This window comes from Phoenix dactylifera, chromosome 13, assembly GCF_009389715.1.
Source record: "Phoenix dactylifera cultivar Barhee BC4 chromosome 13, palm_55x_up_171113_PBpolish2nd_filt_p, whole genome shotgun sequence".
Lineage (NCBI taxonomy): Eukaryota > Viridiplantae > Streptophyta > Magnoliopsida > Arecales > Arecaceae > Phoenix > Phoenix dactylifera.
This window is the reverse complement of record NC_052404.1, coordinates 4,881,597-4,933,998: the sequence shown is the minus strand read 5'-3', so window position 1 is coordinate 4,933,998 and position 52,402 is coordinate 4,881,597. Positions and strand designations below refer to the sequence as shown.

At 37.4% G+C, this 52,402-nt stretch overlaps 3 protein-coding genes across 3 annotated transcripts; all 3 read left to right on the top strand.

The window, feature by feature from the left end:
• Positions 1-3,784: 3,784 nt before the first annotated feature.
• LOC120112863 (probable serine/threonine-protein kinase PBL7) lies at positions 3,785-7,448 on the top strand. Its single transcript, XM_039132835.1, has 6 exons — positions 3,785-4,317; positions 4,446-4,687; positions 5,703-6,094; positions 6,180-6,312; positions 6,808-6,897; positions 7,028-7,448. Exons 1-6 carry the CDS (start codon positions 4,014-4,016, stop codon positions 7,187-7,189), a joined length of 1,323 nt encoding a protein of 440 aa, XP_038988763.1. The 5' UTR covers positions 3,785-4,013; the 3' UTR covers positions 7,190-7,448.
• A 4,533-nt stretch (positions 7,449-11,981) lies between these two features.
• On the top strand, positions 11,982-48,550 carry LOC103699094 (endo-1,3;1,4-beta-D-glucanase-like). The gene is made up of 7 exons (XM_039132834.1): positions 11,982-12,153; positions 32,185-32,206; positions 35,391-35,511; positions 44,731-44,821; positions 44,942-45,031; positions 45,177-45,277; positions 48,275-48,550. Exons 1-7 carry the CDS (start codon positions 12,003-12,005, stop codon positions 48,413-48,415), a joined length of 717 nt encoding a protein of 238 aa, XP_038988762.1. The 5' UTR covers positions 11,982-12,002; the 3' UTR covers positions 48,416-48,550.
• Positions 35,917-43,068, top strand: LOC120112928 (putative proline-rich receptor-like protein kinase PERK6). Its single transcript, XM_039133140.1, has 7 exons — positions 35,917-36,253; positions 39,593-39,721; positions 41,109-41,233; positions 41,413-41,623; positions 41,720-41,957; positions 42,220-42,403; positions 42,518-43,068. The coding sequence occupies exons 1-6, from the start codon at positions 35,917-35,919 to the stop codon at positions 42,290-42,292; spliced, it is 1,113 nt and encodes a 370-aa protein (XP_038989068.1). The 3' UTR covers positions 42,293-42,403; positions 42,518-43,068.
• Positions 48,551-52,402: the final 3,852 nt, after the last annotated feature.

Here is a 52,402-nt window from a genome sequence, read left to right as displayed (position 1 = left end):
ATCCTCTCTGCAGACTCTTTTAGCTGTACTCACGCTAAAGCTGTGTGAGTAGCTGTTGTACCAAAAAAAAAAAAAAATTCTCACTTTTGTCTAGAAATGTTCCACTCTGGACTTTAGCGATCATTTTACTCCTCTGTTCGTAATTAAAATAAGAATAATTTACGTTTGCATTGACCATTGGATCATAAGCTAATGTGCATTCATTTGCATATAGAGCATAGTGGTTTGTGAAGCTAAAATGGACAATTTTGCCAAACAAGAAAAGAGATAAAAGAAGGGAAAAGTGACTTGTTTTGTAAAAATGAAATTATACTGGATTTTCTTGAAAAACTGAAAATGCCATTGTATCTTTTCACTCTTGCCAAATTTTTCTCTTGAAGTTGGATGGGGACCGGGCCAAATTGATCAGTTGGATGCGATGATTTGGATGGTTCCTAAAGCTCGCTTGCATTTGGTTGGACGAAGCCAATTACAATGAAACATATGCTTGCAATGTACACTTTGCATCATCTAAAATGTTTATCAGGGAACAAGTCTTTTGAATGGAGACAAGAAAATGACAACATGCAAATGGGCAAACTTGTCTCATGACACCACATTACTTGATAATCCATGTCTGGAGCAAAGAGTCATCTCTACCTGAGTGGTGGCCCATGCACACAGGTGGATTTCCATTTAGTTGGTGAAGAATTTCCAATTCAAGGGTGACTATTGGTGAGGAAAATTGAAGCAAATGGAACCAAGATATAGTTTAAAATGGCATTGGGGTTACTAAATCCACTTAACCAATAGAATATTTACACTAACAACAATATAGAGTCTTTTTAACTCTTGGTCTGGCATGGCCAAATTTCTTGTCATTTAAATATTTAATTTATTTAAATAAGCATATACCCTAAGGAGAGGAAAAATTGAACCAAGTGGCCTTAGGAAGATATCAAGACTAAATTGATTTTTTTACTTATCATTTGTAAAACTGAAAATTTGATGTTTTTTACTTAAAATATCAAATGAAAGTTTTTGTAATAAGCCTCAAGTTATATCTACTATGTTTTTCTTTTACCCTTCTTTTAATTGAGTAAGAAATAAAGTACCTTGAATAATCTCTTTCATACAGTTATAAAGAATGATACTCAGTTTCTTAGGCAACAAATTCTCATGTTTCTGATAGGTGGTGCTGCTTTTGGCTTTAGTGGCTTTATTAAAATAGATTTGTTTTTTTTTTCTTTTTTTCTTTCAAATGAAAAGTTAGGCACAGCATTTCAAAAAAACACCTAGGCATACAATGCCTAACCAAATCCAACCATGACCATAAATACTTTGTAAATACATAATAAGAATCTAGCATGAGAATGATTGGTAGTAGGTGTGTGCCATCTCACATTGGGACCATCCCAAATACAGCTTAAAAAAGTCAGTCATATAAAACCAGTCACAGACTGGGATTCTGAACTTTTGTGTCAAGCTTTTTGTGTGTTATCAAACCAGCTCTGGCATCCATTACTGACCTTCTTATGTACTTCGATTTACTAGAAACCCTTGGAAGATGGTAAATTTTATAGAGACTCCTTTGGGTAAAATGAGGCAGTATAAGACTTCCAAAGATTATACATAATAAACAGATGACTGGTTTTCTACATAATTTAACCAAATTATATATGAAGCTGTCCCTGTTGGTAAAAATGACTCTTTCTCCATTTCAGGACTCTCAGTAAGTTCCTAGGACCACATCTCTAACATCATAAAATTGCATTGGTAACTGTAGGTCCAACATCTTGTTCAATTGAAGTAAATTGGCTTCCTAGGAACAAAAGTTTGCAAAGGTAGCAGGCTCCGTTGGAGAAGTGAACCGATAGCATAGTTCGTTGGGAGGTGCTAGTTTAGGCCATTGAAAGATGTCTCTCCTCCAACTAGGAACTAAATGAAAGCAATGATTCGGAAAATTTGTTTAAAAGATGTTTTTGTGTCTTTATATTTAATGAATGACATGAAGTAGATCTTGGTCTCCTATGCAGCCTGGCATACAAGATAAATGCGAAAAGAGAGTACTGGGTGGGTCTCTTCCTTCTATCATAGATGTTGCCAAATTGATTTAATTGGTTTGTCTGCAAGCATACATCAGAGAGAGGGATGGAAGGAGGGAGGGAGGAAACTCTCCAAATCTTCTAATGATGCAATAGATTTCTTCCCAAGCTTTTTCTTTGCTTAATTTTTTTATGTTGGCATGGTAGGGTGTGATTGGAAGTAGATCAAGTTTTAAAAAATATTTCAGATAGAAACTGCTACATCAGTACATTTTTTAGAAGAGAGACAACTTCCCCTCTAAAGGTAAGACTTGAACCAAGGTCTCTTACATGAACACTAAGAGACTTTACCTATTTGATCATCGCTCGAATATTATTTTACCAATGTGATTCTTTCCCGAGTGGCATGCTATTCTCTTGGTCGAAGATGCTACAAATTACTTGTGACATCAGAAAGTGATTTCTTTTCTTAAAACTGTTCTTCAAGCATATTTTGCTCATTGTGATTTTTAATTAGCATAGTTGCAGCCTTTGGCTAAGCATCTTGCTATTGAGCAAGTTAGTTCTTTTGGATCTGCCTTCTGCTTGTGCTCTCTCATCAAATGACCAATTGAATGCTTTTTTCTCACTCTATTCATGGTTCAACAAACTTATCCGTTAGATCTAGGGATTTGACATTTCTAAGAACTCCAACATTTAAATGCCCTTTCCAACATGTTTGGCAAAGAGTGGCAATTGGGGAATCCCTCCAAGAGCTGCACATACCATAGGGACTATATTCATTTCAATTACACAAAAGATTCAATCTTTTTGGCCTAAAGACAAATGAAAATATAACAAAACAACCAATGTAATATAGCCATTGAACTACTTCATAGAATGGCAACTGATACAGATCGGATTTACCATCCCTAAAATCTGACTTGACAACTCAACCTGCCGAATCAAACAATAATAAATGTCCAGGCAAACCAATGGCCCATTAAATCTCCGAATAATCAGCGATCAGTTACAACTCAGCGCGATCTCAATTCACCTAAAAATGAATATCATAATCGACCGACTGATAAGGAAAACACTCAATTATAACACACACGAAAAGGAATATTCTTACCATCCCAATCAATGAATATAGAAAGAGCTCAATTGCTTGTCTACCAATCTCATGACTCTAATCGTGCAAATTCGTATCCTCTCCTCTATAAATACCAAGTATGGAGATCTCTCATGTATGACAAAGAAAACTTCCATCACTATATTCTAAAACTTTTTTCTCTCTTTTATCTTTCCTATTTCTTCTCGAAACTCTGCCTGACTAAGGCATCGGAAAGTTCCTAGTCAGGTACGCTCCGGTGATCTTTGATCATTTTTTGTGGTTGCAGACCTTCACTTGGCGAAACAACTCACCAGTCAACCTGTTTATCTGTTAAGTCAAATTTTGAGCAGCAGCAGCAGCAAAGGGATAAGTCATCCATTTTGTAATCACTAAGACATCAACAGTAAAGTTCCATTAATTTGGTTGATGTGGTTGCCTATCCAGAAATCAGCTGGAACTGGGAAGTTATTATGGTCCCAAGTCCTAACCATCAAAAAATCAGCAGCAGCACTAGCATGGCAGGGGTAGCGCATTTACTGCCCCAGCTGAACAAAGGCATTTCACATTAATGGAAACCGTTGAATAGGTGGAGGGAGGAGCCACCAGCACCCACATTTCAAAGGAAGGGACAAATTAATGGATCGAGTAAACTCCAAAAATTAAAGATCACGAGAATGAGCGAGGGGCAAGAACATTTCAGGGAAGGTGGGCGCAATGCATGTGAAAGAAGCTTGGATTCATGTGTGACTTTGTACAGGTTGACCCCCCAGTTGAGGAAGCCAAGCTCCTCCCAAATCCAACGCACTACATGCTTCCAACCTTAAATTATCAGTACACGTTTCCCCTTCCCTAATCTCTCTTCTCCAACTCTAGTCTTTCCTTCGTGGGAGTTGATGGCAATCCAACCTATTGCTCCTCCTCCACAGCCTCCTTCTTTCCATGCTAGTAGCCACCATGGCTCCCAACACAGCCACCACCATGGGATCTTTGCCTTGAATTCCACCATACTTATTGCTGCACCCATTGTTGTAGTTCTTGTACTACTTGTAGCCTTCTCACTTCTGCTAGTATTTCATAGAGCAAAGGCTAAGAACAGCAGCAGCTACAATAGCAGCTTCAGGAAGAACAGCTTTGACAGGAAGCAGCTTTCCAAGTGTGGTTTTCATATCAATGCCAACGCCATCGGTTATAGCCCTGGTAACTGAAATACTTGGTTTAAATTTTGGATGGTGTGAATTATGGTTGTAAGGCGAGTATATTTTCTGATCTCATGGGGTTGTCTTGTTGGTTTTGTTGTTGTGATTTGTGTTTGATTTGTAAATCAGATGTTAGGAGTTGCATTTATGGCGGGAGGTTGGGATTTCCATTGCAAGATAGGGAAAGAGAAGCCCAGGTTTTCACCTATAAGGAGCTTGAGTTGGCCACAGATGGATTCAGTGAGAGCAATGTCATTGGGAATGGAGGGTTTGGTGTGGTGTACAGAGGAACTTTGAGTGATGGGACTGTTGCAGCAATCAAGCTGTTGCATAGGGAGGGAAAGCAGGGGGAGAGGGAATTCAGGATGGAGGTAAGTATCACCACTCACTCCTTTACGCTTTAAACTGTTTTTTTCTTTACTTTTTTTTCTTTTGGTTGCCAACCTTTTGAGCCTTCTGATATATTCATTTCCTTCTTTTATGTGAAATTTGGGTACTTTGGCTGGACTTCTCCTAGAGAATAGATTTGATACCATTTCTGCTAATCTTTGGGTATAAAAAAAATCAGTCCTCATTACAAATGATTGAAGAAGAAATACAGATAAAATGCTGCATCTACAGTGCTCCACTTCCACTTCTTTTTTCTTCTTCTTCTTGTTCTTCTTCTCTTTCTGCATCTCCTTTTGGATCCTCAATATAGTTTCTTTTACTCCTGACTTTATCACCTAGAACTCGTTATCGCAAAACGATGAATGCATAAGCATAGCACAAATTCTATCATATTAGTTAGAATTTTTTGGATAAATCCCAGTGGATTATTCTATTTTATTTTTTTTTGGGTCAAAATTCTTGATTCTAATTGTTATGAGCTGAGCTACATCCCACCAACTCCCCTGCTTTCAGAACCTTACTACACTTTCTTCCACTCCAACCACCACCAATTGTTACCATGATTTCACCATATAGCACGGTATGCACTTCCCTTTGTCAATAATCTTTCCCTTTTGAGCCAAAACAATGAAATCTCTGTAAAAACATTGTATATAACAACTTCAAGGTTCAAAGGACCAAGAAAATTATGATATCCATTAAAAATTAATCCTAAGTTGGAAAATCATATTCTCCTCTTATTTTCTCTAATTGGACAAGACTAATTGGCGATAAACTTTGGTGCGTCCTCGAGAAAAAAAGATTGTGTCATACCATCAATGTCCATTGGTAGCATGCCCTTTTGCCAACCATGGTTTCTTCTAGTGGATGACTACATTTGCAACTTTCACTGCTGCTTGCAGCTAATTGTGCTAATGATCAGCTCTACAAGCTATTCTCTTGAGAGTATCATCATGATGAATGACCAAAATAACACTATGATTTTGATCAATGCAGGTCGACCTTTTAAGCGGATTAACCTCTAGATACTTGGTCAGGCTACTTGGTTACTGTGCTGATCAACACCATCGGCTCCTTGTGTTTGAATTCATGAGTAACAGCAGCCTGCAACACCACCTCCACTCAGCTTCAAAAAACAAGAATCACCAGCCTCTTGATTGGAGCACCAGGCTGAGGATTGCCTTGGACTGCGCTCGAGGCCTTGAGTTCCTCCATGAGCACACTGTCCCAGCAGTTATTCACAGAGGTTTTAAATGCAGCAACATCTTGTTGGACCAGAATTATAGAGCCAAGGTCTCTGATTTTGGCATGGCTAGAGTAGGCTCTGATAAGATTAATGGTCAGGTCCTGACCCGTGTTCTGGGGACTTCTGGATATGTCGCACCCGAGTGAGTGATCAGCAAATCATCCTTATTGTCTTTGTCAGTCCATACGGTTTAATTTGCACTCATGGAGATTATTTCGTCGGTGTAGGTATGCATCAACTGGCAGGTTGACTACAAAATCAGATGTTTACAGTTATGGCGTGGTGCTTCTTGAGCTTCTGACCGGCCGTGGACCAGTTGATACAACAAGGCCTCCTGGAGAACATGTTCTTGTCTCATGGGTATGTGAAATTCTGTGCTCTCTTTCTGCTCCTCTAAAGTTTCCAGCAGCTATTCGCTACTACAAGTAAGGTTACAGGTATAGTTATTCAAGTAGAGCTTTGATGCTTAAATTGTGCTCCATTTTGCTAAGATGCCACATGGTTAATTCTACTAAACTTCAAAGGTTCAAAGTTGTCATATAACTAGTTTACGACTCTAAGGACCAGATTTACCAAAAGTATCTTTTTCAACTCATCCATGCCATCATAGAAGTGAACAACTCAACTGTCAAAGGAGAGGACATTTTGTATGACAGAAAGTTATTAACTTGTTGCCTGCTTGCATATCAGAGCTTCATGAGATTGCCTTGTAACAAAGTTCCAAAGAAAATGCCATTTCGAGAAAGTATTTGGCATAGCACCGTTGGTGACCGAAGAATTCATACTTCTCCTTTTTTTTTCATAGTTTATGGACCAAGTAATATTTCTATTAGTTAACTATGTTTAATATCTTAGGCTCTTCCTCGACTTACCAACCGAGAGAAAGTTGTGGAAATGGTGGATCCAGCTCTGCAAGGCCAATTTTCAAAGAAAGAGTTAATTCAGGTTAGTTCAGTAGATTTGTGAACATAAGCGCCATCAGCTCATAGGCGATAACAACCACAGTTATTTTTATAGGTTCTGCAACTTTCACAAGACCTTCAGTTTATAATCATGTCATATTTTTATGTGATAGATTGCTGCAATTGCTGCTGTATGCGTGCAATCAGAAGCTGATTACCGGCCTCTCATGGTGGATGTGGTTCAATCTTTAATCCCTCTAGTTAAAAACCCGGTCACATCTTGCCCTACTACTCCTTCAAGATGTCACCACCAAATTGCCATTCCTATATCATAATCCAGATTGAGTTACCACTGGCTATTGTACAATCAATCATGTGAATCTTTGTGAGATAACTGCACACTGTAAGAGCTTTTTTTTAAAAAAAATGAAAAAAAAAATCCAACCTTGATATCATTTGACAGACGAAAGCTTTATCATCAAAATGTGCTATGTAGCATTTGCAAGTATTACTTTTTTCTTTTTTGATCTTATCAAGGATTCCATGTATTATATGCAAAATGGATAACAATTTGAAAAGTTAAGTTTAGAAGAATCAGAGAACCAATGTTGTTCTTGCAGCACTGCAACATTCCATTATATGTTCGGCTATTTGAATGCTCAAAAATATGTTCAACTAGTTGTATCATATATATCTGCTTTCTTAGTCAAACAACTACAAGCATTAAATGAAAAAGGAGGGGAGGGAAAAAAAAAGGTAAGAATTGTATGTTCATATCTGATGCCAAGAGCTTCTCCAAATGACCCAGATCAGGTGAGATGTTGGTGATTTAAGGCTCTTGAGAGTTGATCTTGCAATCAATCAGTCTCATAAATATCATGACTTCATAATGCAATATCAAGCAGAGATAAGCTTTAAGAATTATCCGACAAACATATAGCCAGAGGAGAACTTGTGAATTAACCTCAGAATTTACACATCCCTACCATCTTTTGCATAAGATTGCCAACATTAAAAAGATGTCTGGTATTATTCATTCTCTAGTTCTATCCTTTTTCTGCCATGTAGTTCCTACTGGCTGTGCAGAATTACTACAATTATGTAAGGTTAATCAATTATCTCTTAAGACATTCAACCTAGCTAGTTGCACCAAATGAGCTTGTCCAGGCACTGAGCATAGCTTCATGAAAAGAAATAGGCTTCACGATGCTTAGATATATGAATCCTCATGGAAAGAAATAGGCTGTGCAGAATTACTACATACTAAGAAATATGTATCCTCAACATGATGATCAAAGAACAGAATACTTGATCAAAACAACTAATAGATTTATGGTCTCGACATGATGCTTAGATAAAAGTCTCCTTTGATTCCTCTTTGGTGATTCAAGTGATGATTCAATAGTCTTCGCATTAGAGAAGCAAGGTTAACTAAGAAGAATGACAACATCTGGCATCTGCACTGTAGCAGTAATATTATAAACCAAATGATATCTATGTCGTTTTGGATGAAGCTTGTAGCTTCGAAGGCCTTCATGGATTGCCGTTTGGAAGGAAAATAATCAGTATTCAGTGGAGCAAGTATTCTCTTTGATCCCTGTGTAAGAAAATTCCTAAGATATCCGAACATGATGCTTGGCTCGCTTATTGAATTCCCTTTTTCTGAATTTTTGGAAATTCAGCCTCAAGTACACGATGCAGCTGAATCTTTTATAGAACACTAGCTCACCAGTAACCATACCTTTATATAAGAACATGACCTATAGAATTCTTAATAAGATGTCATCTATGTGAGACTAGCTATTCTAGTACTCTTTGAATATGCTTGGAATTTTTTAGGATTTGTTCAAAGACAAACGCTTGTTAAGGCTTGCTTTGGACTGCAAGTTGCACATTTTAGCCTATGCACCATACCATGGCATCAAAGGTCATGTTTATTGATGATAGTTGACTTCCTCTATGGTTTCAAAATTGACCATCCTAACTCATTTCGACTTGTCTAGTGAATTTTCTGAGAGCAGTATAGAAAACCAACACTTCCCTTAGTGTATAATGGAAAGCTTCCCGAATTATCATCCACGATGGTTTAACAAAGATGAATCAATAAGCTTACATTTGTCTTATATCCAAACACCAACATGGATATCCTACGGTTGACATCTCGGGAAGGGCATCTGATAACATTTGCAAATGCTTCTTTAAACTTTCAAGATCAAATTGTGGGTGTAATTTTGCCCCAAAACCCTTCAATATGGTGCATGTCAAATCGCGTTCTCTTGTAAAGCCTTAATACAGCAATGCAATCCTCTTAGAGCTCATGTATGCCAGATTATATCTCGTATCTGCAACAATCAAGGATTTTATCAGTACACAGGTGGCTATTTAATCCAAGGTTTCCTTGTGCTTTAAGTGAATTGAGAAGACCTGCACTCTCTAGATTGACTAGCTTGTCGCATAATTTGCAGAACATAACAACTACAAGTCTACAACATCCGATTACTGTTTTCCAATATTCAAGAGCTTTTGGTCCAAGAATCAGAAGAATGAATGGGATAATTGAGAATATGAAATCAAGCTTTATATGCAATGAAAATTGCCCCATGTGTTACGCGCGATGAGACAAAAAAGACCAGGGTAACGATGAACTGGTTTTCAGCACCTTGTATTAGAATACTACTAACGAAGAGTACGATAGACAATTTGATTGTTTTAATTTTCTATACTGCAGTATCTTCCCAAATAATCACATTAGAATGGTGTCATTCAGAAAACCATCAAGCAGAAAACTGAAGTCAGAAAGAGTAATGAAGAACATGAGACATTTCAAGTACTGGTTTGGTGAAAGCCTTTAAAATTTAAAAGTCATTTTATCCATTAAAATACAAGATACAGGGAATGGCATAACAAGTTCTTATGTAATACCAGAAGTTGCATATGCAATAAAAACAAAAATAACTCACCCTAAGTAGGTTCTTGTGAGGTTCTTCAATGATTGGCACTTCCTATTTGTCTTCAAAAGTGGAACGTATTTGGTTGTATCGCTGTAGATTGACCCAAGAATCAAGAGTAAGACGTAGTGAAACATATACATATACAGATATACATGATTGTGATTATGTAGATATATACATATGCAGATATAGATTTGCAAACAATACGAAATTTGGACATGAAGTTTGTCAATGAGAACTCAAACCATTTGACATAATTTATGTGGCCTAGAATGCATACAAGCAAAAAAATCATATACTTTAGAGACAACTTGTCTATCCATCAAATTGTTTTGAGCTATTACTTTTCATTCTCTGATACAACATTACGATTTTGGGACCTCTTGACTTATAGACAAGGATCTAAAACTCATAAGTATCCCAACACCAAAACATTGTACCTTGGAATCAAAGCACATGTTTGGGCATGCTTAGGATGACTTGATGGATATGCAAGGGGTCTCCAAAACATATCATTTTTTTATTTATATACATGTAAGGCTTTATAGATCATATCCAGTAATTCGAAATACATAACTATACACATGCGCGCGCGCGCATATATACACACACACACACACACACACACACACACACATATATATATATATATATATATATATATATATATATATATATATATATATATATATATATATATATATATCAAAGCAACATAAACATGACTTATGATGCATGCCATAGAAAATTAATAAAGTTATCCCTTCTAATAATTTTTTTTGTCTCCATCATTCAGTCATGAATAAAGTGGGAGGATAATTTTTTTTAATAAATTCAACAAAAATAAAATCTTTTGCATTTATCCCCCAACCTTGACACCTCAACTAAACACCAAAAACCCTTAGTTCCATGGAATAACACCCATCATTTCAATAGCGCTAAAATAAGTTTTCGTTATCCCTTCAAAATTTATTCGGCAAGCTAACGCAGACTACCCACTACTCTACTGCATATCATATTCCACCTAAATTTTATTACAACTAACTTTGAGAATCGGGTATGCTATATCTGACCTCTCCTCCTGTTAAGCCTTTTGGGGCTTATAAGCGTTGTTTGTTATAACTCACGATACAAAACAAAAGCATTGTAAAGTTGTTTTTCCAGGATAGCATTGCTAACACTTTTGCGACGCTTTAGCAAATCTATTAAAAAGTGTCAGCAATGCCAGATGTTTCTGTAGTGTCTAGGATTTCTTTTTGGCCTCATTCTTATCATTTGACCTATTTTGTTTGCAGAATTTGAAGCTATTTATAAAATAAAAATATATATTTTTTTAGACTGTACAATAAGACATAAGTAAAAAAGATAATCGTTATTATGTGTTACAACAGGCCGTGTTATAACATTAAATAATATGTTATAATGGCCATTATTTGATCAAATAATGTGTTAAAACTGTTATAATTGAATGTCATTATCCAAACTTTGTCAGGTCTAAAAATCTGGTCTTGGCCTCTATCCTGCCTAAGATTTTGAATATTTACGACTGTTATCCATTTTAAAAATAGTAGATCAATTTTTTAACGTTGAGTAAAATTGCTATAATGCTTATTATAATGTATAAAAAAAACAGAAAATAAAAAAAAGAGAAACTGTGCAATATTTCCATTCACCCACTTTTTTCTAAATTAAAAATATTATTTATTTGGACTGTAAATCATTTTTGAAAGAAAATTGAATAAAAAATTTTAAACCTTGAAAAGATAATATTTTATATTGAAGAAGGTGTAAAAGACGTCAGCAGGCATCATCTCTTTTGACGTAGACCTTGTTCTGAGCCGCCTGTGACTTCTGGCTCGACGTAGGAGACGTAAGCGAACGGCTTCTGAGATAACAATTATTATTATTATTATTTTTATAATGGACCGGTATACGGTTGTCATATTCCTGTTATTTTATAGATGATGTAATGGAGGAGACCCATTCTAATGGCTGCTATTTTAAATATTACTATTTCTACTTCTAAACTGATGAATTAATGTTTCCATGAAATTATTTTATTATTGTGATTTTAACAATAAGCGAACGGCCTCTGAGATGGTGATCTCAGCCGTGATGTCACAGCCTCTAAAGCCTCCCGGTTTGGCCCTCTATAGATGAGCTCAGCTGCGTCGTTTCCACCAAGCGATCTCAAAAGATGGCGAGCTCCCAGTGCTGCGCGAACCCGCCCACCCTGAACCCGGCCAGCGGCCAAGGGTGCGTGGTGGACGACCTGGGGGGCCTCAAGGCCTACACCGCCGGCCCATCAGACTCCAAACTCGCCATCTTCCTTCTCTCCGATGTCTTTGGTAATTCCTCCCTCACCTATTCCTTCTTTTTGCCTTCTGTTTCTGGGATGAAGGTTAGAGAATTTGGCATGGTGGTTTGTGAAGTATAGCACGTGCATCACTGTCTTCTTTTTTTACTCTATATTTGGTATGCTTTTTTTCTTTCTTTCTTCCTTCATTCCTTCCTTCCTTTCTTTCTTTTTTTTAAGTTTGTTTGACCTCACCCAAAATAACTAGCCAGATAGCTGGTCACAGTGTCTCTTAGTTTACATAAGTTATACCATCTGCGACAATTCATAACTTCATTCAAAATAGCTAGTCAGAAGGTATTATTTACGTTTTTATTTTATTTTATGTGAGTATTCAAAATTTATCCAACGAATAATCGATGTGAAACTAAACACATGCCCGCATGAGCCTTCATATACTCTCTCTCTCTCTCTCTCTCTCTCTCTCTCTCTTAAAGGAACTGGGCTAAAGACTTGATCATGAGTCCTCCTTATTCCTTTCCTGAACACAGTTTAGTCTGGTCTACTAAACAAAAGCTATCCCCTGCATCTTCTTTACCTCTATACACAAACATCTTCTTCTCATTTTATCAATTCCTTTCATCACCCAGGTTGGTATCCATAATACTGACATCCAGTAGGTAGGAATGGCTGAAAGGACTGCATTAGCTAACACCAACGTTCCCTCTAATGACAAGGAAGCATCCTTCCACCCTGCCAGTCTCTATTCCATCTTATCTTTAGGAGGGCATTGTGATGCAGAGGTTAGACCCAAATAAGTTATTGGAAAGGAACCCAAACTGCAGTTCAACAGCCCAGCTAGCCTGCTCTCTCTGCCCTGCCTGTTACCCAGCCATCACCAACAAGCTTTTTTTTTTCCCCTTTCCCTAGAGTTAATTCAAAACTAGAAATGATCTCCCACCCATACGAAATGATCTTGAGGTTATGGATCTGCAATTCTTCAGCCTTCGAAAATTAAGATATAATCCCATATACTAATAGGTAGGTGAGACCTCCCACTACATGTGCATGTCTCAGTCCTCTGATTATTCCTTCGATTTTAGCTTTCAATAGAATCTTGCTGAAGACATCCATGATCAAAACAAAAAGGTAGGGGGAAAAGCAGATCCCGTTGCCTAAAGACCTTGCGACATACAATTGTTCTCCCTCGTTGTCCATTAAGAAGAATAGAGGTCTTACTGAACCTCAAATAGAGCCCCAAATTCCCTCACCGGAAGCACCTCAAGCAAAAAGTTAAAGTCTATCATAGGACTCTGTAAAGTCTTGCTTCAAAATAGTGCCTTCTCTTCTCGGCTGCTTGGAGGAAGAAAAGACCTCATTGGAATGAACGTAGCTATTTAGGATGTTGGTTACGACTTTGGAAAAAATTCTAACATACCTTCTTCTTCTTCTTCTTCTTCTTCTTCTTCTTCTTTTTTTTTTTTTTTTTTTTTTTTTTTTTTTTTTTTTTTTTTTTTTCTGTACAACGGTAGCTCACGTCAGTCTAGCATGAATAGTACCAGCAGAGTAGGGACATAGGTTTGTAATTCATCTAAGAGGAATCACTTTTCCTTAGGGATAAGAGTGGTGAGGGAATAAGAAATCTATTTGGAGTGATTTTATTAAGCTAAATACTTGAATAAAGCCCTGTGACAGATCTAATGGTTAAAAGATTGTTCATTTCTTACTGGGTGATTCAAATTTACTAATTGATTCACTAATATAAAAAAACCTACACTAAATTTAATGGTCCATATTCTGCTTATTGCTCGATGGTCTGAATTATTGTGTAATTGATTGATTGATATAAAGTTATGGTAGATCTAATGGCTGGCAAGTCATTGGTTACTTGATGTACGATGGCTGTTCGAATGGCCCTCAATATAATCTTAATGAAAAATTCCACTCTCATGGATATTTTTCATGTAGGCTCATTGCTCGGTAATGAAGCATTGCTTATAGAAGAGCACTGCTCCATAAGCGAAGTACTAGTTTAGTTCTTCTGATACTACTCTCATTTCAATATAGGAGTATTGCTCCATATATGAAATACAACAAAATTTTATGGGATGTCAATCTCATTCAATCAAAATTCTTAGGACAAAACATTATTTAAGTTTTGCTTTTTATATCTTCATGGGATTCTTGTTCAAAATTATCACTTAAATTCTAGAGTGAAATTTCATTTTTATTCACTCTAAGAAATTTTACTAATTTGAATAAAATTTAGAAAAAATATATTAAGTATAATTTATTGAAAAATTATCTAATATGGATTCATATATTTGTTGGATTTCATATAAGGATTACTCCAAAAAATTTTATTGAAGTTGAAGATATAAAACTTCATTTAAGTGTGCAGGATATTATTCCTTGAATATAAAGTTCTATTCCTTGAAACTAAAATTATCCTTGTGAATTTCAAGGACTTCATTAATAAAACTTATGCATACCAAATCAAAAATTATGATATCAAATCAAACTTGCAAACTAGGACAGTTGTTTCTAACAATGATAATGAATTCTTAAAATATTAAGAAGAATTAATAGAGTGCAATATGTATTCAGTTCTAATCTAAGTCCATAGTGTTAAAAGTTATGTCTAACTTAGTTTAAATCACAATAACCTGATTGAAATTATACAAAGTTATATTTATTTTAATATTCTGATTATATTTAATCTTAGCTAGTACTTATATAAAACCTCTTAATCAAAAGTTCCCTTGTCTAAAAGGAGTAATTAAAAATAGATTCCGGAATCTTTTGGATGTCTCGAACCTAATTATCAGTAAAACCCTGTTATGGGCGAATTTGAAAAGATCTTACCAATTTATTTGTATTATATATCTATCCTAAGGTTAAAAACCAAGGAATAGATTTGTGATCCTACAAGATCTTATCCATCTCCACTTTTCTGTTGCACAAATCAAGCATAGGCCGGTAAATGTTATCTTGTAAGAGGTGCCAGTGCTTCTGATAAAAGAAAGGGAACCCATATGGGCCAGTCACCTTGTCTGGATTAACAGCAAACAAAGCTCCCTTAAACTCTTTCATGAAAAATATTATTAAGAGCAAAAATATTCACTACCATCTATGTGTACAAGGAAACCCAGTCTACAGTGATGCAGCTACCCTCTAATTTTTCAAGAAGGTTGCTGTAGAAAGAATGAAACTGATCAGCAATAGCTTTCTGGTTTTCCAATAGGTACCCATCTACTTCCAAAGCATTTATAGTGTTCTTCCTTGTTCCTAAGCACAATGGTGGAAGAATGATGTCTTTTGGTATCCTGAAAAGTGCCTAAAAATTGAAGACTCACATTGTTGATCATGACCTACACTATTAAAAAGGCCTAAAAATTAGAAATCTTATGTTTTGGGATGGTCACTACTTATCACATGTGTGCAAATTATTGGTATTAATTGTGCTAGTGTGCTAACATACATGTTAGGGAAATACAAAGTGATAAGACATGTACACAAAGATACATATACTCATGTATGAGTATAAAGACACATACCTAGATACACACGCAACTAATAAACCTTATGTGAAGATACAGAGATATCAGGGAATATTTGAGATTTGCAAGGCATCACACATAGCCAAGTAAGAATAGTCTTTAACAAACAAAACATAGTACCAATGCCTTCTTGAGGCTTTTTAGCTTGGATTTACTTCACTACAAAGAAATTTGTTTTTCAAATTTTGTAAGAAATCTGGAAGGGCAAAATAGTTAATGGAGTATACATATTAGTGCAACCACTTCTTACATTTAACATACATCAAAACCTAATTGATGACCCAAAGATTGATTCATAGATTGATTTTGATGATCACAAAACCTTGAAGTATAGATACTAATGTTTATGTTGCAAGGAGAAAGATATTTATTTTGCAAGGAACATAGCAAGTTGGGAGAACACAAGAAGGCCTCCAAAGCTCTCAAGTTGGAAGAAAGCTACAATTTATTGGCCCAAGCTTAAAGTTCAAAGGATTCAAATTGGAGGAGTAAAATCAAAGAAAAAAATTCAAAAGAATAGTCTTCGAGTCGACTCCTGAGGAATTCGAGTCGACTCCAATGTTTACCGAGTCGACTCCGGGGAAGTATGAGTCGACTCCTAGGAGTCACAGGCAGAAAAGTCAGAGAGCAGTTTTCGGGTCTGAAATTCGAGTCGACTCCAGTGGAACGCGAGTCGACTCCGATGGTTGGTAGGTCGACTCCAAAGAAAGCAAGAGTCGACTCTCAGCGGAACACAAAGAAAAAGTCAGAGAGCATTTTTGGGACTCTGAGATTCGAGTCGACTCCCGCATTGCACGAGTCGACTCCGAGACTGCGCGACCATCAACAGACAGAAGATCAAGTTACTGCCTCTGAGATTCGAGTCGACTCCCAGACAGCTCGAGTCGACTCCACGATAGCTTCACGTCAAAAGGGAGAAGACCAACTTTCAGAAACTGAGAGCCGAGTCGACTCCGAGGAAGTTCGAGTCGACTCCAAGACTGGATGAGCCAAAAGATAGAGGATCGGGAGTTCGGGCTCTGAGATTCGAGTCGACTCCCAGGACAGTCGAGTCGACTCGAGTGGATCAAATTCAAAATTGGATCCACGGACTTCAGTGGATAAGCCGACTCCGAAATTGCCAAGTCAGCTCCAGAAGTTGGCGAGTCGACTCCAGGTTAAGACGAGTCGACTCCCAGTCAAGGCATGCACTTTAATTCAAATTTGGAACAGTGGCCGAGTCGTCTCCAGTAAAGCACGAGCCAACTCCTGCAACAGGCGAGTCGACTCCTGATCGCGCGAGTCGACTCCAATCCCAACGGTAATATTGTCAGAAAGTGCAGACTGTGTCCAACGGCTCTATTTTTGTCTCTAACGGCTATATTCTTGTTTACACGCCATCTAAAGCTATAAAAACAAGAAGAGAGCTAGGAGAGAACTGATGGAAGTGGGAGAGATCATTTAGGAAAGAGATTCCAAAGAGATTACAAGGGAAATCTCCCATAAGCACAAAAGGGCCATTCAAAGTAAAATAGAGAGAAGAAGAGCATCCAAGTGAATCCCAAAGCTTCCTCTCCATCCGTGTGCTGCCTCGGTGATCCTCTACTTCGTGCCAAATCAGAAGAGGGTCAAGTAAAGAAGAAGCCGAGCTCCTTCATCTTCAAAACTCGTTTGAGGGCTTCTCTTTACTCTATTTGTTTATATTGTCATATTTGCTTGTTTAAGAAGCTTTGTTTTGTTTTATACTTTGTTTTAATATCTTGTAACTTGATTCAATCAAGGGATTGAATCAAGGGGTTAAGGTTTGTTGGTGAGCCAAAGGGAAAACCAACTGTGTAAGGTTTGTTGGTGAGCCAAAGGGAAAACCAACTGTGTAAGGTTTGTTGGTGAGCCAAAGGGAAAACCAACTGTGTTAGGTTTGTTGGTGAGCCGAGGGTAAAACCAACGAGTAGGGTTCGATTGTGATCCCGGGAAAACAATCGGAGTGGTTCTAGTCGGTGAGCCTGGGAAAACCGACCGAGTTCGTTGTGCGCTCGTAAAACAACAAGTTGGGTTGTGAGCTTGTAAAACAACCGGCTGTAATCGGTAGGATTATAGTGAAATTCCCAAGAGGTCTTGGGGAGTGGATGTAGGTGCTGGGGTGCACCGAACCACTATATGTCCTTTGTGTTTGTAATGCCTCTAGTTATTGTCTAACTAACACACTTACTTACTTAGATAAATTGCTTGCTTAATTCTTATCCGCACTTCCTTTAGTTGCAAGCATATTTAATCAAGTCGAAGTCTATACATCAAACCCTTGCTAAGTTTAACTTTCACTGTGCATCTATACAACTTAGCATAGCTAATCAAAAAGTTTTAGAAGTAGCATAAAAGTTTTGAAAGACCCAATTCACCCCCCCTCTTGGCTTGTATCTACTGGGAAACAAGTGGTATCAGAGCAGGTGCTCTAAGTTTAATCATTGATCTCACGATCAAGAGCCAAAGATCATGACAACTCAAATAGATAGTTTTCTAGGAGAAGGACAATCAATTAATACACCTCCACTATTTAATGGCATAAACTATACACATTGGAAAATACGCATGCGCATCTTTATTCAATCACAAAACTATTACTTATGGAAAATCATAATAAATGATCTTCACATACTCTCTCAAACTTTTAATGAAAAGGACTTAGCACAATTGAATGCTGATGCTATGAACATATTATATTGTGCTATTCAAGAAACAAAGTTTAATGAAATTTCTGCATGCTTATCTGCTAAGGAGATCTGGGATACTTTAGAAAATATTTATGATAAATCTCAGATTAGCTCTCATGTGCTTCAATTACATTCTAACAATGAGACTGCAGAAAAAGGTGTTGAATCTCCCACCTCAGTCGAGTCGACTCCAAGTATTTCAGAGTCGACCCTCAAGATAACCGAGTCGACTCCAATAAGGTCCGAGTCGACTCCGAGGCAAATCAGCTTCCTAAAGACAAAGAAAAAGAGGAAGCAAGAAGAAAGGAAGAAAGAGATAAAAAGGAAGAAAGCCTTGACCAAGAAAGAGTCAAGCCATAAAATAAAAGTTAGGAGCAACAATGATGATATTAGCTCCAAGAAACTACAAGAGGTAACGGACTTGTGCTTTATGGCACAGGAAGACAAGGTAAAATCTGAATCTACTTTTACCTCAAATGATTTTCAAGACGAATTCTCTTATGATGAATTATTAAATGCTTTTCACGATTTGTATAGTGAATGTAGAAAATTAGCTGTAAAGAATAAAAATCTTAAGAAACTAAATCTGAAAATTTCAAAAGAAAATCAAATTCTAATAGATGAAAAACTGAAACTAACTAGTAAAACTGAAATCTTAATGAAAGAAAATCAAGAACTAAATCAAAGAGATCAATCTCTCACTAAAAGTCATGATAAACTTAAGAAAAACAATGAATTACTTTCAGAAGATAACAGAAGATTAACTAAAGAAGTTGACAAATTAAGACCTGTTGTTGAAAGATTTACCCTCAGCTCTGAAAAATTGAACCTAATGATAAATAATCAAAGAGCTGAATTTGATAAAGCTACATTAGGATATCAACCTTGGTACACCCAAAAATCTTTTAAGAATATGTTTGTTAAAACAGTTTTTAATTATTCTAAAACAGATTCTTATAATACTGATAAACAAAAGCTAAGTAAAATCTCTTCTGTTGTTCCTAAATCTATACATTACAAATTTGATGAACCTAAAAGGGAAAAAACAGAAAACCGAAAGTTTTTCTACTACTCATGTTCGATCTAAGTTTGTTAAATTCAACAAGAGGATACAGAAATACATCCCTTGTAATCCTAAAATCTGTAAATTCATGGACAAAATAGCTATTAAGAAAATATGGGTTACAAAAGGAACAATTATAGCTAACCTACAAGGACCCAAAAGAGCTTGGGTTCCTAAGTTGAAAATATGATTATTCTTCAGCAAGTATGTCTAGCTATCCAAGGTTCTAATAAAAGATGTTATCTAAACAATGGGTGCTCTAGACATGTGCTAAGGAATTGAATTTAAAATGTAATTAAGAAGAATGAGTTAAATAAAAGAAATAATGATATAAGTTATTATTGCATCCTCTCATATTGAAATTACTTTAGTATTCGATTAAAATATGAATTGCATGTATTGATCAATTTTGAGATATAGAAAATACTTTTGGAAATATAATCAAATCACTTCATTTTATAGTATACTTTACTCACTATTGGATAAGTTGCAAAATGATTAATTTATTAAGAATAATTCTATGAATTCTCTATATGCTTGATTGAGAGTTTTTATCCATGGCATTATTGTTTATTGATCATAGATATGATAATGTGTACTTGGTATGTTTTTGAATATATGCACTATGAATACCAAGATTAAAGAAACCATCTTTAGCATACAAAATCAACTCATGCTAGTATGTACTTAATCTCAAAAGACCTTGCCATTGGCTTACTTAAAATTATCTTCTTAAAGGTCAAAGTTTGCTATGTATGTTAACTAAGGAAACAAACAAGAATCAATTTCTAAATCTAAAGATGTTATTTCCAACACTAAGTTTTCAAAAGCTTACATTAGCCTTGTTCTTGGCACTCAAATTGAAATATTTTCTGCATTGGCACAAACTCACAAAAAGCGATCAAATGATAAAGGTTTGCAAACTATGAAAGTAATGTATCATGGCATAGTTCTGAAAACCAATTTTATGTCAAGTTGTGCACAGAAAATAATATTAAATTCGATTATTTCAGCACCAAGGACACCTTAGGTAAAATAGGATTAATAGAATCTTTGAAGAATTGAAAAAGGCAATGTTGTATGATAGTCATCTTCTTAAATGATTTTTAAAAGCTATCATCACTGCTTGTCATACATATGACTTCTATTAGATCTATCTTTGATGAAAACTTCTTTTGATCTTCTGAAAAATAGAAAACGAACTATTGCGTATCTCTCATATTTTTCAGTCGTACATGTTATGCTTGATATGTTCTCTTGAAAAATAATGCCAAATCTAATAAAGATATTTCTATCCTTGGATATCATTCATCAAGCAAAGCATATAGAACATTCATGAAAAATTCTAGTTGTAGAAGTATCAATTCATTTTATTCTTTATGAGACTAATGATCTATTATCAAAATACTAAAATCAAATTATATGGTTAAATCTTTTACATATAACAATCTGAAAAACTTGTTAATTAGAACCAAATTGGATTTTTCAGATATACACTTAATGATGACTACTAAAAGATTAAATCAAGAAAAGATGAAATAGATCTTGATAAGATTCTTGCATGATTAGAAGTAAAAATCACCTTTATCATTTGTGTGCTTTATAAACGTTATATCCTATCAAATGAGTGTGTAGAATGGACTCCTATGTGCTTACTTTATATATGTTAGATAATCACCATATTTGAAAACACTCATTACAAATATGATAAAGCATTATATGATTTGAAACAAGCATCAAAAGCTTGATAATTATCTTAAGCAAATAGAATCTAAACTAAATTGATTTTGGAAATAAGAAATTGATTTGACCTTGATAAATCTTTCCATTGCCTCACATGCTTGTCCTTGAACTATCTTGGTTAATGAAACTATTTCTTTAGTTCAAGTGATATGTGCTTGCTTATATTTAGGCAATCTCTTGAGTAAAGTGACTCAATATTCAACTATTATCTTATCTTAAATTGAGTCATCTAGTTAGAAATATGTTGGATGAATGGGTTGTATCTTAAAGAAACTAAAGACTTTCTTTCAAGAAAGAAAAGGAGTTTGGTAATAATGCAGAATCCTTGAGCAAGAAAATGAGTGATTTTAGCTTGAAGGACACCTCCACATAAGATACAATAAACATTCATATGCAAACAAGAGAGAGGATCTTCTTCAGCCAAAAGTTCACACATAAGAAATCTAGTTTGGCTTGAAGAACATATAATGAATAAGTAATTCTAGATATCTTTCTCATAAATTAGCTGAGCAAAGTCAATAACTTTAAATCTTATTATGACATGATTAAAATCATTAATTGTTAATCGTTTGATATCATGTCCATATATGTATTCATTGACTTATGCTTTCAGAAATTGATTCATGGTTTGCTCAAATTAAAATGCACCTTTGCCTATATCATAACCATGAAATACACAAGTATATGCTTAAAATTTTGATGTAAAATAACTTGTGAGAAGTTATGAATCCTTGAACACAATGAAAATATTGTTTGCATGATATACATCTATATGATACATAAGATTATTTCTTTATTCTGCTCTTTCATGTAGATTACTTGAGAATAACAAAAAGTGAGAGAGATAAAGAAAAGAAAATGGACATTGTTCAAGAGATGAAAAATCTGAGCAAAGGCAAGTACTTCAATCTTAAGGAAAAGCAAAACAAGCATAATATATTCGGCACATTTGGAAGGGATAAAATCTATAATTAATTACACTCAAACAGGAAGAGTTTGAAGTAAACATTTTAACCTTTCTATATTGCTCATCATAGGGATGGTGCCAATGGGGAGGCTAGTGGTAGTACCCGGCACTATTTGACCCAACTATTCGGTGTAGGGCATATTAGGGACGGCACAAGAGGGAGGCTAGTGGTAGTACCTCGTGCCCCTTCCAACTCCACCGGATAGGGAGCAAATACAGTATAGAGCATAAGAAAGTAAAAATGAAAGACAAAGTAAATGAAAATATATAAGAAGAATCAATTCAATTCCTTTGTCACTTGGAAACACACCTTAAGGATGAAATCAATGCAAGATTATATTTAAATAGGGGGAGTTTATTTGAAAAGAATTGATTTTGATCCTTGACATGCTTGTTCTTAATGCATGACTTAACACATAATATATGTTGCATGTGTAATGATATTTTGAATTATGGGTTCTCAATATTTTGTAATGCTCCATGCTTAGATAATTTAATTGAATGTTTGAAATACTGCATAAATTTTTGGGTATTATTGAAAAGAAATTTCAGATTTGTCGTTCCCAATCATCTTTAAAATCTGAAAGTTAATTAAATTTGTAAAAAGAAGAAGAGAAAGATATCTCTATTTAGGCAGAATGAATTAATCTTGATCTATCTTTCTACTTGCCTAACTTTGATACATAATGTCCTAATACTTATTAAAATATCCTCCATTGTGTATCGAAACTCAATATTAAATATAAAGATTCTGAAAGTGCTCTAATGTTATTGAAATATGTGTTTTCAATCTTAGTGATTTAAGATGAGCTTCAGATATTCAGTATCTTTTTTTATGGATTGTTTTTAATGAACTTCCTTATATTGCACGACTTGCTTTAATTATATAATGAGTTTATACCTTGAGATGAGTTCTATAAAGGCTGTCTTATCTCAAACCTTGAGTCTTATGAAAATGAGCTGAAACTTCTAGAAAATATATTTTTGAGATTGACAATTTTATTGAACATTATCTTCAAATTCTAAACTCTTAAATGGAATGATCAATAGAGGGAGAGAAAGAAAATTTCAGAAGGAGAGGTCTCACAGAACTTAATCGCGTATATCTATAACTAAAGGAGAGAGGAAGAATACAAAATGAAAAATGATCCTAATACTCTCCAATATGTATCATCTGAAATTTAATCTGAAAATCTTTATGATACACCTTGAGGCGTGTTATTTGGTTAGTATATCTTATGCATAAATTATGAACCAAATTGCAAGTTGAGCTTAAAGAGCCTCTAACTTAATGAAAAAGGGGGAGAATAACGTGTAAAATTTTCTTGAGCATCTTTTAGAAAACCTATTTTGATATTCACTAATGAGTCCTAATTGACTTGATCTTTAGAACTTAAATTGTGTGCCAATTCATATTTTTATGTATCAAATTGTGCTTACTTTCTAAAGAAATAAAAGAAAGTCTTTAAAAGAGCTCTAAGATGTATCAAAAAATTGCATGATTTCATATTTTGGTATTTGTGCTCCAATGCTCTTATTATCATAGAAGAACTTTGAAGTCATAGAAGAATTAATGATCCAACATGATGATATGTCTTTCACATATATAAGTTTTGATCTTTTACTCTGAAACTTAATTAAATTGCTCTCAAAATACTTAATAGATTGGGCAAAAGGTCTTAAATGAACAAGCTTTCATACTTATTGAAGAGGTTAGATTTCCACTCATGTCTTGAATTAACCTAAGGAAGATTCCACCTACACTTGATTAGAAAACTATCTGTGGTATCAAATTAGAAAACCTCTTGAATTCACACTCGATGTGTTCTGCTCTGATCTTTGTGCTTAATGTTTCACTATCTTTTTGATGTTGTCAAAAAGGGGGAGAAATATCTAAGTATATGCTATATATACTCATAATGCTTTATTACTTTGAATTGAATACAAATCAGCTTAAAATTTAAATATGTTAATTGTGTTAAGCTGATTAAATCTAAAGCATTATCATGAAGTATGTTTTTACATATATATGTTTTCTACTTCATGCAACTTAGCTATGTATTACTTCTAGAAATCAATATCTTTTATATTGCATATACTCCAAGTTTTGTCATCATCAAAAAGGGGGAGATTGATGACCCAAAGATTGATTCATAGATTGATTTTGATGATCACAAAACCTTGAAGTATAGATACTAATGTTTATGTTGCAAGGAGAAAGATATTTATTTTGCAAGGAACATAGCAAGTTGGGAGAACACAAGAAGGCCTCCAAAGCTCTCAAGTTGGAAGAAAGCTACAATTTATTGGCCCAAGCTTAAAGTTCAAAGGATTCAAATTGGAGGAGTAAAATCAAAGAAAAAAATTCAAAAGAATAGTCTTCGAGTCGACTCCTGAGGAATTCGAGTCGACTCCAATGTTTACCGAGTCGACTCCGGGGAAGTATGAGTCGACTCCTAGGAGTCACAGGCAGAAAAGTCAGAGAGCAGTTTTCGGGTCTGAAATTCGAGTCGACTCCAGTGGAACGCGAGTCGACTCCGATGGTTGGTAGGTCGACTCCAAAGAAAGCAAGAGTCGACTCTCAGCGGAACACAAAGAAAAAGTCAGAGAGCATTTTTGGGACTCTGAGATTCGAGTCGACTCCTGCATTGCACGAGTCGACTCCGAGACTGCGCGACCATCAACAGACAGAAGATCAAGTTACTGCCTCTGAGATTCGAGTCGACTCCCAGACAGCTCGAGTCGACTCCACGATAGCTTCACGTCAAAAGGGAGAAGACCAACTTTCAGAAACTGAGAGCCGAGTCGACTCCGAGGAAGTTCGAGTCGACTCCAAGACTGGATGAGCCAAAAGACAGAGGATCGGGAGTTCGGGCTCTGAGATTCGAGTCGACTCCCAGGACAGTCGAGTCGACTCGAGTGGATCAAATTCAAAATTGGATCCACGGACTTCAGTGGATAAGCCGACTCCGAAATTGCCAAGTCAGCTCCAGAAGTTGGCGAGTCGACTCCAGGTTAAGACGAGTCGACTCCCAGTCAAGGCATGCACTTTAATTCAAATTTAGAACAGTGGCCGAGTCGTCTCCAGTAAAGCACGAGCCGACTCCTGCAACAGGCGAGTCGACTCCTGATCGCGCGAGTCGACTCCAATCCCAACGGTAATATTGTCAGGAAGTGCAGACTGTGTCCAACGGCTCTATTTTTGTCTCTAACGGCTATATTCTTGTTTACACGCCATCTAAAGCTATAAAAACAAGAAGAGAGCTAGGAGAGAACTGATGGAAGTGGGAGAGATCATTTAGGAAAGAGATTCCAAAGAGATTACAAGGGAAATCTTCCATAAGCACAAAAGGGCCATTCAAAGTAAAATAGAGAGAAGAAGAGCATCCAAGTGAATCCCAAAGCTTCCTCTCCATCCGTGTGCTGCCTCGGTGATCCTCTACTTCGTGCCAAATCAGAAGAGGGTCAAGTAAAGAAGAAGCCGAGCTCCTTCATCTTCAAAACTCGTTTGAGGGCTTCTCTTTACTCTATTTGTTTATATTGTCATATTTGCTTGTTTAAGAAGCTTTGTTTTGTTTTATACTTTGTTTTAATATCTTGTAACTTGATTCAATCAAGGGATTGAATTAAGGGGTTAAGGTTTGTTGGTGAGCCAAAGGGAAAACCAACTGTGTAAGGTTTGTTGGTGAGCCAAAGGGAAAACCAACTGTGTTAGGTTTGTTGGTGAGCCGAGGGTAAAACCAACGAGTAGGGTTCGATTGTGATCCCGGAAAAACAATCGGAGTGGTTCTAGTCGGTGAGCCTGGGAAAACCGACCGAGTTCGTTGTGCGCTCGTAAAACAACAAGTTGGGTTGTGAGCTTGTAAAACAACCGGCTGTAATCGGTAGGATTATAGTGAAATTCCCAAGAGGTCTTGGGGAGTGGATGTAGGTGCTGGGGTGCACCGAACCACTATATGTCCTTTGTGTTTGTAATGCCTCTAGTTATTGTCTAACTAACACACTTACTTACTTAGATAAATTGCTTGCTTAATTCTTATCCGCACTTCCTTTAGTTGCAAGCATATTTAATCAAGTCGAAGTCTATACATCAAACCCTTGCTAAGTTTAACTTTCACTGTGCATCTATACAACTTAGCATAGCTAATCAAAAAGTTTTAGAAGTAGCATAAAAGTTTTGAAAGACCCAATTCACCCCCCCTCTTGGCTTGTATCTACTGGGCAACACTAATTAGATCAGAGGATTGGGACAATGCTCCTTTCTCTATGCTGTCCCATCCTTCCATTTACTCGACCTAGCACTACCCATTTGGTAATCAATGGTGATTGGTAGATTCAATAGAGGAAGTGATCCGATTCAGGCTCTGTCCACTTTAATCATTCCCAATTGATTGGTTGAACCCACTTGATCTAGCAGTGGGTGATTTAACAATGGATCACAGACATGAACTATGTAAACTTCTACTTTTGCCTATATCTTGATCCCCTCTCATTTCCTTGTCTCTCATGAAAATAGTGGGATAGCCGATAGAGTGACAATAAACCCCATAGTTGGAGCATGCAGATTGAAGATAGAGATATGATGAGCTTAGTAGCAGCCTATGTGCCCATCCTACATTCCCAGAGTTGGATCTATGGGAACTGAAATATGTTGTTCATTGGAGGGTGTCTAAAATGTCTCACTAGGGAATCCTGATGAGGAGCTAAAATTGGTGGATTCTAGCAATCTCATTAAAGGTAGAGGTATATGATTGGGCCAAGGGCACATGATGCCATGTCTCAGTTCCTAAAGAAGCACTAGCTTTTCTCAGGGCCTATGGCATGGTCTTGTTCCTTCATGAGTTTGATGATCTTTAGGGTACTTCCAACTAAGGTCCGCCGAACCGGTACTAGGACCCATACCGGTCGTCACCCGATACGATTCAGTGCCAGTTCAGTACTGGCCCACCCAATTTTTTTGAGAGTTTTCAAAATAAAATTAATTAGTAATCACTCTTTTTGAACTTTTTTAATGGATTTAAGTCTAATTTGATGCTTTTTGATGTTTCTATAACTCCTAGATGATGCATCTTATTGTTTTAAAATGATACAAATTATAAAATGAACAACATAAAATATTTTCAAATCAAGTAGTGACGTAAAAAAATTAAAAATAATACAATCAATTACATATATTTAAAGTCCAACATACATACTGATATCTAAAATTAGATCGAGTGGCGATACCTCTCGTAGACATCCAGATCATCAGCATAGTTAGGAGGCACACCAATCCATCCATCTAATCAAGCGGCATTGTAGTCTTGTACGTTCATCTCATAATGAACGCATGCCAGGTTATAAGCAATCTCGGATCTCTTGCTAAAGCTCTAACTCTAAGACGTATCCTCTAGCTGATAAAAAGGTTGTGGAGGAGCCCATCCAATTATTCTGGCAGCAAAATTCGACCCGTAAGATGCTCCGGGCTGCATAGGATAGTAGCCACCAGAAGATGCCTCATACGCACCAGATTCATATTCGTATCCATATGGATCTTAGGCTGCCAATGGCTGCGGGTAATAGAATTCAATTGATGATTTAGAACCTGGTCCGTCTATAGATCCTACTTTATGTGCAAGGTCATCTGCAGCTGCATCATATTCTTCTGAATGACTTCGAGGAGCCCATCTTCTATATGTAATCATATCCTCGCGGGCTCTACCAGATCGTGCATCGTGGTTCCTATTCTGTATAGTATACATAAATTGGGACTCATTAATGAATCGAAGACTACCATGTGGCTGTCTCATAAACAGTGATCTTTTGTCCTCCACTCCCTCTCTGACGGGTAGATTCATGGCTATCAAAACTATCATTGTTGTTGCTCCTGGTCTCTGAATCCGAGTATACTGACTCTCTCTCCACACTCTCCATTGGAACTGTAGGTACCTTTTATTTTTTTTTGGTGTGCTGGGTAGCTGCTGCCTTCTTACCCTTTGTGCCCATCTGCTGGGCTATGCTGAGAGAATGTATATCGCCCTCCTAACCGAGTTAATTGGGTAGCGTAGTGGCCTCGTCTAAGCACCTCTTGATCATATCTCTGAGAGAATATTTAAATATCATAAATTTAGAAAAATATGATTTTTATCTCAGAAATTACTTTTAAATTATGTAAAACATACTATTAATTTTTTATAATTTTTGGTATTATTTAAATATTTTTAATTATTTTTTGAGTTTAAAAATAATTTTTAAATATTACTATTTTAAAAAAATTATTTCAGCTCAGATTTATGTAGAACCCAATAATGGATGCTACATACACTTTTTTAGGCATTCAGATGCATCAAAGGCTACTTATTTCTCAATTTTTTTCAAATTTAAGCGTAGGCTACTGTGTGCATGATCACATCAAAACTTGAATGAATGGACACCAAATTTTTATGAAGAGTAGCTTGCATGATTTTAAATACCTTTTTAATTTTACATTTTTTTTACTTTTTTATTTATTTTAAATAATTATTTTTTAATCTAAGAATATATTTTTTATTTTTCAAAATTATATATAATCTAAAACTTAAAATTTTTTATGTCAGCATGTAGATCGGCCATATATCTACAATATATAAAAAATCAAGTCTAAATCGAGAATTTGGCATAGTCTCTCCTTGTTTTGCAATTTTTGAGCTATTTTTTCAAGCCAAAAAATGGAGGAAATGAGGCAAGAGAGAGGAAGCTTACCTTATTTAGCTTTGGATCTTTCTTCTGATTGTTAAATGTATGCCCTAGAAGCCAATCTGGCTGACACATTATTAATTCTGGGACATAAATTTGTACTTGACTTTATTATTATTGAATAATAAATGGGCATCTTTTCATTCATATTGTTTATGTGTCTATGAATCGTCCAAGAAATTAATAAGATGATGATACATATTCTCAAGAGTTGAGAATTTGAGCCATGTATCATTGGTGATTAATTTTTAAATGCTCCTGATCAATGGACCATCACGAGGACGGTGATCGATTCGATCAGTGCACAGATCGCTTTCCTTATAGATGGACGAGACTCGAGTCCACAGTATAGGGACACTGAAGTGATAGTGCAGGTGCTTGTTAGAGAACAAGGGTACTGAGCGTGACCAAGACAAGAAGTCACTTGGATGTCTATCCACTCGTCAGTGACTTGCTTGATGTTGCAGTGTATGACTGGTCCTTTGACCTGCGGTGCTTCGGCTGCTCACAGTGAGGTTATTGTAGTTTGACTGCACATACACATGGTCTCTAGTCATATGGGTCCTTGTAGTGTAGATTGGCTGCAGTAAGTTTAATGTAGAAGTAGGGTACACACCTACATGGAATCTATCGATCTTGATATATGAGGAGTGATCCTATGTGATTTATTAGACTGAGTTCTAAGACCTTGGCCAGGGCAGTAATATACAGTGGAGAAAGAGTTTTTCACTATCGAACTCAAATCAAATAAATCTAGACATATGACAGACGACGGGGTTTGACGAGTTATCCATGACCTCCGGTCTGTAGGGATCCACGATAGAAGGACTGTATCATACGATAACTGCACCTAGAGGTTCATCATTCTATTCTGCTGGGTGGCCACTACATACTGCTAGGTGTCACTGGTGGATGGTGAGACTCACAGGGATCATCTTGATGGTCGATAAACCCTGATGAGTTGAGTTGAAATTGTTTCAACCCATTGAAAGGAGTTTTCGATGATATTGTGATAGAGATCGCAATATATCTCACTACCATTCAGAATGGAACCTATGGGGTCACACACATTAGAGTTAATGACCGATCCGATGGTTGAATGTGATTAGGAATCACAAATAATCAATTAGATTGATAAATGGATAACCCGCTAAGAGTTAGTAGTTGGAAGAAGGAACAATTGCAATCGGATTGCAATTTAATTTAATTAATTAAATTTAATTAATTGGACTTGATCATAAGTCCTACTTGGAGTAGGATCCTTGGAGTCCTAATTGGATTAGGATTTTAAATTAAATTAAAATCCTATTTGAAATAGGATTTCTAAAGTCCTAATTATCTTAGGGCTGAAATTTAATAAGTCCTAATTAAATTAGGATTATTTTAAGTCCTAATTAATTTTAAATTTAATCTAATTAATTTCATGACTCCTAATTGGATTAGGATTGAAGAGTTCAATAGAGTCATGGTTCAATTAAATCTTAATTAGATTAGGATTTGGAGGAAATTGAAATGGGTTCATAAAAATCCTATTTTGACTAGGATTAGACTCATGCAATGGACCCAAATTAAATCACCTTTTAATATGATTAAATGGGAGATATAATTGGACTTGAGGGAGAGTCCCACGCCCCTCCCCTTGGGAATTGCGATGAAGAAAAAGGAGGGGCGTAAGCCCCTCCTTGCTGCCGAATTGGGGAGATAAGGGTGAGCTCCTAAAAATTAGGAGCTCATCCTTATCTCATGGAGAAATAAAAGGAGGAGGGGTTTGGCCCCTCCTCTTATCCTTCTTTTGGTGTTCACGGCAGCAAAAACATCCCCTTCCTCCTCATTTCATCCGCAAGCAAGAGAAGAGGAACAAGAATCCTTGGTGGCTCTCCTCCTTCTTCATTCTTGGTTCCAACAAAAGAAAAGGGAAAAGGCTGAAAGTGTTTTGTTCTTGTTCCCTTTGATCCATCCTTCTTCCTCCATCTCCCTAGGCATTCAAGAGTTGATTGAAAGGGAGGACTTCAGCCATCAAAAGCCATCTCTGCAAGGGAGCTAGCACCCCGGGGAGATATGTAGGTTCGATCGAATCATTACCTCGTGTGGATACCCGTAGAGGCCGGACGCGTGTGCGGCTTCCATCGAACCTTCTACAAATCCACGTGAATCAGATTGGCGGAGACCATCTACCTGCACAAGGTGAAGATCTAATCTTCTTAATGATTTTAAATAAGGTTTAAAATAATTTTATTCTAATCTATCTACAAACGAATGGTTTTAAAATACGTTCATGCGATGAACGGATCCCGCATAGTTTTTTCGCTGCAATCTGAAAATTATTTTGAATTTTCATGGCATATGTGGGATCCTAACACTGATAGCCTAAATCGGTGTTATTTGTAGAGTTTTTGGGAAGAGAAAGCGCAAAGCCGCATTCAAAATTTTGTTGAGAAGGCCGAAGGCCTTCCTAATAGGTGACCTAATGCTTTTAAAAAGCATCAAGTAAAGTGCTACAGTGGCATAGTGCTACAGTGCCAGAATGTTTGGAACCGGGTTGATTCGGTTCGAACTGGCTGAATTCGCATTGAGTCTGCACCGAATCGACCGGTTCCAGCCTGTTTAGGCACTTATCGGTCAATTTCGGTTGGTAAATGACTGGTTCCAACCAGTTCTATATGGATTCCTTTCGGTACGGGGCCAGAACCGAATGTAATAGACGAACCGATCCAGTTTCGCACCAAGTTAATTCAGCACTGCCCGAACCGGATAGTCGGCCCGGTTCCGTAGTCCTTGCTTCCAACTGATGCTTGCCAATGGTTGGAAGGAGGCAGAGAGGAGAGCTGTCATGGCTAGACAATGATATTATTTGAGTACATTGGCTATTGTGGAGAACTTTGGTTGAAGTGGGGAGCGGAAAGGGAGGCATGGTCCATTGGTGTACGGGATTCTTGAATTAAATAGAGAAGAAGAAAAGAAAGGAGGGGTATTCTTGTTTCCTATTCATGCGATTAGAATGCCTAAGTAAGCTGCTCTTTTTTCTTTTACAAAAAATACCGCATTACCCAGTATCTTTTACTAGTACCACAAGCTTATTCTAGGCAATTGCCAATTACCACTGCTATACACATTGCAATATCAAAGTTGTTAGATCAGATTAGGTGGATGTTAAAGCAATTTCCTTATAATAATTTAAATCTTAACTTTGAATTTAGTTATTAACTTTGTTGGTAACACGCCTACATGATTGCTAATCTTCACTTTTGTCATTTTGATCATGTTGTTGTTTTGGTTGTCAAAATCAAATTTCTCATATCCATACTCATCATTCAAGATTTCTTATTTGACATATTCTATCTCTTTGCAGGATATGAAGCACCAAAATTGAGGTGCGTATCACTCTTTTACATATTTTTGGTCCAGTATTCTGAATTTTCAAAAGAGAGTTGGAGAGTCCTATACTCACACACCTTAGATTTATATTGAATATTTGTATATTAATCTTTTTTTTTGTTTCATGTTGCTATGAATTATTAAATGGTGTGTTTCCTTAAAAATTACAATCCAATGGTTGAATTGGTCTATTATTGAAGTTATTGGTTACAATGATAAATTTACATAACACATTGATTTAAAGGAAAATTGTAAAACGATATGCTTCTCTCCCTCTTTGTTCTTATTGTTTCTATTGTTATTCTTGTTTTAGTGTGAATTGAAGGGTAACCCAACCCAACTTTTCTAATGGAAAAAAGTTTTGTAGTATACTTTGAACTGGTGTTGTTTTCCTTCTCTGTAAAGGCCGATACCATATTAGAATTTATTAATGTAGAACAAAGTATATGTGTTTGCTCATATGAGATAATTTCTAATTGAATTTCTATATTATTATGCTTACTTAGTGGACTTGGCAATTAAGGGAATCCTTGGCCCTTTTGACAGCCTAGGAACCTTGAAAATCTTGTGCACAAGGAGAACTACAGTAATAGAAAACTTTTTGTATATGTCAATAAGTTGATATGTGGTAAAAAGAGTAAATGTTGGGGCTGATTAGATAGTGATGACAATAGCTGCAACACTTTTGATATGGAATAAATAGGAAGGGGTAAGCTCTATCTTTGAATCACCAATCTATCCATCCTCTTAAGTAGTAAGATAAGACCATACTCTATAAGGTCCGCCGAACCAGTACTGTGGCTTCTACTAGCTGGCGACTAGCATGATACGATACGGGTCTGTGCCATGCTATTCTAGGATGTACTAATTTTTTTTTTTTTTGAATACTTCGAACTAAAGTCGGCAAATGGTTTGCCGATTACACTTCAAACCATTTGCCAATTTTAATTTTTTTTGCCAATTTTGAATTGAAATTGGCCAATTGTTTGCCAACTACAGTTTGAACTATTCAAAAAAAAAATTATAAGGCATCCCCTATTTCAAAATGAAATAGCAAAACCCCTTGCCGACGAGCCGAAAGGGCTTTCGAGCCCTCTCTTTGTTGCTCTCTTGGCCTCTCTCCCCCTCCCTTCCTCCTTTCCTCTCTCCTTCTCCCCCTCCCTTCTTTTTGAATTGATGGACTAAACTGTGTCGGTAATCGATTGACTTGGTTTGGTATGCCCCAAACCGGCATTGTTCAACAGACCCTGATATTCCGTTTCAAAAAATCAACTTTGACTTTAAAATCTGCTTGAAACCATCTCTCTGTCTCAGTATGTGTGTATACGTATGCATGTATGATATGACTATACTCCATTTCAAGAAATCAACTTTGAGATTTGATTTTAAAATATGCGTGAAACCATCTCTCTCGATGTGTGTGCGTGTGTATATTTATGAATGTATTATATATACATGTATGTATGTATGTAGAAATCAACTTTGAGATTTGATTTCTCACTAACTAAAATTCTCTTCAGAGGAGAGGATACTACTTCTATTGATTTCAAAAATCGATAATGGGACATCTAAATTGAGGATCCATGCCATTGATCATGATCTATACTTACAAAAATGCCTAAAACTAAAAATCACATGTTTGAAGGCTTGTAACCTATGTGTGGGTGCAAAAATGAATGGTTAAAATAATAAAAAAGCCATGTTTCTCTATGATTCAAGCATTAAAGTCTAGTGATTTTCAATGTATACATAGTTTAACATGCATAGATTATGATCAATAAGGTGATTTTTCAATTCAAATGATTGATCATATATTTTAACACACTAGCACAATAAATAACATTTATTTTTATGTCTACATGATTCATACTACCAAATTTGGTTTCAGGGCATTTTTAGTAGTATAAAGCATGTGAATCTTTATTTTGGATGCCTCATTATTAATTTTGGAATCAAGAAAAGTGATACCCTCTCCTCTTGGGATAAACATAGTTCTATATATATATATACACATGCTTACACACACACACACACACATATATATATGTAAGTATTTATACATGTGTATAGAGAGAGTTTGACTTAGCTAGACTCAAGTAGATCTTCGTTCAAATTTGGTTCAACCAGGATTGGAAGAAAGGGTCCCACATTGATGGTCTGAGTCGTTGGATATGTTTTACTACCTCTAAACTACTTACACACCAAAAATTATGTGATTTTGAGACTACTAGCCTATTAGTCATAAAAATATGCATTGTTTCGTGCTATTTAAACTATCTAATTTTATGACCACTTGATACAGTGCCCGTCGCCAAATCATGTAATTTTTGGTGCATAAGCAAGGTAATGATCACATCCAACAGCTCTAGTCGTTGTGCAACCCCCATGGTTCAAACTTGACCTGACCGAATCTATATAGAGATCTTCTTGAGTATAGCCAAGTCAATTTCATACACACACATACCTATATATACACATATATATACACAGACACACACACACACACACACATATACACATACATATATATACACAATACGTATAGGCATACATATATATGTATATATGTATGTATGTAGAGAGAGAGAGAGCGCTAGACTTGACTACACTCAATTGAATTTTCATTAAAATCTGGTCAGTTTTGGATTGAATGATAGAGGTTTCATATCGATGATCCGAGTCATTGGATGTGATTTACTACCTCGAAATGATAGAGCCATTTAGAGCTCTAAATTGCTTACATACCAAAAATCATGCAATTTGGAGACTCTTAGACTATGCATCGGTCAAAAGATTGGACAGTCTAAAATAACATTAATATATATATATATATATATATATATATATATATATATATATATATATATATATATATATATATTGATCACTTGAAGCATAGGCTAGGATCTCCAAATTGTATGATTTTTGGTATGCAAGCAATTTAGAGATAGTAGATTAGATCAAGCGGCTCAAATCATCGATGTGGGACCTCCGATATCTAGTGTGGACCTGATTAAATCTGAGTGGAAATCCACTCGAGTGTAGCCAAGTCCAACTATATATTGTATGTATTTATGTATGTATATATGTCTAATTGTCTCTTGTTAAGTTCAGCACTATGTTTCTTGGTATACATGCACGGTAATTAGAAGTATGCCTGTGACATTTTATCCTTTGAAGGAAACTGGCAGACAAAGTTGCAGCTGCTGGATTCTTTGTGGTTGTTCCTGATTTTTTTTATGGAGATCCATATGTACCAGATCAGAAGAGTATAAAGACATGGTTTGAAGGTCATGGGATGGTATGTTATAATCATCTTAAAATATAAACCTACAGCATTATTAGAAGTTCATTATTTAACAACCTATGTCAAGGAATATGTTAGCTAACCTGTTAATAGTATTTGCAAAATCATTTTTGAAGATTTTGCATGTTATCACTACAAGAAAATGGGGTTTCACCGACCCTTTTTTGCCGACGCTTTTTACAAGCGTCGGCGATTTTCGGTCCAGCCCCAACATATGCCGACGCTTTCTAAAAGCGTCGGGCATAGACGACGCTAATTAGCGTCGTGGTAGATTGTGGCCTAAGACGACGCGTATACGCGTCGTCAGAACTCAAATTCACAACAAAAATCAAGCGGGCCGTTCCCCTCCTCATTCTGCATCCCGATCTCAAGCCTTAGCTCCTCTCCTCCTCTCCGGCGATGAACTGCCCCCCCTTGTCCTCTCCGGTGCCGAGCGACGTCCGACGGAAAGGTCTTCTCCTCCTCCCTCCTCTCCGACGACGAGCGGCCGACCTCTGTGCTCTCCGGCGCCGAGCGACGTCCGACGGCAAGCTCCGCTCCTCCTTCCTCCTCTCCGGCATTTTATTGCAGGTGGGCGGCGGACGTGGTGGGAGGAGCGGGCAGGGCGGGAAGGAGGAGGAGGAGCGGCTGCCTATGGTGTTCACGCCAGAGCAGCAGCAGTACACGCTGGAGCTGGACCAGAAGGCGGCCTCCCTGAGGCGCTCGATCCAGGATCTACGGCTCCGGATAGAGATGGGCACTGGGCCGGGCCGCCCACGGCCCGGCACGGCACGGCACGAAGCGGGCCGTGCCTGGCACGGCCCGCCAGCTACAGTGCCGGGCCGTGCCTGGCACGGCCCCTTTGAGAGGGCCGTGCTGGGCTAGAGGGTCCTGGCCAGCGGGCCGTGCCTAGCACGGCCCGCTTCTGGCCTGGGCCCGGTCTAGGCCCGCGGGCCAAGCACGGCACGGCCCGCGGGCCAGCACGGCACGGCCCATAAGGGCCTGGGCCGGGCTGGCACGCGGGCCTGGCACGGTCCGGGCCTGGGCCCGGCTCGGCCCGATAAAAATTAATGCTTCATAAATTTTTTAATAAATTAATAAATATTGAACACTAAGAATTTATGATTTATGAATATAAAGCCACCTTAATGGTGGGGGGTTTGGCATAGACCCCTACCAGTTTATTAATTTAAATCAAAATGGTACATGAAGGGAGGTTTGGACCTTGGTCTGACCTCTAGAATACAATAAGAAACTAAGAAAGGGCCGAGGTTTGGACCTTGGTCTGACCTCCAGAATACAATAAAAATGTACAATTATAAAAAATTAAGAAATCTTACTAATCATCAGTGATTCAGTGAATCAGTATTCACTCTTCAGTTTTCAGTCTTCAGTCTTCAGTAGTGTTTGTATCATCATCATCAGAGGATGTTGTATTATGTCCACCTTTATCTTGAAGTCTTGCCTCAGCATCCAGCCAATCCTTGAAGCAGAGAAGCATCTCCACCGTTTCGCCCGTCATCCTACTTCTCTTTTCGTCAAGAACACGCCGACCTGCACTAAAAGCGGATTCCGATGCTACCGTGGACATCGGCACAGCTAAAATATCGCGTGCAATTGCAGACATAACAGGATATTGATTTCTAACACTCTTCCACCAAGATAATACATCTAGATTCTCTATTTGATTTCATCATATGCAGAATGAAGATCATTTCGTAAATAAAATTCTAGTTCACTACTTAAAGATGAAGAAGATGAAGAGGAACTTGAAGCATGTGTGTGTCTTCTCTGTGCAATGAATGAAAAAATAGATGACGAACGAGAACTACTAGAAGGAGAAATAGAGGTTTGTATTTGTGTTCTAGATCCACGAATTTTTTCATCATATATAGCATAAATATCATAAAGAAGTTTTTTACCTCATCTTTAGCAGATTCAGCATCTTGATTCATATTTTCAGAGTATGCATCAAGTAAAATTAGCACGCCATTTAATTTAACTCTAGGATCAAATACAGCAGCTAAGTTATGCATAGGACATATCCTGTCCCAATACTCATTCCATTTAGATTCCATTAGGTCAATAATAGGCATTAAAACATCATCATATCTATGTTCTGCAAATTTTTGACTAATTATATATGCTTGTTGTAAAAATGAACATGAAGTAGGGTAATAAATACCAGAAAGAACATTGGTAGCATTATAAAAACTAAGCAAAAAATCTTTCAAAATTTTTTCTTTATTCCAATCAGTTTCAGTCAATGTAAATCCTAATCCACGATCATTAATATATGCACTTAATAAATTTTTATATGGGTATGCATCATGTATCATGCTATATGTGGAGTTCCAACGAGTAATTACATCAAGTTTAAATTTTTTAAAACGTTTACCATGATTTATGCATAATTTCTTAAATTCTTGAAGTCTTGATCTAGAAGCATGAATAAAAGAAACTGCATTTCTAATTTTTGAAATCACATCTTGAATCATGCCCATGCCAGCTTGAACAGAAAGATTTAAGATATGACATGCACATCTAATATGCAGTAAATTTCCATCTAATATGGGATGCAATGAGTCTTTTAATAATACAACAGCAGAATTATTATTAGATGCATTATCAAAAGTAATAGACATAATTTTATCATTAATATTATATGAACATGCAGTTTGATAAATTATATTTGAAATTTGTTGCCCAGAATGTGGAAAATCAAAAGCACGAAAAGCAAGAATACGTTTATTTAATTGCCAATCATTATCAATATAATGAGCAGTAATGACAATAAAACAATTACTACCTACAGATGCTGACCAAATATCAGAAGTTAATGAAATTTTACATTTAAAGTAGAAAGTGTTTCAATTAAATTTTGTTTCATTGCTAAAAAATTGGTCATAGCTACTCTTCTAAATGTACGCCTACTAGTTCTTTTGTAAGCAGGTTGTAGGTTTAATTGAACATATTCTTCAAAATTAAAAGATTCACATAAACTAAAAGGTAATTCATCCTTAACTATCCATTTTACAAGTGCTTTTCTTTGATTTTCATGATTATATGCAAAATTACCTACAAGTAATCCCCCTTGTATATTAAGGGTACTTTGAGTTTGAGCATGAGAATCATGCATCCTATGACTCTCTTAATGTCTTTTTAAATGCCCTGTTCCCCCACTACTACTACAACTATAAAGTTTGTCACATTTTTTACATTTAGCTTTCCAGACTCCCTCAACCATAACTCTATCAAATTCATTCCATACAGTACTAGTCCTCTTACGAGAAGAGGTTTGACCTTCACTCGGTTCACCAGTTCTAGAGGAACTAGGAACAGGGGGTTGGGGATTAGTTTCTTCTCCCTCAGAAACAGGAATGCCAAACTGACTTTCCTCAAAAGATGACATATCTATGATTAATTCAAAAAATAAAAACTAACCGCAAGGAGGAATTGAGTAGAGTGTCGGAGGGCAGAGGCAGAGCCGAGATTCCGAGCTTCCTCTTGTGCTCTCAACAGAAGCGACCTTCTCTTCTCAACAGGAACCTCCTCTTGTGTAGCACTTGAACAAACTAAAAATTAAATTACTAGAAGAGCACTTTGAAGAGAGAAATAATAGCAGTAGAGAAGGAGAGAATGAGAGGTTTGGTGTGGTGAGAATGAGGGAGGAATGGGCTATTTATAGAAGCCCAAAATTTTTTTTTCCCAAAATACCCCTCAATTCAGCCGTTATTGGACTGTTGGAAGGGGTAAAAGGGTCATTTTCACGAAAATAGCCGTTGGAAACGGCTATTTTCCTCCCCCCTCTCCAGACGGGCCGTGCCTGGCACGGCCCGTCTGGAGCCGTTGCGGGCCGTGCCAGGCACGGCCCGTCTGGAGACGTTGCGGGCCGTGCCTGGCACGGCCCGTTTGCGCCCGTTACAGGCCGTGCCTGGCACGGCCCGTGGCGTGCCGTGCCCGGCCCGGCCCACCAATAGAGGGGCCTGGGGCCGGGCCGGGCTGGCCTTCCGTGCTGGACGGGCCGTGCCAGGCACGGCCCGTTTAGTCTTTGGGCCCGGGGGGCCCGGGCCGGGCCGGCCCGGCACGGCCCGTTGCCCACCTCTAGCTCCGGATACCTCCCGCACACATCTCTCAGCGCCTCCCCCACCTCCACGCTCACACCCTCACCTCCAACGCCGCCCTCGCCCTCCAACTCAACTCCCACTCCGCCACCCGAGAACAAGTATGTCTGATCCCTCCTCCGTCCATTCCCCAAATCAATTTATATACCATACAAAATTCCATTTAATTCCATCCCCCCTTTTCAATTTCGTGTATACTCTGTTGCATTTGTAGGGATCTCGTGAAATCTATGTACGCCTTTCTTTCGTTAAATTTCTTTATTTGGGTTTTGGGGCATTGGATCGGACAACATCAGATCTCTCTCTCCCTCTCTGTGTGTGTGAGTGATTAGTTGATAAAATTATGTAAATTAGTCCCAGAGCAACTGATCCATCATTAACATAAATTCATATAACTCATAAGCGGATGCCCCATGACCATGTCTCATTCATTTCCCGGGGTTTCTTTGTTTCATTTTTCAATTTGTTGAGTTAGGGTTAGTCGCGGCTACAGAATAAAAGAAGGTACCTGGTTCATTTAGATTTGGGTTGCAGGATTTTAATTTCTTTCTTATAAATTTAAGATTGTTTTAGCTCAAAATAGTTCAGAAGAATCCTACAGGTACTAGTGAGATGTTGACATATCATAGATCAACTTTATATAAGCTCATGCATGATGCATGTTGCTACTCCTATATTTGAGGTAGGAAATTGTTGTACTATTACGGGAGAGATTATTGGTAAAATAGAGAGGAATTCTGAGCCTCAAGGCTTTTTAAGATCCAAGAATCATGAGGGTGTTTGAATGTTAGGTGCTATCCAGGCTTTTCTTTGATTTTTTTCCCTTTTAGGTTCTTTAATTACAACTGGAGTATCCTCCTGAGAATAGTTGCTTGGAGGATTGGGAAAGATAAAATTAGGTCTTTTTGAGTACTCAATTCTTCTACTGGAAAAAATATTTGAAAGCATCAAAAGAAATGTGATCTTTTGGGCCTTTCCCTGGCCAATAATGCCTTAGGAGCTGTTGAATCGTGACAACTCTGGGGCTTCCTGCTTCGCGGGATGATTAGGAGCACAACCAGCACAATTTTCCTTGCATGCTAAAGATTTGCAAGAGATGTCATTCACCATTCTAAAATTGGATTCTGGAATTATTCCTTGTATTTCTACTTTCATCTCCATATGATTAGAGACATCAGGGTTGGGGGTGGCTCTCCTTGGAGTAAGGAGTGGGAGAGCCATGAGTTCATGATAGAGTGAAGGGAGGCAGAGAGCAGGACAGCAGATTAAATATTCCAGTAAACAGTCCTTCAACACGTTAAGCCCCTCTAGTTTTGGGGCATTCTGCTATTATTTGATGTTTTCTTCTTTGTTAAGTTTGTGTCTTGGAAATATTCTGTGTTCTCATATTATGCTTCTTATTTTTTATTCCTAGACTTTCTCTTTATTCTAGATCCTCTTTTATATTTCAGAAAAATTCAGATGTCTTTAACATGAAAGAAAGTGCAGGTGTTGGTTTACCACAGGCACCAAAAAATGTGCGGCTTTTTTCCTATAATGAGTTGAAGTCAGCAGCACGGAACTTTCATCCGACAAACAGAATAGGTCGTGGAGGGTTTGGAGTCGTATATAAAGTGAGACTTTGGAGTTCTGTTGTAGTTGATTACTTTATCATTTTATTCATCTGTTTATTACTAGTTTGGGTAGCCAAACAATCATTTCGCGATGATGGTTTGTTTTCTACTCAACAAACTGATTTCAGTTCAATGGTTCTTTGTCATATGCTAAGCCGTTGTTGTTATTCTATATGCAGGGAACATTGAGGGATGAAACAGAGGTTGCAATAAAGACACTGTCTGCTGAATCAAAGCAAGGAACGAATGAGTTTCTGACTGAGATTGATATGGTATCAAATATTAGGCATCCTAATCTTGTTCAACTGATGGGGTGTTGTGTTGAAGGCAGGAACAGGATTTTGGTTTATGAGTATCTGGAGAACAATAGTCTAGCAAATGCTCTACTTGGTAATTAAGTAGTGAAATCATCATTTTGAACAGTTCGATTCATAATCTTCGGGAACATGTGACTCATAGTCTCATATAAACCATCTGGAATGTCAGGTCCAGCGAATAAGCGGATTGCTTTGGATTGGCCCAAAAGAGCTGCTATTTGTGCGGGTACAGCTCAGGGTCTTGCATTTCTCCATGAGGAAGCCGAGCCACATATTGTCCATCGAGATATCAAGGCTAGTAATGTTTTACTTGACAAAGACCTAGCCCCAAAAATTGGAGACTTTGGTCTAGCTAAGCTTTTTCCTGACAATGTCACTCACATTAGCACACGTGTGGCAGGAACTATGTAAGTGTTATCTTGACCCTTTTTTTTTTAATTTTGGGGATAGGTACTTAGTAGCTTATTTACTAGATTTTGGTAGGAATTTAGGTGCATTGATTCAGGCTAATTTTTGTTTGCTTTTCAGGCTGATTGCCCTGATGCATTAGCTCTGCAACTCCTAAAGCTTAAAAGATATTTAAACATTGTGTATTGTTTAAATGATGCCTAGTGCCACGTCTGTTCTTTCTTAACTTAGTAGTCATTTCTTGCCTGTTCTTTGCTGCAGTGCATGTACATTTAATTATCTCAAGTCAGTTAATGAAATCTACATTTCTTTCCAAATTAGGCATTTTGCCTAAAGGAATCCAAAGCCTGGAGAGATGCTATCTAAGCAAAATATTCCCTTCAACATCCATGGTGCTCCTATCATTTTGCCTACTTCCTATGAAGATATGGTTCAAAAATACCAGGTTTGCCGCTGAAACTTTAGATTTCTTAATTTACACTGTATTTCTGCACTGCTAATATAATCTCACATTTTTCACCATGAAGTGTTTGGATCTTCACCATGTTTCCTGCTACAGGCCGCGTTGCAATTGCTTGGAGCTTTCCTGCTTCAGTTTGTGTTGCTGCAATCAGGGTGTTTCATGCTTCAAACCACAATGTTGTAGCTGGGGATTCCCCTGCTCCAAACTACAATGTTGTGGCTGGGGGTTTCCTTTCTCCAGACCATGCTGTGTCCTTCCAAGCCTCTCCTGCCCTAAGTACTCCTGTGGCTGTATCTTATCCTGTCCAAGATGTACAGAGGTACGCCTGTGCCCAAGATGCACCAAACCTGGCTGTACTACCGGATGTCTATGTTAGGTTAGATCATGTAAATGATCAATGTAAATATTATCTACGCTATGTGGCTTGTGACGGATCCATAGCCCACCTGATCAATGTAAATGATCGAGTTGTCAATATCCTGCTTTAGACTTTATGTCTAGGTCTTTTTTATGTGGATGGATAAAATGCAGAGAGGTATGTCGTGTGATACCATGAACGTAGACAAATAATGAGTTTTGTAAACATTTCTTATCTTGTAATCAGTGTTCAAGTCTGCACTATGAAGTGTTTGTAATACAGGTTCGTATTTTTATTTACATTCGTATTTTTATTTTTTTTAAAAAATAGCAATCCCGATGCTTTAAAGCGTTGGTAAATAAAAGTTGTGGCACGCCTACGCCGACGCTTTAAAGCGTCGGTAAACTGTACGTCTACGCCGACGCAAAAAAAAGCGTCGGGAAAGATACATTGGCCGACGCTTTAAAGCGTCGGCGAATGTTGTTTTTGCCGACGCTTTTAGTAGCGTCGGGGAAGCCGTGTTTTTGCCGACGCTTTCCCCTAGCGTCGGCAAAAACTTTTGCCACTCCGATATCGTCAACGCTTTTGCGACGGTTCTGTTTACGTCGCGGGAACTTTAGCCGACGCTTATAAGCGTCGGAAAAGATTATAAAAAGCGTTGGGAAAGATGAATTTTCTTGTAGTGTATGCATTCTTTTACGTATTTGCTTACACATTGCATCCGTAGCTTTGCAGTGAATGCATTATTGCATATATGCGATACATATTTTCATTCCTCTAATGTATTTGAGTTTTGCAGTACTTCATTACCTTTCAATGATTTTTTTTCTTTCATCCAGAACTTACTGCAGACTCCAAAGTGAGGTTGGCAGTCATGTTACCTTCTTTGAAATTGTAATTCTTATGAGCAGTTAAAAACTTTGTGGAATTACAAGTTTACGACAGATTTGTTCCTTTAGCTACAGTTAATAAATGTCTAGAGCCAGTTACCTCCTTACAGTTGAAAAATTGGTGTTGTAAAGTCTCTAATTCCTTCTGACAGATATAGGACATTGTAGCCAATCATACCTTTTTCTCTTTCAGCTTGTCGACAAAGTGCTATATAAAACTGCTCTTTTTTGCTTCTCTGATTAAATCAACTCTGAAGACAAGAATCTGATCAGCACTATACTCCCAACAATCCTTTGGCTTTATGTTCTTAAGGAATTGAATATTTCAGTTTCACTCCATATCTGAACCACGAAGCATGACTCTACGCAACATGGAGCAAGTAGCCTCCAAGAACTCTGGTGAATAAGTTGGTTCACGTTCCTAATGTGACCGCCCGCAAGATTTTCAAAAGATATTAACAAGCCAAAGGTCCTACCATAAATGGATTTTTCCCATTCTCAATTACAAAACCTAACATCTGAAGATATTCTTTTGTGCTTGGAAAACGCTGTCACTGTATCGAATCATATCTTCAATGTAACTTGACATAATTTCTCACTGCAACAGCTGCCGGGCATTCTATGTAATTGTGCAAAGATGTGATAGAGATATAATAGAGCATACTGCTTCATTCACCTCTTTAACATACAATTTCTGCTTTTGCGCATTTAATTGTTGGAGTGAAAGGCGGTTATGCTTTCCTTCCACTTGTACCAAGGTGGCACTGGGGTGACGTACCCACACGTGAGGCGGTGAACCCAGTGGGGTGAGCCCACGGGTCGGGGAAGGCACGCGAAACCTGCGACCTGTATCGAACATTCCCTAGTGGAAGGGGGGCTCAGTAATGGGGCTGCTACGCGGGTGGGCTGGTCCCTCCCCCTCCCCTCCTATTTTTTTACCAAAAAAAAAAAGGTCTTTTATTTTCTTTCTTAATACACTTGCTTTTTGCGGCTTATTTGTTTCTTATAGTTAGAGAATTACGATTCTATTTCAATTTTCTTCGTGTTGCAACTTTTTGCAGGAGAAAGGGTTTGAAGATGCAAAATTGGTAATTGAGGCTTTGAAAAATAAAGGTGTGTCTGCAATAGGGGCTGCTGGATTTTGCTGGGGTGGTATGTTAGTATATCCTTATGACCTGAGTTATGATTTTCTAGCTGGAATATACTTGAAATAAATTTTTGGGTTATGATGATTTCAAGGATTTCTAAAGGCAAATTTTTGAATCTTCTCAGGCAAGGTAGTTGCAGAATTAGCAAAGTTCGATTACATTAAAGCTGCAGTTGTGCTACATCCCGCATTAGTGACTGTTGATGACATCAAAGGTATGTATCTTAATAGCAACATAAAAAGTACATGATTTTGATTATTAGATGGGAAAACTGATCATTCTTTGAATTTCTTTATCTAATTTTATGATTAACTAAAATTCGCTATATTTTGATCTTGCAAATATTCAATTATTTTCAGAGGTTAAATGCCATATTGCTATACTTGGAGCTGAGATTGACGAGCATGCCCCACCTGAACTGTTGAAACAGTTTGAGGAGATTTTGTCCGTCAAATCTGAGGTATGAAAATTCTTGAAAGACTTGTCATTCATTCTATATGTTATTGGTGATCCAAGCTGTGCTCGAATCTCTCTCTCTCTCTCTCACACACACACACACACACACACACACATACACACACACACACATGCATGAGCACACAGAATGAGTGAGAGATATTCTTCTTTGAGGAGGATTGAGGCTTCAAGCCTACTTGTGCAAAATCAGCAATCAATGTTTTGAATTGAGGATCCACACTATCATCAAGATCTACATCTAAATGACCTACAAACCAAAGAGTTTTAAAAGTCATATATCCAAGCATCAAGTGATCTACAACTGCACAATTTCAATGGCTTAGTAAAATGTATTAGTATGATCTATGATGCGTAAATCATGTTATAAGATCTTGAACCACGATAAATGGTATGTCCCAAAAAATTGTGTCATTATCCATTTTAATAAAATAGGACTATTGACACACCATCCATTTGTGTCCGCGTGATGCATAGGTAAATGTGTCACGTCTCAAATTCGGAACATAACACGGTCATGCTACCGAGAGGTTCAACTCACAATAACACGAAGCCAAAGATTTTATTTATAAAAGTCCAATTTCTTTATCTATTAAATTCAACCAATATTAGTTCAAAGCATCTAAATTCAAATATAAATACCAAACCTATAATCATCAAAATTTAGAAAATTACTAAGCTACAAATTCATAATCAACTGAAGAACTAAAGTTCTACTATATAGATCGCCAAGCTAGCAAGAACTAGAATTCTACCAATAGGTCGCCAAGTTTGCTAGCACGAACAACAAGCGTGGACCATCCTTCATCCCTACTGACCCTATTCGTCTAGAGAGAAATAAAAATAGAGATATATGACGACACATCTCAGTAAGTAAACCTTTCACTACCTTACTGGATCAAGCATAAGTTTTTACATGCATCAATAAATCATTTAGAGAAGATAACTACCATTAGAAAAAGAACATTTCATAATAACAATACAATCATAAATCAATCATGCTCATATGCATAAATCATGCAAATTATATAAATGTGGTTCCCGGTGCATAAACAAAATCATAAATCGTGCTAATTTTACAAAATTATAAATCATTTGTCATTTTGCCATATCATAATTTTATAATAATTCTCTCAGACTAAAAGCTAAAGTCACCTTATACCTGTGATAGGGTCATAATCAATATGATGCCAACTACTATAACCTGCTGGTGAGGGTCGTATGCCAAGCTACTATAACTTGCTGGCGATGGCCGTATATAGCTATCTTAGAGTCTATAGTCAGCTTGCTTAAAATAAATTTTCTTAAGTCATATTTTCTTAAATCATACACGAATAAATTGCTGAAAGATTATAAAGAGTTTGTAGTCCATAATTAAACTTTTAACGGTAGAATAATCATACAATTATTTTTTTCATAACAAAATACAAATTTTGTAAATATGGAGTTCCTAGTTCATAAATAGTGCTTAACGATAAAATAATTATGGAACCATTATTTCGCAATAAATCATGTGTTTCATAATATCGTATGCTTGGTCCTCGATTTTAAGAAAACATGATATTATCAACATTTAATACTATTTTCGTATTTTCATAATACTAAAAAATAAATTGAAATTTGAAAACTAATAAGAAGTGTTAGGGTTATTTATCTTTTCCGTTTTAGACTTTCAATCTTCACTAGGAAAACTTGCTAAACTTATTTAAAGATATTAAGAGTAAGATGTTCCCATTCGATAATTTTAATAATATTGAAATAATAAGACAAAGGGAACGGTTGGCCAGATGATGGTGGTCAGGTTAGGTTAGGTCTAAGTAACTCAATCAATGAATTATGGGGCACGGACTAGATTAGAGCCAAGGCCATTCGATAGGCTTCATAGCCCTTAACAGGGCTAGGGTGACAGTCTGGCAAACTACTCAGGCACCAGGGCAGATCTAGGCCCTTTGCAGGGGTCAACTCGGGTCCATAAGATAGAGAGATAGGACTCGGTTCATGAATCCATAGGTCTTCTTAGAGAGAGAAATAGAGAGATGAGAGAAGGAAGAGAGAAATAAGATATGGATGGCTCTCTCCTTTTTCTCTTTCTTTCTTCTTTCTTAGCAAAATAGAGGATGAAGGAGGCTTTGATTGGTGGCTGACCATGGTGGTCTGGTAAGGTGGCAGCAAGCGATAGAGACATGAGGCGGAGGGCGGCTGATGGCTTCGGCGACAAACGCCGACAATGGGCATGGCCGAAAAAAGGAAAAAGAGGCAAAACAGGGGATCTTATCCAGTCGATTTTTGGCCAATTTCGCGGTCGATGGCCATGATTTCGGGTCATGAGAAGTAGAACAAGAAAGGGGAGGAGGATCGGAGCATTACCTTAGCCCAGACGGTGTCGTTGGCTTTGATTTTCGGCGAGCACAGTAATGAGATGCCGTGATTTCAAAGCGAGAAAAGAGAGAATGAGGTGCCTTGGGAGGCTGGGCTTGGCTAAGGTGGCACATCGGCCACTAGAGAGGGAGTGTGGAAGGAAGGAGATGGGTAGGCGAGCAGGGAAGGGTCGATCGAGGGGAAAGAGGGGTTTAAATAGGATCCTTGAGAGAGAGGATAATCGCGGTGCCAACCGACCATTTGCTGGTTACAACAGTCTCCAATGGCCACCGGCTGTTCACACGGGCTGCGCCACCCTCGGTCGCGCCTTAATGACTATCGTTAGGACATGGGATCGAGATCCCTTGTTCAGATTTTTTTTTTTGAATTATTTTATTTGAAGCTGGTTGGGCTTGCCGACTTTGGTCTAGGACAGGCCCAGTTCTCACATAATGGCATCCAAAAATATGATATCAGTATGTATAGTTTGTTGTAGATTATGACCAACAATGTTAGTCCTCATTTAAAATAAATAGATTTCTTATACAAGGTCATTCATCATGAGACCAAAATTAGTGATTTCTACAACTTAATCAAGCTTTATATATCAACCTATTTGATGCAGGTCCATAGCTATGTAAAGATCTTCCCTGGTGTTGTACATGGATGGACTATGAGATATGATACTAGTGATGAACCGGCTGTGAAGAAAGCTGAAGAAGCTCATCAAGACATGTTAGAGTGGTTTACTAAGCATCTTAACTAAGAAATCATACAATGTGAACATTCAGTGGCAGATTAATAGACCATTCCTACATACGTCGTCCGGCTCCTCATAAATTTTTTTAGGATCTTATTATGAAAAAGGCTATGTATAACTGAGGATTTGTGTGCTCTTTTATATGTTGACCTCCTAGTCAATGTATCCTAAACTTCGTAGTTGGAACTCATCACCTCACCACCACCGCCACCACACAATCAGACCAACAAAACCGCGATACCTCTCGGAAATACAAACCCAGATCCCAAACCAACCACACGAAACCCAGAACAAAAGCTGAATCTAATCCGATCCGATCTGAGTTGAAGTCTTTCAAGAACGAACAAAGCACCCAAGAATCCAACCACCCGAAACAATCCAAACCACCAACCCCCTCCAATCCTTCGGATCGAAGCGAAACCCTAACGACCCCAACCGCTGCAACCCAGCAGACGGAGAACCGAGGAGGAAGCCGAGTTCGTAAACCTAATTCCGGCGCTGATCGATCCCCCGAGGCCGCGACCCGGCCCGTAAATTAATCCCCTGGAAGCTCGGCGAGCTCGCTCTCTTGGAGCTCCGAGCGATCGATGGGGTCCGGATACCGCCGCCCCCACCCCTTACCCACCTCTCTGTCTCTCTCTAATAAATTTCTTTCAATTTTTCATTCTGTAGAAAAAGAATTCCAACTTTCCAGCAGCCTCGAATTCCGAATAATTTTTTAATCTGGGGAAGCGGGTGACCTTTAGACTATTGTGATGACAGATAATGTTTAGCTTTATCTAAAGTCTTGTGGCCTGGTTCTTTCTGTGCAGCATTAGCAATTGTTTTATTTGTCGATGTTCTTTTTTTTCTTTTTGACTGTGGATTTCTGGATTGGTTGATAACTAAGAATGCGTTTTTCACCTCTTTTTCCACCCATCATGCTCTTCATAAGAAAATTAAAATATTTAAATAAATCTATCTCATCCTATCAACTTAAATTTTTAGGACAAGTGGTGATTCCAACAATCTTCAAATCCTCTGAGGAAAGCAAAGGTATTTTTAACTAGTTTCCAAACAAATCCTAATGTCAAGAGTGATGCAGGGAGACTGCAATTCATGGGTGATATCAGCTGATCTAAATCTGCTCAATGGCACATACTCAGTCTATGTGTAGCCCATACAGACTTGATTGTCAAAATTTTTATCATCCCTTCTAGAGTTGCAGGTGGATGGGATCAACACATTTCTAGTGATGCATATCGACGGGCTCGGCCCAAGGTCGTCTCAAGATCCAACCTAGTTACTTGATAATTTGTCCATCCTTAGTCCAGCATGTATTCAGCCCAACATTTGGAGAGCCCAAATTCGGGGCATAATTTTTAAGGAACTTGAGGATGGTCCAAATTGGCCTTGGAACTTGGCTTTCGGTAACAAATAAAAATATTTGAGGAATCCTCTCATAGAATCTTTGGTACCTTTAAGGGCTCGTTTGGTTCACAGGAAGCATTTTTCCTCCTATGAATATGATTCCTGAGAAGCAGATTCCTAGGAAGAGGATGCTTGGAAAAGTACTTTTGGCATATTTGGTTGACCATGGGAAAGTGACAGATTTACAGAGTGCTTATGTTTGGTTGACCATCCACTTTCTAGAAAAGTTATGTGTAATTCCTGTTATACCCTTAATAAAAATTAGGTCTTTAATGCCTCTTTAATGCTGAAGAGTCTTTTTGGAAAAAAAAAAAATGGAGTGATTCCTGGCTCATGTAAAAGTAACTTTTCCATGTTTCTCATGGAAAAGACTTTCTCATGAAATGTGGAAATTATATTCTCATGGGAATACAACTTTTTCATCTCTCTCTTTTGAAAATTCCAACCAAACAAGAGGCATCTTATTACTTTTTTGTTGACCACACTTTCTCCCTTTCTTTTTCCACGAACCAAATGAGCCCTAAGTTGCACACATTTCTGACCGTCGGCTGAGTGCACGGTGCGCTTTCATTGCCTAAAGTTGATGTCATACTTTTCCTCCATTTAAAGTCACTTTCTAATGCCGTGTTCCGTGAGGTCTGCGGTCTGGAATTTGCACCAAGCAGCAAGTATCTGCCCCATATGTGATAAAAATTTTCTACGAGGATTGTTAATTTAAATGCTATTTCTCAACTTGGCACCGAAAGGGAAGCAATCACGGTTTAGAACATTCTAAGTGGGACAATTTACTCCTCATCTTATCTCACGTAGTTCCTCGTAGATCATTTACGTACTATTAACAGAGAGAGGATCAATGTTTTATTCTGCAGATGAGATAATGCAAGCATTATAAGGATTCTTGTTGCAGCATGGCAAATCCCATTGTAACAACTCAGGACTTTATCCAAAATGGCTAGCCGGAAGGTATTATTCGGGTTCCTTGATCCTGTATAAGTACTCAAGATCTGCCCAGCGAATAATCATTGTGGGATTAAATGCAAGCACGCATGAGTCCTCACATACTTCCCCATTCTAGCCTTGACGTCCTAGTCAAGCTAAGGGTTCAAATCCATTCAAATCTATTCACAAACACCACGATCGGCCCGTGATCAGCCCCAATAGATCTATGCTACAGTGTCTCCTAGTCCACATAGGTTATGGGCCGGGTCCGCTTTGATACCATTTGTAACAACTTGGGACCTCACCCAAAATGGCTAGCCGGAAGGTATTATTTGGATTACTTGATCCTGTATAAGTATCCAAGATCTACCCAGTGAATAACCGATGTGAGACTAAACATACACCCGCACGAGTCCTCACACCTATATTATCCCAAAGGTTATATAAAATTAGAGCATCACTATTAGCTGGTTCTTTTCCACTTCAGGGCACAAGGTAAAGAGGGCCAACCAAGCAGGTTGCGGAAATAGGCAAACTTGTGGAAGAGATGTATGTTTTGTTGGCTTATGACCAAAGGAGATTTGAATCAAAATGATCAAGATAAACCTAAGCTCTATGGTTTTAAACATGAAATTAAATACGACATTAGGGCAAATCACAGTTAAACATGTCACAACTTTTTTTTTTTTTTTTGTTTTCTTTAGCAATTTAGAATTTATGTTGGACACTGCCTCATCAGTTATGAATGCAATTGTTTTGGAATTAAATTTAAAAGGATTTGAATGCATTTTCCAGTATTGATCCTTCCAATTGCCATAATGTTGTGAAAAGTTGAATAATTAGGATTCTTTGTTCTCTGTATGTGATCTTCCTTAGGGGGTTGTCTGATAGATGACTAAACTAAGTGCATGAGGTGACCACGAAGAGCCTATCATTGTTAAAAAGAGTTTAGTATGTCAAAAGTCAATGACTACCATATACATACACAAGTGCTGCTTTGGGAGCAGAGGAAATAAAATGCGGTTCTTTTTTGATGTTTCGGTGGTGAGACAGTTTTGTTTCTTTCTTCTAACCATTTGCAGCAGACATGATTAATTCCGAATGAATGTCTAAAATCTCTCACCATCGCTGTGGTTGATCTGAATGAGCTATTCTTCGAATCAAAGAAATTTTGATGGTAGTTATATACAAAAAACAGTGCCCTCTGGAGTAAATGGGAGGAGCTGTCTGGAGTGGATGAGAGGATTCTTTTCTTCTCAGATTTGACAGTTGATATCTTCAGCATTTCTAAGATATGATAATGCTTTAGAAGTTACCAAGGGAGGCATTAGTGTTTATTGCTATTTCGTAAGATTTACCAGGTGACTTGTGATTAGTAACACATATCCATTAGGATAGCTGATGCTACAAATTATGGCATGGGGAACATTATGTTTGATCTGGTATGATTGTGCATGGTTACTTACAGAGCCGTATAGCTCACATCACTCAATTTATTTTCTTACAGATAAATAAGATTGCTAGGAGCAGAGATCTCGATGTACTTCATGGGTTAGGAAAAATTGTAATTTCAAAATGTTCAAATTTGTAGAGCTCGTATTGAAAACATTCTATGAATGAAATGACATTTTGTATAAATTGCTA

Bases quoted from the DNA above. Each gene is read 5' to 3' on its own strand.
- LOC120112863 (XM_039132835.1), top strand. From the start codon at position 4,014: ATGGCAATCCAACCTATTGCTCCTCCTCCACAGCCTCCTTCTTTCCAT. The intron at 6,095-6,179 runs GTGAGTGATCAG...TCGTCGGTGTAG, and splicing joins TCTGGATATGTCGCACCCGA to GTATGCATCAACTGGCAGGT. The intron at 6,313-6,807 runs GTATGTGAAATT...TTAATATCTTAG, and splicing joins AACATGTTCTTGTCTCATGG to GCTCTTCCTCGACTTACCAA.
- LOC103699094 (XM_039132834.1), top strand. From the start codon at position 12,003: ATGGCGAGCTCCCAGTGCTGCGCGAACCCGCCCACCCTGAACCCGGCC. The intron at 12,154-32,184 runs GTAATTCCTCCC...ATCTCTTTGCAG, and splicing joins CCTTCTCTCCGATGTCTTTG to GATATGAAGCACCAAAATTG. The intron at 45,278-48,274 runs GTATGAAAATTC...TATTTGATGCAG, and splicing joins TTTTGTCCGTCAAATCTGAG to GTCCATAGCTATGTAAAGAT.
- LOC120112928 (XM_039133140.1), top strand. From the start codon at position 35,917: ATGAACTGCCCCCCCTTGTCCTCTCCGGTGCCGAGCGACGTCCGACGG. The intron at 41,624-41,719 runs GTAATTAAGTAG...CTGGAATGTCAG, and splicing joins TCTAGCAAATGCTCTACTTG to GTCCAGCGAATAAGCGGATT. The intron at 41,958-42,219 runs GTAAGTGTTATC...TCTTTGCTGCAG, and splicing joins ACACGTGTGGCAGGAACTAT to TGCATGTACATTTAATTATC.